Source organism: Mytilus trossulus, unplaced genomic scaffold (genome assembly GCF_036588685.1).
Source record: "Mytilus trossulus isolate FHL-02 unplaced genomic scaffold, PNRI_Mtr1.1.1.hap1 h1tg000445l__unscaffolded, whole genome shotgun sequence".
NCBI classification, from domain to species: Eukaryota; Metazoa; Mollusca; class Bivalvia; order Mytilida; family Mytilidae; genus Mytilus; species Mytilus trossulus.
In genome coordinates, this window is record NW_026963363.1 from 346,661 (window position 1) to 418,749 (window position 72,089).

At 31.2% G+C, this 72,089-nt stretch overlaps 2 protein-coding genes across 2 annotated transcripts; one reads left to right on the forward strand and one right to left on the reverse strand.

Moving 5' to 3' along the window:
* The first annotated feature begins 36,214 nt into the window (after positions 1-36,214).
* Positions 36,215-44,103, forward strand: LOC134702393 (uncharacterized). Its single transcript, XM_063563297.1, has 2 exons — positions 36,215-36,265; positions 43,033-44,103. The coding sequence occupies exons 1-2, from the start codon at positions 36,232-36,234 to the stop codon at positions 44,022-44,024; spliced, it is 1,026 nt and encodes a 341-aa protein (XP_063419367.1). The 5' UTR covers positions 36,215-36,231; the 3' UTR covers positions 44,025-44,103.
* A 5,196-nt stretch (positions 44,104-49,299) lies between these two features.
* LOC134702384 (uncharacterized) lies at positions 49,300-59,141 on the reverse strand. The gene is made up of 5 exons (XM_063563290.1): positions 59,095-59,141; positions 58,560-58,618; positions 56,869-57,140; positions 55,015-55,042; positions 49,300-53,548 (listed from the first exon to the last, which is right to left on the reverse strand). The coding sequence occupies exons 1-5, from the start codon at positions 59,139-59,141 to the stop codon at positions 53,130-53,132; spliced, it is 825 nt and encodes a 274-aa protein (XP_063419360.1). The 3' UTR covers positions 49,300-53,129.
* Positions 59,142-72,089: the final 12,948 nt, after the last annotated feature.

Genomic DNA, 72,089 nt, shown 5'->3' on the forward strand with positions numbered 1-72,089 from the left:
GTTGTAATGTGTACATGTGTATATTGTATAATTCGTAGTTTAGTATGACGTCAATTATCACTGTATTAGTGTACATATTTTTAAGGGGCCAGCTGAAGGACACTTACTGGTGCGGGAGTTTCTCGCTACATTGAAGACCCATGGGTGGCCTTCGGCTGTTGTTGCGCTATGGGCGGGTTGTTGTCGCTTTGACACATTCCCCATTTCCGTTTTCAATTTTATGTCTTGTAATGAACCATCAGACATGACCTCTTTTTCATGGTTCATTAATTTAGAGTCGATGGCAATCAGGTCAGCATCTTTGGTCTTTTGGCCTACAGTATCTGAATATATCCAAAAAACAACTTCAGATGCTGTATGGTATGATATGTAATTAATTAAGGTACAGCAGGCGTTTCTTTGTTTTAAGTTCATCTACAACAAAATTGCACTTTCTGCTGATAACATTGTTATTTACTTGTTAGGAAAATGGTTATAGTTAGGATTAAGCATTCGTGTGAAAAGTCCATATTTGATAATACCTGAAATCTAATATTGTTTTCGTTGTAGCATTACTACATTAAATTAATTAACATTAATTTTTATTTATGAATGGCTTTCATTTATTTTGACTTTATTGAACCATAAAACTAATTTTTGACTCTTCACATTGAATAATCCGCGAAGCGGATTATGTAAAATGTGAAGAGTCAAAAAATAGTTTTATGGTTCAATAAAGTCAAAATAGATTATTGCCATTCATTATAAATAAATTTCTATGAAAAAAATAAGCTCAAAGAACTTTTAATACTATTTATATTAAAACAATAACAACATACACACATGTTGGCGTATGAATACACAACATCAGAATGGGCGTGTCTCCATAAAAATTGATCACATTGAAAATAAAACTAATACTTTTAACCAATCAGAAGACAGTAAATTCACCAAATTTATTTATTTACATATAAATTATAAAATAATCAGCAATGAAATACACAAGTATATATCAATAGTGCTTTCTTACGAATTGACGAAAGGTACGTATACTTGACGAATCATACGTAAGACTCATTTTAGGGATCCTTTATATTGACAGGTCGGAGGAGATAACACTACAAAATATCCGAAGGCCCCTCCCCCACTCTTAAATATTACAATGTTGCACTGTTTAATCTAAGAAAATGTCAAAGCAAATACATTGTCTTCTTCCTTTACAGAAAAATATGAAAAATCAAAACACAAATACTTCCTTGATTTAAAATTTGCAACTTTCAAAATAATAAAATGAAAATGAAGAAAAAAAGATGATCTTCATACTATGCTATATGCTGGTGCTCGTTTTATGACTTTTGAATCATTGTCTCTCCCCCTAGTTATATTCATTCTCCCCTTAATGTGTATATATGATACACCGAAGCAATGGAATGGTTTTTTTTGGCGTATAATTGCGTTTTGCCTATAATCCTAGACATTCATGAGATATTAACCACTGGACGATAAGTGACAACTTCGCGCATATCTTTCAAACATGTGTACTGTTAAATCGTCATAATAATAAAATCCACAATATATATGGTGCAAAATTGTAGATTTATTTTTTGACAGACAAAATCTGTTTTTCTAGATTTATTCAACATTACTATTTAAAAACATTGTAGCATCATTTTTTTTTTAGCAAATCTCGATATTCCACTTTGACAATTTGCTGGAAGTGTACTATAGAAAATAAAAAATATATGTGGATCTTGTCGTTCAATTTCAATAATGCAATTGAAACGTTAATCGTGAAACTCGTGCTTAAAAAATTACCGCGGAAATGTGTGTACTCGTGGTTTACGTAAGTAACGTATCGGACGTAACTGTGTTTGACACTATTTTTCTCTGTTTGATTATATTAAAAACGTGTATTGATTGCGATATTACTATTTTTGAAAAATAAACTTGATTTAGAAAAAAGAATGCTGCTTTACTGGATAAAACAAAGACTGTTTTATCTGTTATTGTGGAAATGAAATGCGTGCTCCCTTTACGTTCGTTCGTACCTTTCGTCAATTTGTAGAAAGCTCTCCTAGAGATTTCCAATAAAATGACTTTACTCGACATAACCGACCTAACTCAACGTATTTCTTCCTACTGCATTGAAGCATGACGGAGAGGAGCATACACTGCATGCATGTTTTGCTCTTTGAACACGCATTGTTGCTGGAATATGCCTTCAGTAAAAATCAACCACAACTATTTTTTTTACTCTTTAAATATTTTGGTATTAAACTTTGAATGATTTAATTAACATAAATACTATAATGGAACAAGTACATTACCAACTTGTAATCAAACACACCCATCATTTCTTGTCATTTCACCTGACCCATATCTTAGTTCTTCTCACATTATGAATTAAAAAAAAAAACCAGAACAAAATTTAGCATACAAATATTAAAATAACGAATTCCGAAGCGAGAAGTTTGCCTTTTTGTTGTTTTAAAAAGATTTAACGTTTAAAGTAAATTCCAACACACCCGAATGTAAAAGGTGTACTCGACTTGTAAAACAAAATAATATTTTTTCTATAATTTAATTGAAGATAATTTGATGTGGGCAGAAGTTCATATCAATGATATATTTTTCAAAAGTACTTTTTCGTCTTTAACTATACCAAATTATGGGGCGAGGTTTTTGTTTAAGTATGCCTTAACTTGCATCCGAGGATACAGCGGTAGAGGGCGTACTCCCCCTATTCGATCGATAAATAAGAAATTAAATATCATAAAACATTAAAAATCGAAAAGAAGAATTTATCTGATAACGACACACAAAATCAATACAAATATCAAATAAAAAGATCATTAAATTTTGAAATTATATCTGAAAATCAAAGTAATTGTTAAAACCATGAAAGACAACTCCAATGAATCGTATGATAGGTAAAGATACGTTTATATACGTGGTATTATGACAGTGAAGTTTTGGCGGGAATCTCAAGAATCACGTGATATATAAAAATCATTATTTCTTTCGTTTTTCATCATCTTAGAAATATTTGATATTGATTAAATTTATTATGAATGGGATTCCTAGTTTATGAATACTTAGTTAAAACTGGAGTAACTCATTTTACAAAATTAATTGATTTGCAATAACTTGTCCCGTTACGTGCGTACGTCGAGTTAGGTACGTATGTCATTTTATTGGAAATCTCTATTGAGACTTAAACAAAATTATTATATACATTGTACATTATATCATGTACGATAGATAGAAAATGACGAAGAAAAAAAACATACGGACAATGAACGTTTTAATATTGCAGATCCTAAGTTGTTGGGTAGGCTAGCGCGTCGGTTATAACGTCGAGTTAGGTACGTATGTCATTTTATTGGAAATCTCTATTGAGACTTAAAAAAAAATATAATATACATTATATCATGTACGATAGATAGAAAATGACGAAGAAAAATAACTACGGACAATGAAAGTTTTAATATTGCAGATCCTAAGTGGTTGGGTAGGCTAGCGCGTCGGTTATAATGCAAGGCGATTTGATGCCACGATTCTCAGTAGCATAATAAACTCATCATAGATACCAGGACTAAATTTAAAGTACGAAGTTGAAGAGCATTAAGGACCAAAATTCCTAAAAGGTTTGCAAAATCATCTGAAGTAATCTATGCCTGAGGTAGAAAAGCCTCAGTTTTTCCAAAAATTCAAAAATGTGTACACAGTAAATTAAAAAATATAAGCATATCAGTTAACAGGGAGGAACAAAAAAAATGCTTCTGCAAATTTACAGATCCGAAATTGTTGGGTTGATGTTAAGGCGAATTATATATACAGAATGTATTTTAATCATTGTATCACCCTCAATGCTGCTGATTTGATGGATAAAATCTATTGCAGAGTTTTCACTGGTTCAGATACACTTTAACTTTACTTTTAATAGGGTTCAACATCCCCAAGACATAATAATTAAATGAAAAAATGTTAAATATTTCAGATAACAGATATCCTTTATCAGTATGATTACAATGTAAAATGAAGCATATCAAACAATTCTGATAATGAAACAATAACATTCAGGAGATTTATACAATAAACCAGTCAAACCTGAACATCTTAGAGACACTTGTATATTAAACAACTTTTTTTTTAAAACATGACATAGATTTGAGCGTCACTGATGAGTCTTATGTAGACGAAACGCGCGTTTGGCGAACTAAATTATAATCCTGGTACCTTTGATAACTATTTACACCACTGGGTCGATGCCACTGCTGGTGAACGTTTCGTCCCCGAGGATATCACCAGCCCAGTAGTCAACACTTCGGTGCTGACATGAATATCAATAATGTGGTCATTTCGAAGTGTTGACATGAATATCAATAATGTGGTCATTTTTATGAGTTTCCTGTATACAAAACTTTGATCTTTTTGAAAAACTAAGGATTTTCTTATCCCAGGCATAGATTACCTTAGCCGTATTTGGCACAACGTTTTGGAATTTTGGATCCTCAATGCTCTTCAACTTTGTACTTGTTTGGGTTTATAAATATTTTTGATTTGAGCGTCACTCATGAGTCTTATGTAGACGAAACGCGCGTCTGGCGAACTAAATTATAATCCTCGTACCTTTGATAACTATTATGTAGCTATTAACAACAAAGAATGCAAGGATCTGCTTCAAATAAACATAGCAATGTGCGATTTTAACTGATACAAATCTAAATTTTCAAAAATGACGACAACTGAGATATTACTACAACAAGAGGGTAGAAATACATTTCAAATACACAGCACTGAACGATCTACGCTGGTATATTATTTCAAATTTGATAATGGTAGAGAGGCTGCGTAGTTAAACATTTTTAATAAATAGCTGTTTTATTATGATTAAATAATAATAAAACCCTCGTATACTTTTTCATACATTGTCTCGTATATATACATATATCATCTAGCATTTAATTTTTGAGTATAGTTTCCGGAAAATTATAATATTTCTTCCGTAAACGAATTAATTAATTTTCTATCAAAAACTTCCTGGTTAAAACACCGACATTTTCACACCGGTCATGACTTTAACGAATGGCTATAGGCTATTCACAGGTATTTATAAAAAAAAAATATCTGTAGTTTGAGGAACATAAACATTACAAAAACATTAAATTTCTTAACCGTTTATTTTTAACAGTAACTAGTACCGTTATCAAAAGTCACATGAAGCGATGACAGGTTAACTTCATATCACTCAATTATGTCCATATTTATCTCTTTTAATAATTTATTCATTCATTTATTTTTACTATATTATAAACCTTTAGAACATAGAAATTGTTTTAACAAGTTTGCAGTTTTATATAGAATACATTTATATCTTATATTCTTACATTATGAATGCATTCTGCTTTAAATACATCATATTCATTTAACATTTTATAGATTATGTATTTTTGTATTCAGATTCTTAATAAGCTTAATATATGCAAAACATAATTATTGAAATCAAAATAGATTTATTTCATTATATTGTTAATCATTAATCTTATAGATATAGGAAGATGTGGTGTGAGTGCCAATGAGACAATTTAAAAAGTAAACCATTATAGGTTAAAGTACGGCCTTCAATTATAACCGAATTCTGAATTCTTCATTTCGCCATTCGGTTTAAAAAGCTTTCGTCACTTAAGAAAATTCTGACATCAAATTATAGTTAATTTTGAGTTTTCGTAAAATATGTTTCTCCAATATAATATGATTTTCATCTTTAATGTCGTTTACACAGATGATATTGCTATTTATCCATTATTTTTTTTTTAAATAAAAGACTTGCTTTATCTGAATGAACTGATTTCTCTTAATTACTTGATATCAAATAGATCTAAAGTTTGATGGCCGTTCTATGTTTATGCTTTTTGTCTATACTATATAAGAAACTATACTATATAAGAAAATAATCATACAGCTTATTCAATTCTGGAACCGATTTTATACCATGAATGTTAATATGAAACATAAGGAAGTTCTTGGCGAATTTATCAAAATAGAATAATGATACAACTTTCCAGGTGGTTAAATTTCCATAGAATAAATTTTTAATCCACCAAATTTTGATATTTTCAATGTTCTATTTATCTATGCTATCATTTATGACCACCATCTAGCATATAATAGCTTTATACATTACGTTTTACTTTTTTCTATTTTGTTTTTCCATGTTAGTTGATAAATCATTAATCAATGTATTCTTTTCTATGTGCGAAACGCTTTAGATACTAAAATGCAATATTGTTAATAATCAGGAATTTAATAACTGTTATTTGTTCCTAAAATTGTTAGATATCTTTTTTTTCTTCTTTTCTTTTTCTAATTGATATTCAGCAAAAAAAGTTAACACAAGAAAAACAGCAAACACCTTAACATTTAAATGGTTTATCTGTCAAGTTAATGTTTACATATTTTTTTGTTTGCAGTGTTTATGTTTTCCCAACCAAATGCCTTCTGTTTTTGATCTACTAAATTACAGCCCTGATAATGCGCCAAACATTTAAATAATACTGGAACACACCCGTGATATCGCGGATCCGTGAATGAGTTAAAGTATATAACTATGCCTTATTTAAGTATTGGTGTTGTCCTCTGATAAAGTTTATAAAGTCATGGCGATTATTGGATACACAGTTTTCTATGCTTTCAAAATCTTTCTGTTTGAACACGTCGATCTGGAACTTAAAATTATTAGTAATATTAATTATTTTGAAAACAAAAGGTCCTGGAATGGAGATTAATTCTTTTATTCGCTGTTTTACGTCATGCCCGCTAACAAATTAAAAACTGTATCTATACGCCTTATTTAAAGTCCTGATTACTTTTTTAGTATTCGTATTGTTATCTTAGAAAGTCTTACTGATTAAAATACTACAATAGGGAACAATTTGACAATGATTACATTTAGAAGTGTCAACCCTGTGATTATGACCTGTGTATATAGCAAAATTCTTAATACAGCGTTTGGTTGTGCGCCTATCAGATGCGGAACATACAGATAAGGTAACAGGTAACAGGTGAATATACTATTGGTATCGGTATCGGATTCGACCCGGAACTTGCTAATTATTGGCAATATTAATTATGTGGAAAACAAAAGGGTCTGGAGTGGTGATTTTTAATCTATTGCATTGTCCTTTATTAGTAATATATAAAGTTGAATTCTTTGATTTGTCGTTTTTACCCGATGACGGCTGACAAATTGGACCTCGTTATTTTGGTATTATAAATTTCAACTTTGTGAAAGGTCTTTTTGGAAAAAAAGTTTTATCTGCAAGTTTCCTTATTTCTAATGAATACGTTTTCCCATTTTATTTTAATTTCAAAGGTTTTAATTATTTATTATTGCGCTTTATGTTATTATTGTCATTAATAGCTCTATTCAGAAAAAAGTATAATTTCGGGACAATGACACTCTCATTTGTCTAACATATTCAAAATACACTGAACTGTTCATTTAAAAACCGATTTTTTTTAAGGAGGCATGATGCAGTTACTCAAAATCTTTGCGAAATAGATTTCATTGCCATTTTCTTTAGATAAAAGATTGACCTTTTAATTAAAACTAATCATCTAATCCAGAATATTGTAATCAAACATATTTTGATCTCAAATACTTGAGCATTGAAGGGGTTGTAAAAATAAAATACTTTTAAGTAAACTTAAGGGAAGATTAAGGAGAATAAAATTGAGAATGGAAATGGGGAATGTGTCAAAGAGACAACAACCCGACCAAATAAAAAAACAACAGCAGAAGATCACCAACAGGTCTTCAATGTAGCGAGAATTCCCGCACCCGAAGGTGTCCTTCAGCTGGCACCTTAAAATATGCATAATAGTACAATGATAATGGACGTCATACTAAACTCCGAATTATACACAAGAAACTAAAATTTAAAATCATACAAGACTAACAAAGGCCAGAGGCTCCCGACTTGGGACAGGCGCAAAATTGCGGCGGGGTTAAACATGTTTATGAGATCTCAACCCTCCCACTATACCTATAGCCAATGTAGAAAAGTAAAATAATAACAATACGCACATTAAAATTCAGTTCAAAAGAAGTCCGAGTCCGATGTCAAAAGATGTAACAAAAGAAAATAAATAAAATGACAATAATACATAAATAACAACAGACTACTAGCAGTTAACTGACATGCCAGCTCCAGACCTCAATTAAACTGATTGAAAGATTATGTGTTCATCATATGAATATCAGGTACAATCCCTCCCGTTAGGGGTTTAGTATCATACTATCATAAAATATATGAGAAGATATATATGAAATATGTATTTCTGAGTATATATAGTCTCGTGGTGTTGCATTCTGTCGATATAAAGTACTTATATTTTGACATTGCACAAGGTTATGCCTTTCCCAGACTTAACATTTTTACACGAAATCTTGAAGATGTGCACTTGTTGATACTTTAGCCTAAAAGAACATGATTTATTTATCAGCTATTATTTACTACAGTAAATGTTAAAGTAAAAAGGGTAACTGTATCAAAAACTTGACTTGTACATGTTGTTTTTATTATTATTAAAATTTATTTGTGTCATTCATCTAGTATTTCCGTATATAAATAGTATCATGTGATGTCGATTGTTTTTGTGACATGTGATTTTAATTGTTTAAATGAAACAAACATATAATTTTGAGTATTTGCTTTTGCAATTGTTTTGAAATAGTGAAAGTAATTTGTATAGAAAATATAATTATGTCCGCATAAGATAAAATTTCCTGTTATTAGTTTCACATATTTTAAACTTTTGAGGTTTGTCTGCATGTTGTTTTTTCAAATCTAATTAAAAGTTCTTTTCCGACGTTAATTGTTTTATTTTATACCTCGATCTGATGATGACTGTTTCTATTCTGATACATGGATCTGATGATTACTGTTTCTATTCTGATACCTCGATCTGATGATTACTGTTTCTATTCTGATACATGGATCTGATGAAGACTGTTTCTATTCTGATACATGGATCTGATGATGACTGTTTCTATTCTGATACATGGATCTGATGATTACTGTTTCTATTCTAATACATGGATCTGATGATTACTGTTTCTATTCTGATACATGGATCTGATGATGACTGTTTCTATTCTGATACATGGATCTGATGATTACTGTTTCTATTCTGATACATGGATTTGATGATTACTGTTTCTATTCTGATACATGGATCTGATGAAGACTGTTTCTATTCTGATACATGGATCTGATGATGACTGTTTCTATTCTGATACATGGATCTGATGATTACTGTTTCCATTCTGATGCATGCATCTGATGATTACTGTTTCTATTCTGATACATGGATCTGATGATTACTGTTTCTATTCTGATACATGGATCTGATGAAGACTGTTTCTATTCTGATACATTGATCTGATGATTACTGTTTCCATTCTGATACATGGATCTGATGAAGACTGTTTCTATTCTGATACATTGATGTGATGATTACTGTTTCCATTCTGATACATGGATCTGATGATTACTGTTTCTATTCTGATACATGGATCTGATGATTACTGTTTCCATTCTGATACATGGATCTGATGATTACTGTTTCTATTCTGATACATGGATCTGATGATTACTGTTTCTATTCTAATACATGGATCTGATGATTACTGTTTCTATTCTGATACATGGATCTGATGATTACTGTTTCTATTCTGATACATGGATCTGATGAAGACTGTTTCTATTCTGATACATTGATCTGATGATTACTGTTTCCATTCTGATACATGGATCTGATGATGACTGTTTCTATTCTGATACATTGATCTGATGCTTACTGTTTCTATTCTGATACATGGATCTGATGATTACTGTTTCTATTCTGATACATGGATCTGATGATGACTGTTTCTATTCTGATACATGGATCTGATGATTACTGTTTCTATTCTGATACATCGATCTGATGATTACTGTTTCTATTCTAATACATGGATCTGATGATTACTGTTTCTATTCTAATACATGGATCTGATGATTACTGTTTCTATTCTAATACATGGATCTGATGATTACTGTTTCTATTCTGATACATGGATCTGATGAAGACTGTTTCTATTCTGATACATTGATCTGATGATTACTGTTTCCATTCTGATACATGGATCTGATGACTACTGTTTCTATTCTGATACATGGATCTAATGATTACTGTTTCTATTCTGATACATGGATCTGATGACTACTGTTTCTATTCTGATACATGGATCTGATGATTACTGTTTCTATTCTGATACATGGATCTGATGATTACTGTTTCCATTCTGATACATGGATCTGATGATGACTGTTTCTATTCTGATACATGGATCTGATGATGACTGTTTCTATTCTGATACATGGATCTGATGATTACTGTTTCTATTCTGATACATGGATCTGATGATTACTGTTTCCATTCTGATACATGGATCTGATGACTACTGTTTCTATTCTGATACATGGATCTAATGATTACTGTTTCTATTCTGATACATGGATCTGATGATTACTGTTTCTATTCTGATACATGGATCTGATGATTGCTGTTTCTATTCTGATACATGGATCTGATGATTACTGTTTCCATTCTGATACATGGATCTGATGGTGACTGTTTCTATTCTGATACATGGCTCTGATGATTACTGTTTCTATTCTGATACATGGCTCTAATGATGACTGTTTCTATTCTGATACATGGATCTGATGATGTCTGTTTCTATTCTGATACATGGATCTGATGATTACTGTTTCTATTCTGATACATGGATCTGATGATTACTGTTTCTGTTCTGATACATGGATCTGATGATTACTGTTTCTATTCTAATACAACGGATCTGATGATTACTGTTTCTATTCTGATACATGGATCTGATGATTACTGTTTCTATTCTGATACATGGATCTGATGATTACTGTTTCTATTCTGATACATGGATCTGATGATGACTGTTTCTATTCTGATACCTCGATCTGATGATGACTGTTTCTATTCTGATACATGGATCTGATGATTACTGTTTCTATTCTGATACATGGATCTGATGTTTACTGTTTCTATTCTGATACATGGATCTGATGATTACTGTTTCTATTCTGATACATGGATCTGATGATTACTGTTTCTATTCTGATACATGGATCTGATGATGACTGTTTCTATTCTGATACATGGATCTGATGATTACTGTTTCTATTCTGATACATGGATCTGATGATTACTGTTTCTATTCTGATACATGGATCTGATGAAGACTGTTTCTATTCTGATACATGGATCTGATGATGACTGTTTCTATTCTGATACATGGATCTGATGATTACTGTTTCTATTCTGATACATGGATCTGATGATTACTGTTTCTATTCTGATACATGCATCTGATGATTACTGTTTCTAATCTGATACATGGCTCTGATGATTACTGTTTCTAATCTGATACATGGCTCTGATGATTACTGTTTCTATTCTGATACATGTATCTGATGATTACTGTTTCTATTCTGATACATGGCTCTGACGATTACTGTTTCTATTCTGATACATGGATCTGATGATTACTGTTTCTATTCTGATACATGGATCTGATGATTACTGTTTCTATTCTGATACATGGATCTGATGATTACTGTTTCTATTCTGATACATGGATCTGATGATTACTGTTTCTATTCTGATACATGGATCTGATGATTACTGTTTCTATTCTGATACATGGATCTGATGATTACTGTTTCCATTCTGATACATGGATCTGATGATGACTGTTTCTATTCTGATACATGGATCTGATGATGACTGTTTCTATTCTGATACATGGATCTGATGATTACTGTTTCTATTCTGATACATGGATCTGATTATTACTGTTTCCATTCTGATACATGGATCTGATGACTACTGTTTCTATTCTGATACATGGATCTAATGATTACTGTTTCTATTCTGATACATGGATCTGATGATTACTGTTTCTATTCTGATACATGGATCTGATGATTGCTGTTTCTATTCTGATACATGGATCTGATGATTACTGTTTCCATTCTGATACATGGATCTGATGGTGACTGTTTCTATTCTGATACATGGCTCTGATGATTACTGTTTCTATTCTGATACATGGCTCTAATGATGACTGTTTCTATTCTGATACATGGATCTGATGATGTCTGTTTCTATTCTGATACATGGATCTGATGATTACTGTTTCTATTCTGATACATGGATCTGATGATTACTGTTTCTGTTCTGATACATGGATCTGATGATTACTGTTTCTATTCTAATACAACGGATCTGATGATTACTGTTTCTATTCTGATACATGGATCTGATGATTACTGTTTCTATTCTGATACATGGATCTGATGATTACTGTTTCTATTCTGATACATGGATCTGATGATGACTGTTTCTATTCTGATACCTCGATCTGATGATGACTGTTTCTATTCTGATACATGGATCTGATGATTACTGTTTCTATTCTGATACATGGATCTGATGTTTACTGTTTCTATTCTGATACATGGATCTGATGATTACTGTTTCTATTCTGATACATGGATCTGATGATTACTGTTTCTATTCTGATACATGGATCTGATGATGACTGTTTCTATTCTGATACATGGATCTGATGATTACTGTTTCTATTCTGATACATGGATCTGATGATTACTGTTTCTATTCTGATACATGGATCTGATGAAGACTGTTTCTATTCTGATACATGGATCTGATGATGACTGTTTCTATTCTGATACATGGATCTGATGATTACTGTTTCTATTCTGATACATGGATCTGATGATTACTGTTTCTATTCTGATACATGCATCTGATGATTACTGTTTCTAATCTGATACATGGCTCTGATGATTACTGTTTCTAATCTGATACATGGCTCTGATGATTACTGTTTCTATTCTGATACATGTATCTGATGATTACTGTTTCTATTCTGATACATGGCTCTGACGATTACTGTTTCTATTCTGATACATGGATCTGATGATTACTGTTTCTATTCTGATACATGGATCTGATGATTACTGTTTCTATTCTGATACATGGATCTGATGATTACTGTTTCTATTCTGATACATGGATCTGATGATTACTGTTTCTATTCTGATAAATGGATCTGATGATTACGATTTCTATTCTGATACATGGATCTGATGATTACTGTTTCTATTCTGATAACTTGATCTTATGATGACTGTTTCTATTCTGATACATGGATCTGATGATTACTGTTTCTATTTTACAGATATTTACAAATAATGATTTGGACGAAAAGTATCTTGAAAATGATGTAAAATTAAAAAACCAAAAGCGCAATTTGAAGATCTGGATACAAGATTTCTTTCATTTAATTATTAATTGAAGCCAGGTACTTTTTATTTGTTAATTTGCAGATCTTGTTGATGAAAATATCAGATTGAGCGATCGGGGACCCCCCCCCCCCCCTAAAAAAAAAAAACCCCAACCAAAACACCAAAAAAACCCACAAAACACACAATTTCTTTACAAAACAAAAAGATATGTAAAAAATATTACAACTATTTTCATTACAAAACAATATGATTTTTCCTAAATTTTAGTTCCACAGATTATTTGCAGCTGTTTGAAACATGCAATGCACAAAAGTCCATATACTTATGACGTCTTAAATGGCACGTTTTTTTTACTTTATCGCCTTACTGCGTTGTAGAAACGCCCCACAAGAAGTAATAATTAATCGAATAAATACATATCATCACCGCATTTGTTTTTAAAAAGGGAAAATGGAAAATCAAGAAATAATACAAACAAGGAAAAACAAGCACTCAAAACATGTTTTTGGATATTTGTTCCTTTTGAATTGAAGTTTTTCCGGTTTAGACGATTCCATTGTTCATTTTATCTATGAGATAACAAATTTAGCAGAATTATGGAAAAGAACAAAAACAATCTCCTGGTTATGGGGTTTTAACAAAGGTATCTTTTCGCAATATAGTTGCAAAATTGTTTGCGTTAACAGTATTACATGTTTAGTTTTTATTGACTTCTTTTAAGCATAATGAACGGATACTTTTTTGTTTTTTTTCTATTTTTGAATATGTCTGAACATGCTGAAATTATGCATCAGATATCCGAAAAAAAAGATACTATGTAGATATTCTGATTATTATTTAAGGGAAACTGGATATGCTAGGGTTTGGAGGATTGAAACAAGCGTGAATTGGCAAGTTTGTTCTGAGAATTAAAAATAACTATTTGCGGATTTAAAAAAAAAACACCTAGATATGTCGAAACGGCACAAATGGTTCCGTCTTGAAAATTTGCAAAATCGGCAATTTTAATAACATATATGGACACAAAACATGATGGCTGTCCCACAACTCAAAATCGGAAGTCGTATAGAAAAAAACCATCGTATAAATGTGATTTTTAACAATTGTCAAAGTCGTAAACTCGTAATTTCGGCAAAAATCAGCGAAACGGATTTAAACTTCAACATGATCTGTAGCACATAATGGTAAACTCAAATACTAAAAAATCATCTCAATAACTGAAGGCGTTTAGGAAAAGGCCGTATAATGGTTTGTTGTAGAATGACGGAATGACGGAATTACAGACAAAGGGTAAAACAATATGGCACCGCCAACTTTGTTGCAGGTCAAAACAACACTGGCATAATCCTTGCCTAAATAAATTGAAGAAAAAAAATCGATATACAAAAGAATTTTTTGCAAAGTAAATCAGTGACAAAAATATTATAGCTCCACATTCATGGTTGAAATTATCAGACGATTTCAAATGGTGTACCGGTTTAAATCAAGCAGTGTGTAATGAAGTATTATAAATATATTTGCTCAAGACACATCAAAGTCAAGTTGAACCGTTTCAGACATTAAATGATGATTAAGTCTTAGATGCATATTTCGTTTTATTAGTTGTTATTGACTTTGAACTAGCTGTCAATAACTGCGAGTACTGTAAGACCTGTAGTTCGTTCTAATGTTGTTCTGTTACACCACTGTCCCAGGTTAGGAAAGGATTGGGACCCGCTATCATGTTTAACCCTGCTACATTCTATATGTGTCTGACTCAAGCCAATTTTTTTGTTTGTTATTGTTTATCAAATACGTTGTTTGCATTCTGTTGTACAGTTTTTTTTAATTGTTTTGTTGAACCACAGTGCCAGGATAAGGTAGAGGGTTGGGACATTTAATTTTACACAAGTGCAACCTAAGAAGTAAAGCAAAATTGTCAAAATCTTTTATTTTGATATACTGATGACGAGCAATTTAGCTTGGTTACTATTTTGAATCAAAATTTAGGAGTGGGGACTGGACACACGAATTTTTTTCCATTCACATCCAAAAAGGTAATTATATAAAATAAGCTCTGCAAAAAAGTTTTGTTCTACCCCTGTAACATTTTAGTTTGGTTTCACTATATAATTGATTTTAGTCGCAATCCAAAGGTTCAAACTGCTCTTTGTACACTTTTTGTTTTTCTTAATCTTATGAAAACAGATATCAACATCCTCGGAGCCTCCTGTTACTCTCATCATAACTTTTAATTTATAGTAACAACTTTTTTTTACAGGAAGACATGAACCATTAAGTAACAATGATATTGGCTTCAAACGTTGAATAGAGACATTTCTGAAATCATGGCACCTCTTTCTATAGAAGAGGAGAATTATGTCCGGTTAGCGTTGTTGTTAAAAGGAGTGACACCTAGAGCAGTCCGTACTTATTATGACGTAGAGTTTCCACCTACCACTCTACCCTCAACACTGAGTACAAGCTACAACACTCTTTTGGATTTGAAAATAAAGAGAATCATAAATCAGGCTCAGTGGAATCTTTTGTTTCCAAGAAATGGTACGTTTTAAGATTACTTCATAAATGGAAGAATTCATTTACATGCGGTTAACAAAATAAACTTACTAGTCAATGCTTAAACCAAAAAAAACCCCTTATTTATAAATGACATCCTCAATATTTTGTTATTACTTTTTTCTGTGAACATACTGTTGCTTAATTAAATTCATTTCTGTATTGATGGGCTAAAGGTACAAAAGATCAATGAAAACAGCAAACGACATGACTGAAACAAGTAACGTTTCAAAAGCGCATGCACCTTTACGAAAGTTCATTTTTCCTTGAATTTCAATTGGAAATTCTAAGTAGTAACATTTCTAAAATTATATTCATCACTATATCATATTTAAACTTAAATAGATCTAGAAATGATTAAGAATCGTAGCGATTAATTAAAATCTTAAAATAATGTGCTATGATCGTGTTCTGGAAAAAATATAAATAGACATAGGAACAGATCTGGAAATGTAGTTAAAGCAAATTATTTAATGGAACGAAAATTTAATGTTAATAGTCCTTTTCAATAAGCTGGTATTTTATCATCATTCGATTGGATTTTATTTGGAACAAATTTAAGACATAAAATGTGTTTCATAGACTTTCATTCTTATAAACCAAATGGACCCCTTCTAACGGGAATACTTTACAGGGGCATACGCTCAGACATGCTTTTGAAACAAATCTTTTCTTTTCAAGTACTAATAAAAGTGAAATTTAAGAGAAAAAATATGTTGTTGTAAGTAGTTAGTTTGGCCCAAATTTGTCAAAATTAGCTAAAAAACATCACTGATGTTTTATATAGTTTTTATTGAGTAGTTCGACCTATTGTGAATCCGTATTCGTCTAATTTAGTTTAACACATTAACTGGAGATATGATCGCTCATACTAATCATGTTTAGCTATTAACAGGAAAACATATGTCAACATTGAAAGTGCAACAAGGCTTTACCATTTAGTTGACTTATTCGATCCACAAAAATATTTCTAATACAGGTAAAAAAGGATGAATAACTTTTTTAAACCTATAACAATAAATAAAACTGACTTTGTTAGACCCAAAATGAAATTAAACAGACGTAAAAAAATTGTTACGACATGTGATCTCTATCTATTTATAATGATATTAATTTATGTATCGGATTAACAGAGCAAAATCAGATGTCTCTAGATTACAATACACACACAGTGCTTTATATATTCTAAAGCAAATGTATAGATCTAACATTGTTGGGGGATATCTAGACGAATTATTTATACAGAATAATTTCTCAGCCGTATGTCATCATCACTGGCGATTCGTCCGAAAAAAATATGTTGTAGATTTGTCACTGGTTCAGACGCACTTATAACTATATATTATTTAGTTCATGTTTTGTTGAGTGTTCAAACTTTCAATTTTTGAAAAAACTAAGGTTTTTCTACTTCAGGAATAGATTACCCCTGCTAAATTTGGCAAAACTATTAGGAATTGTTGGTCCTCCATGCTCGTAAACTTCGTACTTTATTTGGCCTTTTAAACATTTTTTTATTCGAGCGTCACTAATGAGTCTTTTGTAGACGAACGCGCGACTGGCGTAAATATAAAAATTTAATCCAGGTATCTATGATGAGTTTATTTGATATGAGCGTCACTGAAGAGTCTTATGAAGACGAAACACGCGTCTGGCGTACTAAATTATAATCCTGGTACCTTTGATAACTATTTATTTACGACTTATTGTAAGTTGTTTATATGTTTTAGTATGTAACCAATTAAATAAGAGAAATCGACTCAAATCGGTGAAAACGAACTAGTCCATATTTTTAAAGATTTGCTTTTGAATTTTTGGTTGTACCTGTAGAAAATTGATTTCAAACAGATCACTACATTCTTTTTTCAACATAGATGTAGTTAATCGCGTCCTGAAATTTAGATACGATATTTTTTACAATTATCGACTCTTTAAATATACTTATTATAAACGGTTACCAATGCCACATTGTAATTAAATCATTAAATATCATTTCTATTGGTATTAATATTGATTTTGTTATCAGAAATTTAAAAGGAAACTGTATAATATTGCTTTAAACATATGCATTTAGGGGTATCTTTGGATACATGTACCTATTTTTCTATGATTGTTTATGACATCATGTCTTCACATTCACTCTTTTTGCTGTGATTCGTGAAAAAAAAACCGCAAAAGAACGTATAACATTTGATTTTAGTTTTTTGCTCACCATGATATACCATGTTTGTCCTGATTGTGAATAAATACATACAAACTCTAACTAAAAAAACCAACAAATTTAAAAAGCAGGGCCTCATATAAATGAGATTATAATTTGTCATAGATATAACAGAAAATATATCTTCGCAATGTTCAAGAAGTATCAATTTTGTTGGTTTTTGTCAGTATTTTTATAGTAAAATTTTATCTAAACATAGCTAGATCTAATATTGAAACTGGCATGTTAATTACTGCAGCATAACACCTTTTTACATTGAAACTGGTGACTTAATTACTGCAGCATTACACATTTTAACATTGATTTTATGACTGTTAGATATATATTTCTCTTGCAAATGATATTACAGGGGTTCTAGATTCAAAAACATTTGATGTAACATTGATGATCTGTTTAATCAGAAACTTGACTTCTATCAGTCCACCAATCAATGGATTTGACAGTCTACCACTATCAGGAGAGACAACTCCAGGATCTGATCTAGCCAGGATAAAATGTTACAGGAATAAACTAGCTCATCATGATAGTAATAAAATAGACACTGCTTATTTTAATACAGCATGGCGAGATATAGCAGATGTAAGTTTGTCTGTACATTAATAAAGGTAAAGTTATTAAACATGTAAGAAAATTATCCCATAAGTCATTGCAAAGCTCAAGTAAATCAATATTTAAGTAAAATTCTCTATTTTAATTTTTTACCAAGCAAACGAGTCGGAAGTTGCGCTGTCAGCAGAAGGCATTTTCCTGGAAATTGTAATACATGTAGATGAAGTGAATCATTATTCATGTAATTAGGTAAAAAATAATAATTTGAAAGCCTGGCAAAGTTACTTGACATCTGTGCACAATATTTGCTTAGTGCTTCAGATTAAAGGTTGCACTTTGATGACAAACAGAAAAAAACTGTTAAGGCATTTTTTGACCTCCCAAAACTTGAGAATGTAAGGGGTTGTTAGCAAATTACTTGTTAAAGTATTTCTTTGTAGAAAATCAAGGGGAGATACTTCACACCTTGAAAATGAAATTAAAGTTTTGCAAATTTACATATAAAAGTAAATATTACTTACATCGAAATAACAATGACTTTATATTTAGTATTACCCTTGACCGCCGAAGAACTGACTTGATAAATAACTCTTCAAGGGCACTCTTTGTCATTATTCAAACAAACTGATGACAGTGGTTTGATCCTTATTTTAATCCATCATTCATTGTCAAGCACTTTATAAATGGTATGTTGTACTAATATATTCAATTGAAAATAAACTGTGCATTTGAATTATTATACTAATCAAATAGAACTTTTCTTAATTAGAAAATACATAAAAATGCATTGTGTATGTTTCTAGATAAGATATAGGTCCAACTACTACTGTACAATCATGAACTAAGGAAGATTACTCAAACTCAAATGAATTTGCCTAACTAAATAAAGTTCAATGTTTTATTTTAAATTTACAAAAATGCACAATTTTGGCAACCTTTACACGTTTACCTTTCTGTGCTCTCACACTTTGAGAAAAAAATGTGGATGCATAATTAAATCTCACACATGCTAGTTTGAATATAGACCCTGATTCTGTCGGTTGATTGCATAAAACCTTCTTTTTTTTAATTTATCAACAAATCATATTTCACACCTAATTCTGATAAAACTAAATCCATTTGACTACATTTATTGGATGTAACCAGTAAAATTTAAAAAAAAAACGAATATTAAACGATTGATGTGAGGTACACAATGGTTTTCCTGATGTCTAAACAGGTAAATTTCAGCTGTCGTTTCCCTTGGTTGTGGTTTGTAAACTGGATTTATTATATCTCAATCGATTTATGACTTTTGAACAGGGGTATACTACTTTGGCCTTTATTTACAGATAGGTAAACTGAGTTTTTTTGCAGTTAATTTTTACAGACATTTGGGTTTTTTTTGTTGACATTACACATTTGTTAACTTTCATGGATTGTTATGAAACTAGAGCAGACGCTTATCTTCAAGATAAGGGAAAAGCATCTTGGAAAAACGTTACACGTTTACACTTACAACATATATCATAGGCAAAACACAGGGTTCCATGGAACATTGGAACTAGCAACCAAATCTTATAGACTTTTTAGGACTCTAGTCCCGGAAATCACCAAAGAAGCAGTCAATGTTTCTGAGCAATTTGGGGCAAATAGTGACCAAGCATATAAACTTCTTTGTTTTTTCACAACTCATGAAATACTTAATTTGAAAACAAACAGTCACCATCATTGACATATAATGTAAAACAAATCACAACTTGTATAGCCCATTGATAATGATTCCTTGTGAAAACTACTCCTCTGACATAGTTTGCTATGATAGATAGTTGATCATATTATACTGTCATTTTTCAACTATTTCTTTACTATTATTTTACCACAATAGCACCATGTAAAGCCTGTTGAATTAAAGCATCATTAACAAACTCAACATGTACTTTAAGATGAAATATATGTTCCTGTTGTGTACTTTATACTGTCTAACACATGTTATCCGTAGAATGTTGACAGTGGCGTTAAACAAAAATAAATTAATCAATCAATCACACACAGATACCTAGCATTTTAATTTGCAAGGCTTATTTAAATGAATATAAAATGATTATTGTACATAGACATTATTATGAATAATGATTTAATGATATATTACTGTATATAGAATATTTTATTTCTAGGCAGTACATCGACTAGGAGGGCAAACAATGTATCAAGAGTGTCAAGAATTAAAGGTGAAAATCTTAGATCAGTCTAATCAGGAAATTATGTTGGAAATCAAACAATCACTGGATGAGATGAATGAACTGAGACAAACAATGAACAATTTGGGAATGGAACAGTCTAAAGTGACAAAAAATATTACAGAATTACAAACTTCACACAGTACTTTACAAATAGAACACTCAACAGTAACTACAAGTCTTATAGAATTACAAACTTCACACAGTACTTTACAGACTTCCCATAGTACTTTACAATCTTCATACAGTACTTTACAAACAAAACACTCAACAGTGACAGAAAATCTTATTGAGTTACAAACTTCCCACAGTACTCTACAAACAGAACACTTAAAAGTGATGGAAAGTTTGAAAGACCCAGTACCATGGAACATCAGAGGTATTTTATACTTATTGATATAGATACAGGTAGAATATCAATTGACAAAGTACAAATTTAATCATTCCTCAATTTCTTATACATTTGTTCATGCTTGAATGTTATGTTTATCTGTTGAATAATTGTCAAAATTGTTAGAAGCCATGGAAAATGATTACTGGTTTACCTGAAATGTGAAAAAAGGTCAGGCAGGCAGGAAAAAGGTTTTTTTTTCTTTTATTTTAGTGACTATCAGTTTGACTCTTCAGAAAATGTTGTTAAATTGACAGCAAATTCTAGGTTCACATTCTATACTATGGTATAAGCTACAAAGTTGTATGTTCAAATAAAGAAAAGATAAATGAGCAATATTGACGCATGTTTATGACGTTCCCAGAAAATTTAAAAAAGGCAGAAACCAGAAAAACACTTTTTTTTCATATGCCAAAATTTAATAAAAAAAACAAATTCACATGGGGGACAAGAACTGACCGTTTTAGGGATACAAATAATACGTTTTGCATGGCCAAAATCATTATCTGCTGAAATTAAGTATGGGGAGGCTAGAGTATTTTAATAATCATCACTTTTGTTTAGATCTATCATTGCAATTAAAAAACAACACGACATGGCATAACCAACAGACATGATATTTTTAATAGAATTTAAGTTCACGAGCTGGAAAGTTTTTATCTTGTATGCAGAAATATTTATATAAACACATGGAAAAAAACCACCTTGATTTTTTAAACTTGAAAAGTCAGCCTCTTATTTTGGATGGAATATGATAAAATATTTGTAAAATAATATTGAAACGTAGTTAGTGATAACATTGGCATTAAAATTAATCTTTAGATGATTGTTCAAATCATGGTTGATCGCTATACGTCAAAGAATAAGTACCTTGTGGGCAGCCTCCATTCAAACGGATAACCGCATCTTTACGTCTTCTGATTTCTGCCCAGAGTTGACTAATTTAGTTCTAAATTCGGCTACGATCGGGTCAAGGTAGTTAAACCGAATTCCATTGGAACAGTGGATCTTCCCCCACGATGCTTATTTCCAACATTGGCGAGCTCTGCACTATATTGTATACGGGCAACTGTGTGTCTGTTCGTAGACAAAGTTTCCCGAAATTGTCTTATCGCACGATAACCAGTAGCGACGAGCCGATCTCAAACAGTTCTTGTTCCTGTATGAACAACACTCTCTTTTTAGGGTTATATTGTTTGCAATGGGTTTCCTTCTGACCAACCTTCAGTACGATTTTCCCTAACAAATGTTATAGGGGTCTTCTAAATCTCGGAAGGTCTTTAACATCGTTGGTTGCCTGATTTTTATTCTCAAAACCACTTTTAGTGGAATGGTGATGACCAACACTACGTGCAATTGTCACAGCGACATACCTGCTTCTCTCTTGCTGATTATCTACCATCTTGCTACAGTTGTGAGTTGTGGATGACCAATAACAAGGTTTCAATCACATTACTTTATAAACTTGGTTATTTAAAGTGTTGGAAACAATGATGATAAAAACATCTGTTTTATTGTTTACGAGTACAGTAGCTTCATGTGCATCTAAGAACTAATCGAGTGATATTTAAATAATGTTTTATTAGTTCTATTTCAACAAATTACATAACATTAAAATAAAGAGTGTTTTTTTAATTTGAATTTCAATTTGGTGTTGCAATACTTTTTTCCATGTGTATACTATTCGTAGTTTTTGATACGAAAGGTGGTTCAATTACTGATACATAGACTATAATTTTTTTGGCAACAGGATACTTTTAAAATTCAAATTGACCACAAACATATTTCACACACACCTGGTTTTCAACAACATTACCCCATGTTGCCGTAGTATGGTTTGGCAATGTCGCCATATTTGTCAGAAAACATAGTTTCATGACAATAAGTGCGTATAAGTCTATGACGTTTTACCATGTGGTTTCATACTTCCAAAGGAAGTTTTTGGTTGGTTTTGGGGTAATTGTCCTAACCAGTAGGAAAATTAAACAAACAACAAGAGTTTTAAGTCTATGAATCTCTAAAAACTTGTACTAAAAGAGTCTGTACTAATAAAAGGAAAGGTTTTGATTGATTTTGGGAGTTATGACCCCAAATAATGGCAAAGAAACTATGCTTTTAATTTATTTCTTGAGCAATATTTGTTTTTTTTTAAATGCAGAATCTTATTGAGTATTTATATAAGATTTTCATCCCCGTTATTAGATTCGTCCACATTGAGGTCCAAGGGTTCATGCTTAAATTTTGTTTGATTCCATAAAATCAACTGTCTTATTTATGTTTTTTGATATGTCATAATTATTTGTGTACTCATTTTTTCTAATTTTTGGCCTGGATTTCAAATGAGTTCAAATTAGGAAATGAATAGTCCCAAATAAAACTTTGCTTGATTTCAACCATAGTTTAAATCTTAAGATTGTTTGAAATGCGGAATCTAACCGAGTATTTAGATATTTGATTTTGGGCACAGTTATCAAATTGAAACTGATTAAAGTAGAAAATAAATGTTCCAAAATTAAACTTTGTTTTATTTCAACAAAAATTTTATTTTAACAAAAAATCAATTTAGATTTTGAATATTGGACCATATAAATTACAGGTAACTATCCTATTTGAAATTTCTGAGTTAAACTATATTCATGATGTGTCCGGAAGCTTTACTGTGTCAATTATTAAATCTCACAAACAATTAGAGCGTGGATGTTGTGTCCATATTTGGCGAACTGTTCAGGATTCAACCACTGCGGTCGCATCAAGCTGCACCCTGAGAAGCATATCATTGTTCTTATGAGTAATACGATATTCATATTTGGTATATCTGATCGAAGCAGGGACTACATGTCTGTGAAAGAGGGTGTATCGGTACTTTTTTTTAAGTTTCATTTGCTACTATTCAGTTTTCGTGCCGAGTTGTGTGTCTCAGTTGCTATAATCGACGGTTCAACTATATGTGTGTATGAAATTATTGTAAGTTGTATATGTTCATCTGGTCGGGTTCATCTGACTTTTATATGTACATTTACATAACATGCATCATTTATGAATAGTACAATCTGTATCTAAAAAGCTTTCAGCTTAAATGCAATCATGATCAATTGTTCAGGTGAGACATTTCAGCCTTTTTATTCTTCCTATCATATTCCGGACAGAACTTTTTTCAGTTTTGTTTTCCAAAACAGTGTCAAATTCGATTATTTTTGTGGATATTATCATGTTCAGGTTTTCGTAAAAAGTATAAGGGTTCATCACCACAAATAAACAATTAGTCACTAATATCACCGAGGATGATAATTCAACTCAAGATAGAATAATTAAGGAGCCCCAATATCAAGTATTTTCACTGAAGTCATGTTTTATGAATGAATTTACAGATAGCTTTATTTCCATAGTAATGATGAATAATAATCATTATAATATGTTAGTATCTTGATATTCAGTTCAATCTTAAAAGAATTATTTCTATAAAAATGTTGTCAAGATGAGAAGATGTAATATAATGGCCAATGAGACATAAAGGACAAACACGAATACAACCACATGTCAACATCCACCATTCATCAATGAATACATCTGATACTATGAAAGGTCCTTAGACATGTTAGATGAATAAAATGGGAACTAGCTATTTGGTATACACATGTATATATGTATATATATATATTTTGTCTAAAAAACAGCCCAACAATTTTTCATCTTTTTGTTTTCCCCTCTCCGGGATTCGAACTCATTCTACTGAGATATCAGGGCACCTAATAGCCTTGCACCCTAGTCGATATCGAGTTGGTGCCAGAATAAACTAGACAACTAGATATTGTAAACAAAAACGAATGATTTATACAAAAAAAATATTTTTATTAGCTACACTTAAATGTTTTTCAGAGCTGATAGAAAAACAAATAAAAGACTGGGAATGTAAAGATAAGATGTTTGTGTCAACAATAGCTAGTGATTATGTAATGGAATGTTTACAGTACAATAGTTGTGTGACGTTAACTGCTCCATCAGGAGTTGGAAAATCATTTATTGCAAGACACACAGCACTTCTATTAAAAAGGGAAGGATATAGAATAATACCAGTCTACACACCAACAGATATAAAAACTTATTATCAGCCTGGTAAACAGACAATCTTCATTGTAGATGATATTTGTGGAAATTTCATTGCCGACCAATATCAGATTGGTAACTGGAAACAATTGTTACCTGTGATTAACACAATTATTGCAGATAAATGTTGTAAGCTTATTGTATCATGTAGACTACAAGTCTATAAGGATGATAGATTTAATATATTGTTACCTTTTAAATCCTGTGAATGTAATTTAGTATCAAATAAGTTATGTCTTACATATGTAGAAAAAAATGCTATAGCAAAATCATATATTGGTTCAAGCTTAAACGATATTGACACATTATCACAAAAATTAGATTTTTTCCCACTTTTATGCTCTTTATATAAAGGGGGGAATAATGCAGATGTTAAAGAATTTTTCAAAAATCCATTTAATGTCTATCAGAATGAACTAGACAATTTAAGTCGCCATGGTGATGAAGGGATCTTAAGAATATGCAGCCTGGCGTTATGTGTTATATTTGATAACCAGCTAGAAGAAGAATGGTTCCAGGGTAAATTGACAAATGAACAAAAACATATTATACGAGACATATGTGATGCCTGTGAAATCAACAGAATTACATCAAAGACAAAGTTAAAAAAAGCACTTGATACCCTAGATGGTACATTTATCTGTAAACAGAATGGTATTTATAAAACTGAACATGATAAATTATTTGACTTCCTTGCTTATTACTTTGGCCAGAAAATGATTGGATGTTTAATAGACCATGGTGATAGTGATTTAGTACGTGAACGTTTCGTTTGGGAGAAATCACTTGATAACAAGAAAAGTAACATAGACTTTATTATCAAAATACCAGATGAGTATTTAGAATCATATTTAGAAAGGTTTATTAAGGACTGGTCAGCAGGAAAGGTATCAGATGTATTAAGCAACATTAATATGGAGGATTCATTATTCAGACAACAGTTATTGCAGTACTTACAACAACTGGACAATTTAGAACAAGTAGCATTAGTCAATACCAAGGATACAGTGAGACCAAAGGAGAGCTTTGCATCAGGTAATACTCCGCTGATACTTACTTGTTATTATGGTTATAGTGATATGGTACAGTGGTTGGTACATAATGATGCGGATGTGGATCAATGTAGGGATGATGGGAATACTGGACTAGTCATGGCAAGTCAGAATGGACATACTGATATAGTAAAGTTATTGTTAGAGAAGGATCCAAATATAGATCTTTGTGACCATGATGGCAACAGTCCTCTGTGCTGGGCAAGTCAGGAAGGACATACTGATATAGTAACTTTACTGTTAGAAAAAAATCCTAATATTGATCTATGTGACAAGGATAGCGTAAGTCCTCTGTGTTGGGCAAGTTTTGGAGGACATACTGATATAGTATTTTTTTTGTTAGAGAAGAATCCTAATGTTGATCTTTGTGACAAGGATGACGTTAGTCCTCTGTGCTGGGCAAGTTATAACGGACATACAGATATAGTGAAGTTACTGTTAGAGAGGAATCCTAATGTTGATCTATGTAACAAGGAAGGTTTTACACCACTGATCACTGCATGTATCCGTAACAACACCAGTATGGTACAGCTATTAATGAAACACAAACCAAACATAAATGCACAGACCTATGATGGTGGTAATCCCTTACTTTTCAGTGCATTGAATGGAAACCTAGAAATAACACGGTTACTATTAAAGAACAATGCTGATTGTAACATATGTTGCTGTAGTAAACAGTTCATAATAGATACAATTAAAGACCACCCAACAAAAACACTTGAAGATGAAAAACAGTGTTATTTTGATTATTTAATAGAGAATGCGTCTTCACATGTAACAGATTATGTCAATACGAAGCATGAAGATATTGTATGTTTATTGTTAGATAAAGGAGCAGATATACAGAAATGTAGACTTGATAGCAAATCCCCTTTACAGATTGCAACAGACAACGAACATACATCTGTAGTAATGATGCTAACAGAACATTTAAAGAAAAAGGACAAACATTCTTCTTAACTCTTGTTCTTTAGTCAGTGGTTCTTTATAAAATGTAAATCACATGCAACAAGTTGTAAATATAAACTTAATCCCGAAGAGAGGAATGCTAAATTGTTTTTTTTTAACTCTTTTAATTTGTAATGACACATAAAAACCATGCAGCAATAGATAACTGGACCATACTTAATAGTAAATAGTAAATCAAAGGTACCAGGATTAATATTTACCCCAGACGCGCGTTTCGTCTACATAAGACTCATCAGTGCCGCTCATATCAAAATATTTAGAAAGTCAAACAAGTATAAAGTTGAAGAGCATTGAGGATCCAATATTCTAAAAAGTTGTGCCAAATACGGCTAAGGTAATCTATGTCTAGGTTAAGAAAATCCTTAGTTTTTCGAAAAATTCAAAGCTTTGTAAACAGGAAAAATATAGAAATGACTTCATTATTGATATTCATGTCAACACCGAAGTGTTGACTACTGGGCTGGTGATACCCTCGGGGACGAAACGTCCACCAGCAGTGGCATCGATACAGTGGTGTAAATAGTTATAAAGGTACCAGGATTATAATTTAGTACGCCAGACGCGCTTTTCGTCTTCACAAGACTCGTCGGTGACGCTAATATATAAATACAAAAATGTATCTATACAGCTAAACAAGTACAAAGTTGAAGAGCATTGAGAATTCAAAATTCTAAAGAGTTGTGCCAAATACGGCTAAGGTAATATATGCCTGGGATAAGAAAATCCTTAGTTTTTTCGAAAAATTCAAAGTTTTGTTAACAGGACACTTATAAAAATGACCACATTATTGATATTCAAGTCAACACCGAAGTGTTGACTACTGGGCTGGTGATACCTTTGGCGACGAAAATTCTACCAGCAGTGGAATCGACCCAGTGGTGTAAATAGTTATCAAAGGTACCAGGATTATAATTTAGTACGCAAGACGCTTAAATATCGAAATTCTATCAATTCTTAGTTGTTTTTGCCATGCTTAGGGACTTTCCGATTTGATTTTACTCTGAGTTCAGTATTTTTGTGATTTTACTTTTAAATCCATTGCTTTATAAATTCATATTTTTAAAAATCTTAATGAAATTATTTATTAGGTATTGGCCTAACTTAATTTTAAGGCTAAAAGTCGTTAAGACTGAATGTATGATTTTATGTTTATTATGTCAATTGTCATGTTATTTCATTCATTGTGTTGCCACAGTGGTAGATCAATTTTCATAATGACATTTTAAGATGTGTTTCTTTTTGTTATGTTTTTCTTGTTTTTCCTCTCTTTATCGATTACATAATATTTATGTACCTAAAGTTTGAAGTCTTTTAGTTCATATTTTTTTATGATAAAGAAAGTGTCAATTTTATTTGGTATACTTAGATAGGAGTTTGGCATGATGGGACATATGTTGACACTTACCTGGCTTTGTCAGCATATAAACTTTTTAAGGATTTCAGACGATTTAAAAGCATGATGTTCAGGTTGCAAACATTATTTCTTGAAAATTTGAAGGGTCAATGACCTTTTTTTTTATGGATAGGGTTAGTGTTAGGGAAGTGGACTTTGTCGATGGTTTGACGATTGAGTTGCAGTTTGTCACTTCTGCGCATGTGTGCTCGTTGTAGTGATTGTATATGCGTGAGTGCTAATGACTTAGGGTTAAGGTTAAGGTCAGGGTTTAGGTTGATGTTAGAGTGAAAGTTATGTATAGTATAGAAGGGGGACACCTTTGGTGAATGTTGATCTTGAGGGCTGTGATATATCTAGCGTATGAATATACGTTAGAGTTTAGATTAGGGTTAAAATTATATTTTATAACCTAACTCTGATCTTTCAAATGCGCCATTATCTGAGTTTCATGTGCATGCACCGATTCGGACTGGTTTAAAGAGTACCTTCAATAGTTTAGGTGCTTACATCTCTTATATACCTGTCATTTTGCTACAAATCCAAATCAACGGAATAAAAAGGTGATTTGACACTTGTAAACGCCGTACTGCCTTATTTATTTTTTTTTATTTTTTTCGACTCATCGCAACGAAAATTTGATCGTCTATATGTTAGACGTTTTGTCTAGATGGCCAGTTGAATATATGAATAAAATATTGCAGTTGTTTAAGTCTCAAAATTGGAGAATTATATGTGTTATTCTTGTAATTTTCTTTTTTATACTTCATAATGCGTTGTTTGACAATAAAGGGAAGGAAACTCAGTTTTAAATATTTGTTGTCGGCACCAAAACAAATGCCAATGTTTTCCCTTTTCCTGATTATTCTATCCTGTCATCTACCTTTATCTTAAGAATGGATAATTTTAGACAAAGTGAGAGTTCTATAAGTTTAAATTTTTGTTCTACGGATTTTATTTTAGATTGGGCGAGCGAGCGATTCGAAAAGTTTGGTAAAAAATAAATTAATTCAAATTTTTTTGAGGCGAATCTTGAAAAGTAAAGAAACTAATCATAGATACCACGATTTAAATTGTGTAAATACTCCAGACGCGTGTTTAGTCTTACAAAAGACTCATCAGTGACACCCGAATAAAAAAATGTTAAAAGGCCAAATAAAGTGCGAAGTTGAAGAGCATTGAGGACCAAAAATTCCTAAAAATTTTGCCAAATACAGCTAAGGCAATCTTTTCCTGAGGTGGAAAAGCCTTAGTATTTTACAAATTTAAAATTTTGTTAACAGTTAATTTATAATTATGAACATATCAATGATAACTCAAGTAAACACAGCATTGCTGACTACTGGGCTAGTGATACCCTCGGGGGACAAAATCACCACCAGCAGTGGCATCGACCCAGTGATTGTTTATAAACTCATCATAGATACCAGGATTGAAATTGTATATATACGCCAGACGTGCGTTTCGTCTACAAAAGACTCATCGGTGACGCTCAAATCAAAAATTGTTAAAAAGCCAAAAAAAGTGCAAAGTTGAAGAGCATTGAGAACCAAAAATTCCTAAAAGTTTTGCCAAATACAGCTACGGTAATCTATTCATGCAGGTAATCTATTCCTGAGGTAGAAAAGCCTTAGTATTTCAAAAATTCAAAATAAAGGCGAGAGATTATTATTTTAGGGGTTAGGGTTACGGTTAGGTTATAGGTTAAAGGTTAGGTTTAGGATAAGGGTTAGAGTTAGGGTTAAATATGTTTAGTTGACCCAAACTAAAATCTTATAAATGAACTGGGTGATTAGTTATCTTCATCCTAACACACGAATAGAACAGAAAAAAAATAAGATTTACAACTACAAACGATAAGACATTTGACAGTATCCGATGAGAATATCAATTATAACATCAAAACTGAATAAATGAATTTATGATAGCAAAATACCGTGACACGTCTCATAGCAATGCGAATTCACACTAAGCAAAACATTCCAACCATATCTAGCTGCATATATCGTTTTTTTCTCTCGCGGAGTTTAAAAACGAGACATAAGCATGCTGTTTCCGGCGCCTGTGGACGTGGCGACGGCGGCGGCGTCAACAATGTATTAATGTATGATTAGGTCTAGTTTTTGGTGAACCACAGGTTTTAGGTCAATGATATTTGGAATGCAGCTATATTAGAATTGGCACATCTTATTTGGACCTGCCCCCTCAGTCATGATCTATTAACTTTGAAAAATTCTTTATTTTACATTTATTAGTTTGTGATTGGGTCAGTTTATCGGGACCAATAAGTGATAGGTCAATGATATTTGGTATGCAGTAGTATAATTATTAGCAAACCTAATTCCCATGGAGATTGTTTAGCTCAGCCCCCTTATTCATAGTCTATTGACTTTGAACAGTTTGTTTAATTAACACGTTTTAGTTTGTGTGATTAGGTCAGTTCAAGGGGAACTATTTGAAGGGCAATATTAATTGTCATTTAGTTATATCAGTATAAGCACATCTCATTTCAATAGAGAATATTTGTCCCCGTCCCCTCCATGGAGATGTTGTTCTCATCAACATAGGTCGAATTGATCGAGTCTTAGGATCATGTTGAAGTATTGAAAAGATCGACTATGAAAAGTACCAAAAACCATAACCTGACCTCCCACCCCTCCAAAACTCGGATTTTAGAGAATTTCGTGAAACAACTTAATACGAAAATTCAATCGGCTACCCTCCTAGACTTACCCTTTCCGAGTTAAAGTAAGTTCTCAAAAACAACAATTTTAACAGATTTGGGGTTTGGGTTAGGGTGAGGGTTATGGTTAGGGTAAGGTATCATATAGAGGGGGAACCTAGGGTGTAAGTACATTGTAAGGGTTCTGAGATGGCTGGCGTATGAATATATGAAGGTTAGGGTTAGGGCTAGGGTTAAGGTTTAGGGTAAGCCGGAACTTGTTTTGTAACCCTTAACCCGAACCCCAAAATCCGAGTACGCATGCGCCGAAAGGGAATTCAATTGTGCACGTTTTGATGCCTTGATATTGAAGATGTATTAATGAATTCAAAAGTTATAGGTCGTTGAAGAAAATGTCAGAAATTGCTGGTACAACAGTCCAATGTACTGCACCTAATTAATTAATAAATGATAGCCTTCCATGAAAGAGTTAAAGTGTTAAGTTGTTATATTTGTTGTATTCATCAATATATTTACCCTATTTCTTGAATATTCTCTACCGACATAATTATTTAGTTCTTTGTGTACGTTGCGATAAAAAGTTTTTTAAAAATTAAGCTCTTCACAAGTCTAGGTTATACCAAAAGTTATGTCGACAAGAACAAAATCTGCCAATATTTCTTCTTTTTGAATGATATTCTGGTTCTGGCCTTATAATTGAGTAACTGAAAACATAACATAATAATCACAATTTTTTGACACTTCAAGCTTAGAAACATGTAAACATCCGGTCAAGAACTTCCGGTTTCTACGCACTGAAAAAAATCCTGTACTTTACAACATTCTTACTAACTTGGCTATCTATCAACATAACCTGTAGCCCTGCAGAGCCAAGGGAACGAAGAACTAACACATCTATGAGATACATTGTAACAGGCACTGTGTAAATTGTCCTTGCACTTGAATTCTAAGCACGTGCACCCTGTATCTGTTTGCAAATAAAATATAACTTTATTAAGGGACCATATCTGACATTCAAAAGTTGTAGTCATGGCCTATGTATTAACAATTCACATAGTCATACTATCAGAACTATTCCATGAATTGTACAACCAACCTGTACAAATAAACACATCAGCTGACTTAATTGATTCTTTTGGTCATATGCATAGCATATCATCAGTGTACTTTACAAACCACAGAACTATCACAGATAAATCACATCAAAGGTACATCAAACAATCAAACACATATCTATATTTTCTAGTACTTGCACTATCAGGAGACACTGAAATAAACCCAGGCCCCAGAACACCTAGGTGGTTCTGCGGGACATGTGGAAAAGCGGTCACATGGAAACAAAAAGCACTCTGTTGCGATTCATGTGATGTTTGGTATCATCAGGCACTGAAACCTGGCTCAGTAGCGATATCTTATCATCTGAATTCTTTCCAGCTAATGATTATACAGTTGATAGGAAGGACCGCCATCAATCCAATAATAACCAAAGCAACGTCCTCATTGCCATATCAACACAATTACTATCAAATGAAATCAAAGAATTGCAAACAGACTCTGAAAGTATATATGGGCAGAAATAAACAATCATGACAAATGCAAGAAAACTTATACTAGGCTGTTACTATAGACCACCTTCAGATAATGGCATATCACTTGAAAATCTCAACATTTTACGAACGAACGAAAATCGCCCTCACTTGACGTAACTTGCCGTAACGAGAAAAGAGGGAGCAGTAATTTATCTCATAATTTTAATAAACATGATGACAACATCACTACTTATTATATGTGAAAAAGATAAATATAGATTCATGTACATGGATCGAAAGGGATAGGATTTTTTTTTATCTTAGCTAGATTAAGCTGATGAACGGTAGAAATTCTTTCGTGGACACGAGGTAAAATAAATCTAGGAGTGAATGCCTTTCGATTTAAATTTGAAAAGAAAACATCCCAATAAGTTCCGGGATAACTTCTTTGCCCCAACCAGTAAAATCCAAATGATCTCTACTTATTGATATATTGTTATAAATTGGTAGACTTATCGAGAAAAATAAAGGAAAATATTGAAATACATATTTTAACTTATATATTGTGTCTTTTTTTGTTATCATGGCCTTTCTTATTCTATGTGTGTATGTTTCCTCTATAGTATAATTATGAGTAAATACATAATGTTTTTTCTTTTTTATTGCTTCCGTTAAGCTTCTATGGCATACTGTGCATATTTCCTCTATTTTTCATATTTCTAATTTTTCTTTTTAGTTAGGGGTGTAATACACAAAAAAATATATGTTGATAACTATGTGACTACCAGTTGTGTTAGAGCTGTAGCACTCACACTTTCAACAAGAACACACAAAACTTTATTTTTAACGATAGATCGAGTGCAATCTTTAACTGATTCCCAATAAATATTAGAAATGAAAAAGCTATAATATATTACGACTTATCTATTCAAGATACTCTCCGATACGAAATAATGAAACTCATAGTAACTCAAACCGAGTGGACCCATAGAAGGGACGTGTGGATATATGAAATATATTAAAGTTGTGTTATCTCGATCACTTATCAATCCTTTACCAAACGCTAATTTCGCAATGAAATGAATGGAATATTTGCCACTGAACGTTAAACACCAAACAATCAATCAACAAATTGCAAACTAGATGTGTTGCATTTTTTAATCAAGGACATTATAAAAAAAAAAATCTTTTTGAATGGATAAGGGAGATAAATCGAACGCATATATATACGACATGTCAACAAAAGGAACTCAACGTAAGAAAACGAAACAGTAAACAACAGAAAATAAATTGGAACACGGATGTTTAATGACAACAATACAATGCAAGGTTGCAAAAAAGGATATTAAGTTGTTAACTGTTGTCTTTTAAACACACTGCAGTATCGGTAGACATTTATTATGGATTTTATTATAACAAAATTACTGCTCCATAACGATACGTTCGTAGAGTTTCGTCCGTTCGTAAGATGTTGTGAAACCTCCAATGAGACTTAAAAAAAATAATTATATACATTATATCATGTACGATAGATAGAAAATGACGAAGAAAAAAATAAACATACAGACAATGAAAGTTTTAATATTGCAGATCCTAAGTGGTTGGGTAGGCTAGCGCATCGGTATAATGCAAGGCGATTTGATGCCACGATTCTCAGTAGCATAATAAACTCATCATAGATACCAGGACTAAATTTAAAGTACGAAGTTGAAGAGCATTAAGGACCAAAATTCCTAAAAGGTTTGCCAAATACAGCTGAAGTAATCTATGCCTGAGGTAGAAAGCCTCAGTTTTTCAAAAAATTCAAAAATGTATACACAGTAAATTTAAAAATATAACCATATCAGTTAACAGGGAGGAACAAAATAATGCTTCTGCAAATTTACAGATCCAAAATTGTTGGGTTGATGTTAAGGCGAATTATATATACAGAATGTATTTTAATCATTGTATCACCCTCAATGCTGCTGATTTGATGGATAAAATCTGTTGCAGAGTTTTCACTGGTTCAGATACACTTTTACTTTACCTTTAAAAGGGTTCAACATCCCCAAGACATAATAATTAAATGAACAAATGTTAACTATTTCAGATAACAGATATCCTTTATCAGTATGATTATAATGTAAAATGAAGCATATCAAACAATTCTGATAATGAAACAATAACATTCTGGAGATTTATACAATAAACCAGTCAAACCTGAACATCATAGAGACACGTGTATATTAACAACTTTTTTTTAAAACATGACATAGATTTGAGCGTCACTGATGAGTCTTATGTAGACGAAACGCGCGTCTGGCGAATTAAATTATAATCCTGGTATCTTTGATAACTATTTACACCACTGGGTCGATGCCACTGCTGGTGAACGTTTCGTCCCCGAGGGTATCACCAGCCCAGTAGTCAACACTTCGGTGCTGACATGAATATCAATAATGTGGTCATTTCGAAGTGTTGACATGAATATCAATAATGTGGTCATTTTTATGAATTTCCTGTATACAAAACTTTGAACTTTTTGAAAAACTAAGGATTTTCTTATCCCAGGCATAGATTACCTTAGCCGTATTTGGCACAACGTTTTGGAATTTTGGATCCTCAATGCTCTTCAACTTTGTACTTGTTTGGGTTTATAAATATTTTTGATTTGAGCGTCACTGATGAGTCTTATGTAGACGAAACGCGCGTCTGGCGAACTAAATTATAATCCTGGTACCTTTGATAACTATTATGTAGCTATTAACAACAGAGAATGCAAGGATCTGCTTCAAATAAACATAGTAATGTGAGATTTTAACTGATACAACTCTAAATTTTCAAAAATGACGACAACTGAGATATTACTACAACAAGAGGGTAGAAATACATTTCAAATACACAGCACTGAACGATCTACGCTGGTATATTATTTCAAATTTGATAATGGTAGAGAGGCTGCGTAGTTAAACAATTTTAATAAATAGCTGTTTTATTATGATTAAATAATAATAAAACCCTCGTATACTTTTTCATACATTGTCTCGTGTACATACATATATCATCTAGCATTTAATTTTTGAGTATAGTTTCAGGAAAATTATAATATTTCTTCCGTAAACGAATTAATTAAATTTTCTATCAAAAACTTCCTGGTTAAAACACACTGACATTTTCACACCGGTCATGACTTTAACAAATGGCTATAGGCTATTCACAGGTATTTATAAAAAAAACAAATTATCTGTAGTTTGAGGGACATAAAGATTACAAAAACATTTAATTTCTTAACCTTTTATTTTTAACAGTAACTAGTACCGTTATCAAAAGTCACATAAAGCGGTGACAGGTTAACTTTATATCACTCAATTATGTCCATATTTATCTCTTTTAATAATGTATTCATTCATTTATTTTTGCTATATCATAAACCTTTAGAACATAGAAATTGTTTTAACAAGTTGGCAGTTTTATATAGAATACATTTATATCTTATATTCTTACATTTTGAATGCATTCTGCTTTAAATACATCATATTCATTTAACATTTTATAGATTATGTATTTTTGTATTCAGATTCGTAATAAGCTTAATATATGCAAAACATAATTATTGAAATCAAAATAGATTTATTTCATTATATTGTTAATCATTAATCTTATAGATATAGGAAGATGTGGTGTGAGTGCCAATGAGACAATTTAAAAAGTAAACCGTTATAGGTTAAAGTACGGCCTTCAATTATAACCGAATTCTACATTCTTGAATGTTAGAATACTATTTTTTTAATATTCAGCTTCAAGAAGTGTTTTTTGTTGTTGTCTTTGTTATCTTGCTGATCAAGAAAAAGAAATTTCAGAAACATATGATCATAATCCATTTTGGTAATGCAATAATGATAATTTGAAGTATATTGTAGAAGTTTAAAAAAAAAAGATTTACAAATTGCAACGAAACACTTTATATTTTAAAATAATGATCAGCACATTTCGAAATTACATGCTAAGTTCTTAATTCATTCAATGTTTACCGCTGTGTAATATAATTTCAATAATTATTAATGTAAATAACATCATTTGTTTTACTTGAGTTTCTTTGAATTTTTCTAGTAAAATATTTCGCCATTCGGTTTAAAAAGCTTTCGTCAATTCTGACATCAAATTATAGTTAATTTTGAGTTTTCGTAAAATATGTTTCTCAAATATAATATGATTTTCATCTTTAATGTCGTTTACACAGATGATATTGCTATTTATCCATTATTTTTTTTTAAATAAAAGACTTGCTTTATCTGAATGAACTGATTTTTCTTAATTACTTGATATCAAATAGATCTAAAGTTTGATGGCCGTTCTATGTTTATGCTTTTTGTCTATACTATATAAGAAATTATACTATATAAGAAAATAATCATACATCTTATTTAATTCTGGAACCGATTTTATACCATGGATGTTAATATGAAAGATAAGGAAGTTCTTGGCGAATTTATCAAAATAAAATAATGATACAACTTTCCAGGTGGTTAAATCTCCGTAGACTAATTTTTTAATCCACCAAATTTTGATATTTTCAATGTTCTATTTATCTATATTATCATTTTTGACCACCATCTAGCATATAATAGGTTTATACATTACGTTTTACGTTTTTTTATTTTGCTTTTCCATGTAAGTTGATAAATCATTAATCAATGTATTCTTTTCTATGTGCGAAACGCTTTAGATACTAAAATGCAATATTGTGTATAATCAGGAATTTAATAACTGTTATTTGTTCCTAAAATTGTTAGATATCTTTTCTTCTTCTTTTCTTTTTCTAATTGATATTCAGCAAAAAGAGTTAACACAAGAAAAACAGCAAACACCTTAACATTTAAATGGTTTATCTGTCAAGTTAATGTTTACATATTTTTTGTTTGCAGTGTTTATGTTTTCCCAACCGAATGTCTTCTGTTTTTGATCTACTAAATTACAGCCCTGATAATGCGCCAAACATTTAGATAATACTGGAACACACCCGTGATATCGCGGAAACATGACTGAGTTAAAGTATATAACTATGCCTTATTTAAGTATTGGTATTGTCCTCTGATAAAGTTTATAAAGTCATGGCGATTATTGGATACACAGTTGTCTATGCTTTCAAAATCTTTCTGTTTGAACACGTCGATCTGGAACTTATCAATTATTAGTAATATTAATTATTTGGAAAACAAAAGGTCCTGGAATGGAGATTAATTCTTTTATTCGCTGTTTTACGTCATGCCCACTAACAAATTAAAAACTGTATCTATACGCCTTATTTAAAGTCCAGATTACTTTTTTAGTATTCGTATTGTTATCTTAGAAAGTCTTACTGATTAAAATACTACAATAGGGAACAATTTGACAATGATTACATTTAGTAGTGTCAACTCTGTGATTATGACCTGTGTATATAGTAAAATTCTTAATACAGCGTTTGGTTGTGCGCCTATCAGATGCTGAAAATACAGATAAGGTAACAGGTAACAGGTGAATATACTATTGGTATCGTTATCGGATTCGACCCGGAACTTGCTAATTATTGGCAATATTAATTATATGGAAAACAAAAGGGTCTGGAGTGGTGATTTTTAATCTACTGCATTGTCCTTTTTTAGTAATATATAAAGTTGAATTCTTTGATTTGTCGTTTTTACTCGATGACGGCTGACAAATTGGACCTCGTTATTTTGGTATTATAGATTTCAACTTTGTGAAATGTCTTTTTTGGTGTTTTAAGAAAAAAAGTTTTATCTGCAAGTTTCCTTATTTCTAATGAATACGTTTTCCCATTTTATTGTAATTTCAAAGGTTTTAATTATTTATTATTGCTCTTTTAATATGTTATTATTGTCATTAATAGCTCTATTCAGAAAATAGTATAATTTCGGGACAATGACTCTCTCATTTGTTTAACATATTCAAAATACTCGTACACTGAACTGCTCATTTAAAAACCGATTTTTTTTAAGGAGGCATGATGCAGTTACTCAAAATCTTTGCGAAATAGATTTCATTGCCATTTTCTTTAGATAAAAGATTGACCTTTTAATTAAAACTAATCATCTAATCCAGAAAATTGTAATCAAACATGTTTTGATCTCAAATACTTGAGCATTGAAGGGGTTGTAAAAATAAAATACTTTTAAGTAAACTTAAGGGAGGATTAAGGAGAATAAAATTGAGAATGGAAATGGGGAATGTGTCAAAGAGGTTTGTCTGCATGTTGTTTTTTTCAAATCTAATTAGTTGATTCTTTTCCGACGTTAATTGTTTTATTTTATACCTCGATCTGAAGATGACTGTTTCTATTCTGACACATGGATCTGATGATTACTGTTTCTATTCTGATACATGGATCTGATGATTACTGTTTCTATGTTACAGATATTTACAAATAATGATTTGGACGAAAAGTATCTTGAATATGATGTAAAATTAAGAAACCAAAAGCGCAATTTGAAGATACGTGAAAATCTGGATACACGATTTCTCTCATTTATTATTAATTGAAGCCAGGGACTTTTGATTCGTTAATTTGGTGAAAATATCAGATTGAGCGATCGGGACCCCCCCCCCCCACCACCATAAAAAAAAAATCTTACTGCGTTGTAGAAACGACTCACAAGAAGTAATAATTAATCGGCTAAATACACATCATCACCGCATTTGTTTGTAAACAGGGGTTTGTTCATGGACAATCTAGAAATAAACGGACATTTTACAAACAAGGAAAAACAACCACTCAAAAAATGTTTCGGGATATCTGTTACTTTCGAATTGAAGTTTTTCCGGTTTAAACGATTCCATTGTTCATTTTATCTATGAGATAACAAATTTAGCAGAATTATGAAAAAGAACAAAAGCAATCTCCTGGTTATGGGTTTTTAACCAAGGTATCTTTCGCAATATAGTTTGCAAAATTGTTTGCGTTAACAGTATTACATGTTTAGTTTTTATTGACTTCTTTTTAGCATAATGAACGGATATTTTTTTCTATTTTTTTATATGTCTGAACATGCTGAAACTATGCATTTAATATCCGAAAAAAAGTTAAAATTCAGATATTCTGATTATAATTCAAGGGAAACTGTATATGTTAGGATTTGGAGGATTGAAACAAGCGTGAAGTGGCAAGTTTGTTCTGAGAATTGAAAAAAAAGGATTGCGGATTTGAAAAAAAAAACTCAACTCCTAGATATGTCGAAACGTCACAAATGGTCCCGTCTTGAAAAGTTGCAAAATCTGCAATTCAATAACACATATGGACACAAACATGATGGTTGTCTCACAACTCAAAATCTGGAGTCGGATTGAAAAAAAATCCGTAAAACATGATCTGTAACACATATTGGTTAACTCAAATACAAAAAAAGTCAGCTCAATAACTGAAGGCGTTTAGAAAAAAAGGCCGTAAAATGGTTTGTTGTAGAATGACATAATGACGGAATGACAGACAAGGGTAAAACAATATGGCACCGACAACTTTGTTGCAGGCCAAAAAAAGCCTGTTCTTTCATACATAGATAAATTGAAGAACAAAAAATCGATATACAAAAGTAAATCAGTGACAAAAATATTATAGCTCCTCATTCATGGTTCAAATTATAAGAAAATTTCAAATGGTGTACCGGTTTAAATCAAGCAGTTTGTCATGAAGTATAATATTTTCCCGCGTTTCGATCAGTATAGCGGGAAAAGGTTGTGATCTCGATATGGGAATCGTCAATTTTCGGTAGGCCGAAGAAATTTAGCCAATCAGAGGACTGAGTTGTGGTCATATATAAGATGTTTTTTTCTGTGGTAGCTTCACTTCTAGCCGTTGTATTGACCGTGTAAACTAATAGGACGCCGATTTACAGCAAGTTATCCATACAGAAGTACAGAATGCCGTTCAATCCACACAGGACCAGATGTTGAATGTATGACGACGTTACTAGATTCTCGTTTAGAAAGGTTCCAAAGAAAGATACAGGACAACCAGAAAGTGCTGTCGGACACACAAATAGCTAGGATGGACGAATCTTTGACCGACAGTTACAAATTCCGAAAGAGGGGGAACGAAGAACAACACAAACACAACCAGAAAGTGTACGCCAAAATCAGAGAAGTACTTGCAGAATTTGAGACGGACAACTTGACTTTGTTTGTAATCAAAATTGATTACAGGTAAAAGGTATACATGTAAATGTATCTCACTTTCTAGCCGTCCTTTGAAGTGTACACATCAAAATGAACGCCGAACTTCAAGAGCAGATCAGAATTCAAGTCTCGAATATTCTGACGGTAAACCAAAATGACATGATGAATCAAATGCGTTCATTATATATCCAGTGAAATGGGAAAGATGCATGTGCAACAACAACAGCTTGCAAAAACACAGGTTTCCAAGATAGAGGCTACCTTGACGGATGGACCCAAATTCAAGAAACGAGGGAATGAAGAGCAATTTAAGCAAAGCGTGAAGGTGCTCAGTAAAATGAAAGAAGCAGACAGTATGTTGGACGGTAACAATCCAACGCCAGATACCGTATGCAAAACCAAGGAGAAGTTAGCGGAAACTATAGACAAAAGTTAATACGTATTGCTGATTCATCCGAGCTGGGCGAGTTGAACACGAATATGAAACCAACCCGCTTGCAGATGATTCTGAGGATGAAAGGAAATTGTACAAGGCTGAAAACAGAGCGGAAAGAAAGGTGAAAGCTGATAAAACAAAGAAAGCTAGACGAGTGCATCCCTACGTACAACCTGCAGAACAAGCAGTTACTAGTATGACAAGAAAACCAGGCAGATGTTTTAATTGTGGTGTAAAAGGTCATTGGAAACAGGAATGTCCTGAGAAACAGCAAAGAAAAAATGATAAGATAAGTAATATTAATACTTTATATAGGAATAATATAGAAGTACACGTAGATAATTTACGTACAAAGGTTGATACAATTAAATCACCAGTTAATAGTTTGAGAAAACATATAAACAAATGAAAAATCATTCAAGCAAGTGATTACATTTTAATTGTTATTGAAAAAGGGTATATGTTATCGTTAAAAACTTTACCTGAGAATGTTTTATTAGATAATAATAGATCAGCTAAAGAAAACAAATCATTTGTAACAGATGAAATCGAGAAATTATTATCTAAAGGGTGTATATCAGAAGTATTTGTAAAGCCTAATGTTGTTAATCCATTAACGGTTGCAGGTAACAAGTCAAAACTTAGATTAGTGCTTGACTGTCGTCACATCAATCCACATTTATATCAGTTTAGATATAAATATGAAGATGAAACTGTGGCAAGAAAATTGGTATGGGACACTTCTGAAGGTAGAATTAGAATAACGGATGAGAGAATTATCAGGATATTAAAATGTATATCCTGCATTTGTAACAGGTTACCAGACAAACGTGTGATATTAGTAAAACTGTTAGCTTCAGTTGTCGGTCAGTTAATATCTACACAAGGTGTGTTGGCTACAACTGTAATGTTAAGGACTCGGTATGCATATGATTGTGTTCAGGATAGAACATCAGGAGAGGCACCGGTCTGGGTTACTCCAGAAGCAGAGGTAGAACTATAGTTTTGGTTATCAAACATAGTAAGGTTAAATGCGGATGGTGCATTATTTAGTCAGTTGACAAACGAAGCATGTGATGTAAACATGTTTTCGGATGCCTCAGGTGAAGGCTATGGAGGATATATAGCTGAGGCAGGGAACAGCAAAATGGAAGAAATGTTTGGTGCATGGGATGCACATGAAGCAAACATGAGTTCTACTTGGAGAGAACTTGAGGCTGTTCATAGGGTTTTGAAAACTAATAACCGGGTTCAGGGATAACTCATAGAGGAAGAGTGCGAAATGGGATATTTGGTATGATTAAACAAAATTTCAATTTCGTTGCTATGCGTATTGAAGTTAAGGTTGTAAGATTATCATAGATTGATTTTCTGTTTTCCAGGAATAGGTTTGAGAGACAAAATTAAGGATGATGTTAAAGAAGCCGGAGTAGACGAGGAATCTGAACTTTTCAAGTATGCAGAACATATGTCCAGTTATATTGTGAACAGTAGAAGTGATAATACAGCAAAATCGTACTTTTATGCATTTAAACGGTGGGGAACATTTATTAAAAAACATGGTTTTCAAGCTTTACCACCACAGCCGGTTCGTATAGCTTTATATATAACTTACTTGTTTGACACTGGTGCTACATGTAACACTATTAATTCTGCTATATATAGTATAAAATGGGTGCATGAAATGAGAAATTTTGCAGATCAAACTAAAAATTCATATTTACATTCATTACAAGAATCTGCCAAGAGAGTGGCTACTGTTAAGAAACACAAGAAGGATCCCGTTTCATTAGATATGTTATTGAAATTGTGCAGCATGTTTTCAGATAGCCAAGATTTACTTGTGGTTCGTTATTTAACAATGATTTTACTGTCTTTTGCTGGGTTTTTGCGTTTCGATGAGATAAGCTATCTTTTGTGTAAAAATGTTGAAGTTAAATCAGATTATTTAATTTTGTATATAGAGAAGAGTAAGACTGACCAGTATCGTAATGGTAATGAGGTTTTAATTTCCAAGGGGGATACCATTGCTTGTCCATATGAAATGTTTTTGAAATATGTAAATCTTTCAGGTGTCAATTTGGAATCAAATTTTTTCCTGTTTAGACCTATGTTTCGTTCTAAAAGTATTTGTAAACTTATATATAAAAACAAAAAGCTTAGTTATACTACAGCCAGAGAAAGCATTATTTCTAGACTGAAACTAGTTTCAAAAGACCTGAAGCTTGGATTGCATTCAATGCGTCAGGTGGTGCTACTGCTGCAGCAAAGTCGGATGTCAATGATAGGGTATGGAAACGACACGGTCGTTGGAAAAGTGACAGTAGTAAGGATGGTTACGTTGTGGATTCAGTTGATAAAAGGCTGCAAGTGACCAAGCATCTGGGGTTGTAAACATTTTTTGTTTTTCATTACTTCCGGTTCCCCCTATATTTGTAAGTTTTCTAGCGTACTTGACGGTCTAGTCGGCAAAATTAATATTGTTCTTAATTTGTATATTAATTATGGTAAACGTACATCGTGTTTAGGTACATGGTGTAGGCCGGTTAGTAGGTAATAGAGTAATCACTACAATATGATAGTCATTACAATGAGGATGAATTCCCTGTCATTAATTTATCACCCACGCACGAACTTGTTCCAGAAAAAAATCTGTTCATAAGGTAGCAAAACACAGTTATAAGTGTAGTTTCGCATTATGGCCATGGTGATTTTTTTTAAATATGAAAGTTTTTTTTATACAATTACATTAATTTTTAGATAGTTGAAGAATAATATAGCCTTTCAAGTTGGTTTATATGAACATTTATATCGTTTTAGCATGTTTTAAATGCAATGTTCTTGTTTTTCCTATCAGTACCGCCCATAGATCTAGAAATTATGTACACAGATTTGTCGCTCCATCTTTTCAATTCAATTTTATGGAAAAACAAGTAGAAATGCTATATGATTTGATTTTGGACCTCTTGATAGATAAGGGCTATAATGTCAGGAAAGGTATCACGCTAATTGATTGAAATTTTCCTTTGGACCAAATTTTTGAGACTTTTGTGACATGTTCATCCCACTTTTTGTAATTTTTCATATCAAATAAATGCAGATTGTTGCCATGGATACACCAAAAAGTGGTTATATTTCACCATTATAACTATTGGAAATTAAATCTATGGATGGTTCACTTTCCATAATTATACACATGCATAACACAAATATTAAGCCTTATTTGTTAGAAAGGAAGGGAAAGAGGCAGCTTAAAAATAATGAGCGTCAATTTTATGTTTTTTTCCTAACTGTATTACTACCTCAACATCAATTTCAGGTATAGAGTTGTGTTTTTTTTTCTATAACAAGTGCTTGTCGCACCATCTACAAGAACTTGTAACCATCCGTTGTTCAGTACTTTAGTACTTTGACTTGTTCTGTAACGTCTCACTTATGCAGTTCTTAACAGATCATGTTTTTGACGTTACCAACATCAACGTCAGTTAATCCAGTACCATATTTAACATTATTTAACATAATATAAAATATAAAAGATAAAGCTCCAGTTCTGTACGTAATTTCGCTACCAACTTTAATGTCAGTTATATCACAAGTAGGTCGATTCAAAGTTCAAACTTATTAAAACTTAAGCAGAAAACGTAACAATTGTTGACGCCGTCGCCGTCGCCGGAAAGGCAATCTCTAGGTTTCGCTTGACGCTACTTTCGTGTCAGGCGAGATACAAACTAGAGGGTCTAAGGAGTCGATGTCACAGGGAGTCTATTGTTAAAGATGTGACATCGACTCTTTCAATCATGTTAAAAGAAAAATACCATGAAATACAAATGTAAACAATTCAAACCAAAAAACTAATAGCCTAATTAATGTTCAAAATAATACAAAAACCAATATGTGACACAGCAACAAACAACTACCACTGAATTACTAGTTTCTGACTTGGAACAGTCACGTACAAAATATGCGGGGAATTAACTAGCTTGAAGGCGTCAAGCCTCTATCTATGTAGTCTAGATTTTGTCCTGCTGCTTATTTCATGTATCAAAGATTCTCACTATCTATTCTAGTATTCAAGATATTAGGAAAACATAAGACAAAAACAATGTTCATTTAAAGGCAATAACTCCCACAGAATTCGTCTGACAATTTAAATGTAAATGAACTGTCAGTCGATCTTAACATTCTGAACAATCCTGCCAAGTCTGTTTATCTATAGGTTTTCTTCTAGAGGTAAAGGTTGCACTTTACCCTAATATTCTATTTTTAGCCGTGTCAGCCATGATGGTTGGCAAGTGAGGTTATCAGACAAAGTTGGTCTATACTCCAATGATGGTTGTTGTTCATTTTTGTTTAATTTGGATAATTAGAGAAAAAGGACTTTTGTAAAAGTTAATGAATGACGTCAAAACGAACGCCAAATGATGATCATAGTTGAACTGCTGTGTCCTAGAGGGCAAGTAGCTCAACCAGTGGCACTAGCTCATGTAAAATAAGTAAAAAGTAAGTAGAGATTCCGCCAGTATAGACGCACCCCTTGATTGACTGCAAGGGTCATACTAATTAGCGACAAGAAGCGTCAAGAAGCGACAAGAAGAATCATTTTAGCGACAAGAAGCGACAAGAAGCTATTTAGCGACAAGAAAACCTTTTTTTTTAATTAAATATAAAAAAAATAGTCATTTTTAATATACGGGCAGAAATAAATTGATAATTTTTATTATTATATTGATAGATGAAGAAATTAAACATTTGCGAGGAAGGGATTGTGTAGTTTTTATTATTATATTGATAAACGAAGAAATTAAACATTTGTGAAGAAGGGATTGTGTAGTACAGCGGATCCATGTACACTCCCTAAGGATTAATGGAGATGTGTCCTTTACCAAATAACCCACCACCTGAACAATCCCCATCCCAACACCGCCCAAAGGAGCATGTAGGACACCGGGAAGTCTGTTATTATGGTGGAGGAAGCCAAAGTACTCGGAGAGAACCACCGGGCTTCTCGGCGGGAACAGACAACCCGAAGAGATTTCAGTAGATTGATCTCCAGGTCAAGCTGGGAACAACTTTAACCTACCGAGGCCCCCGAAGTATCCAAGCTAGTTTAAAGGCAGTGTCTGCGCGTACCCACATGCAGGTACTAATAGTTCGTAGGCTACGCGTACCCACATCCGGTTTTACAATTAAATACCATCGGATCAAGAATGTAATGCAAAATATATATGGAAATTGTCGCAATTAGTGAATAAATTAATTAAAACTACTCAGAAGTTTTATAAATATTTATATTTAGGTAAGTGGACAGTTTTTCTCAGTTAATATAAGTATTCTTAAAATGGAAGAGAGTTATAAACTACACATTTTAAAGTAATGTATTGGAACAATTTGTTAAAAAATATCACTATCAGTCGATTATTTTTATACAATTGTATAAAAGAAACTCGGAGTCTATTGATTTATTCTATTGTTTGACTGGCAACATTTGAAATGTACAGGGTTGAAATATGTACCAAAACAATCCTATTGGATATGTAAAATTTGTTTCAAATCTTAATTAGTTACATCGGGAACAGATATTGACCGTTAGATATACTGTTCCCAGGTTACATGAATCTTTTAAAATTGGTTTAATTTGACATCATTACTTGCTTCTTCAATTTTTATATAGAGATCCAAGATTTAATTTTAGTCGTTAGATATATTTTAAAATTTCAGTTTCTGTTTTACATTGAACTAAAAGATTATTTTAAATCTCAAAAAGGTATTTTTCAAATTCAAGAAAATTTTATTCTTTAAATTTGCATTTACATTTTATAATAGTATAGATTTTTATCATGTTTTTCCTTTACAGGGACTGTACAGTTTCATTTTCCACCAGTGTGCTTTTAATTTACAATGTTTATTATGGATTAGTTTATTATCTAATAAATACAATTTGAAAATATCATCTTTACTCTTCACTCGTTCTACACGAAATCCCCAATATTATCGATAATTTACGACTAAAGTTTACATTTCATACCCGATCCGATGGCATTTTATTGTAAAACCGGACGTGGGTACGCGTAGCCTATAAACGGCAATTTGACTATTCGTACCCGCATGTGAGTACGCGCAGACACTGCCTAGTATAAACTCCAGTCTGGATACCAGAGATGTTTGTGAGAGGGTGAAAATAAACTGTTGTACTAACTTTTTTTAGCATCCCGAGTGAGAATCGAACTCGGGACCTTCAGCACTGTAGTCATCGGTCTTAACCACTATACCACGAATTCACACAATAACGACGACGATACAACAGACGCCATGTGACGAAAATAGGTGAACTAAAGTGCCCTGGAAGGTCATAACGAGTAGCGCCTGCTCCACTAGCGGCACTTTATTATGTTAAATACATAGATGATTAAACGGACGTCAACTGATAAGAGCTGAATCGCGGTATCTTGGAATGACGAGCATCTCATGATCTACAAGTGGCACTATCTCATGTAAAATAAGTAAATTGGTAACAGACAACGACTCAATGAATACAAAATGCTCGTCATAGATGAACTTAGGTTCCCTGGAAGAACTAGCATCTCCTATACTCCACGATTGGCATATATTATATTGAATACATAAGTGATGAGAACAACTGAACTGCATGAGGTGCCCTAAAAGGACGTGCATTTCGTCATTTCCTGCTCCACTTGTGGTACTAACTCAGGTGAAATAAGTAAATTTTTTTAACAGACGACGACAAAATGGACGCCATGTGTTCATCATAAATGAATTGAAATGCACTGGAAAGACGAGCAGATCCTGCTTTACTAGATATACTATGTCATGTGAAATAAGTAAACTTGTTAACAGACGACAACACAACGGACGCCATGTGCTCGTCATAGGTGAACTGAGAAGGACGAGCAGACCATTCTTAACTAATGTCACTATCTTTTGTAAAATAAGTAAATTGTTAGCAGAAGACGACTCAATGGACGCAAAGTTATAATGATAGCTGTACTGTAAATCCGCAGAATGACGAGGAACTCCTATTCAACAAGTTTCACTACATCAAAATCAGAGCTATGTATACTTTATCTATGTGGTTTGTACACGTGATTTTGTCCCTTTTGAATAAACCATTTCCCTTATGTCATAATCATGTTTAATTCCAAGGAAACATTCCTAAATTTGACTATTTGCGAAACGGAATAGGTGAAATCACCATGTTTTCAACATGATTTGGCCGAAAACTTAAGAAAGCGTGTAGGATACAAGTTATTTAACCTTAAAATTCAACATACAAGATGTTTCCTTATATACTGAACCAAGGTGCCCTCAAAAGAAGCAGTTCTCGCTATACAAGTGAATAATTTAAAATAAGTATTTTTTTCAAAACAACACAACGGACGCTAATTGAGATCAAAATTGAACTAATGCCCTGGAAGGTCTTGTATGTCATACTCCACCAGCTTATATTGGTACTATCTTATGTAAAATAGGTTAAACTGTTTACAGACGACGACACAACGGACGTCAATTGATGGTTTTAGCGGAACTGAGGTTCCCTAGAAGAACAATCAGATCCTGCTCAACTAGGAGTACAGTATTATCATGTTATCAAAATTGTTAATAATTTTTTTTAACTATATAATACTGTTTATTAAATGTTTAATTAACATGAATACGTTATCAGAAATCATTATATGTACATAGGAAGTAAAATGGCGAAAATCGTATTTACACATATTAATATTGTAACAACTTCAATCATACATAAACATAATACCGCTCATATATACACATACTTATATGGTAAAACTCATATATAAACATAAGTATACTATTACACTCATTTATAAACATAAACATATGGTAATATTACTATTAGAGACAAAATAAAATATACATTTATATGTACTTTTATGCGTTCCACAAGTCACACTGCTAGGAATGCAGCTCTTCCTAAGCCACATGAATGACCTCCCGGAAGGTGTTAAATCAAAAGTTCGTTTATTTTCAGACGACTATCAAGAAATTCATACACTGAAGACCATCTAATTCTCCAAATAGATAAAAAGCTTTGGAATTATGAACTTAATTGGGGAATGAAATGTTATGCTCCAAAAAAATACCAACTAGACAAAATAAGATAAAAGCAAGTACAAACGAATCCGTACCTTAGGTATTAATTCATCCGATGACCAAAAGCTGACCAGCCACATAGTGAAAATCATAAGAAAGACACGCTGTACACTTAGTTTCCGTCTAAGAAACTTACGCAAGTACCCTGAAGAGTGCAACAAACAAGCCTTCTTCAAAAGCCATGGTTAGATCGGTACTAGAATACAATCCTATCATTAAGGACCCATTCACCATCAGGAAAATAGAAGTTAGAAAGCCTACAGAAAAGAAATATCCTAATATGCTAACATTTTTGCGTATATAGGAGCACAATGCACAAAAAAAGACCCATCCACCACAAAGGAGTACAATACCTCAATGTGGAACATACACACAAAATTACCCAAATCTACTCAAAGGACCACAATTAACCACAAAGAAGCGTAACCTTAAAGGAGAACAATGCACCACAAATGTCCACAATTCACTACAAAGGAGCACATCTAACAAACAAAAAACCCACATCACAAATGTACACTTCAACACAAAGGAGCGCAATGCACACCAACGGATCACAATGCTCTACAAAAGAGCACATACACCAGAACTAGAGGTTTTCACTAGCATGTGTCGCTCACCTTGGAAAATCGTGTAAAATGAGAATAAATCATAATTTATTCAATTATAGTATACGTTATCAGATATTATAATGATATCTTAGATGAAAACAAAGAAACTGCAAATTTTCTGTAAAATTACTAACTCAGGGTCAGCCAGCCATCCATTACCATGTCGGCCATTATGGTTGTCAGGCGTGGTCATCGGACACATTTTTGAAACAAGATACCCTAATATTGATTAGGGCCAAGTATGGTTAAATTTGTGTCAGTAGATCCAGAGGAGAATATTTTTGTAAAAGATTACAAAAATTTACAAAAACTATTTTAAATTGAATAGAAAGGGCAATAATTCCTAAAGTGGTCGACTGACAATTTTGAGCATGCCGACTTATGTGTAGAACTTACTTTGTCGAACATAAGTGCTGTTTACAGTTTATCTCTATTTATTATAATATTCAAGATAGTTACTAGTTACTGCAAAATGTCCCTCAAGTTACCAATCCAGAGGCAGCAACCCAAAAATGCCAGGTTTGATAGTTTAAACCTGATGGACATTTCATATCATGTCAGATTTACTCTAAATGCTTTAGTTTAAGAGATATAAACCAAAAACTGCGTTTTACCCCTTTGTTTTATTTTTAGCCATGTTGGCTGGCAAGCGGGGTCATTGGAATCAATTGTTACAATTTGTAAAACTAGTTACAATAGTGATGATTGTTGCAAAGTTTGGGTAAATTTGGGCCATTAAGTTCAGAGAGGAAGATTTTTGTCAGAATTAATATACGCCGACGACTACTGACGACAAACGCCAAGTGATGAAAACAAGCTAACTTGACCTTTCAGGTCAGGTGAGCTAAATAATAAGATAGTACATGATTGGAGCGAGATGTTGACAGAATGAATTCCTACACGTGGCATTTAAATCCAACATAACTTCTGATTGACCAGTACAGTCAACAATGAACGCTAACGCCAAATGCTATAAAACTAGATTAAACACTAGTAAAACAAACAAACAGTCGTTTACATGCTAACACCTACTGAAAGAATTCTGTAAGAGGCAATTAATACCGGAAATGAATCATGCAACTTTTCTTACCCGAAGTTACAAACATACAATAATCACAAAGAATATTCGTACATACAACCACCATATATATTTAGTAATAACCATTGATTACCTAAATTAAATTTGCCACGTTTTGACGGGGATGTCTTACAGTGGAGCTCATTTTTGGACTCATACGAATATACCATACATTTTAATTGTAGCCTAACACCAATACAGAAATTCAATCATCTCACAGTCTAACTTTTAGAATCCGCCGCCAAAACCATAGCCAGATTTGCGCTGATATACTTTAAAAATTACTCTTGATAGGAGCTGACTATTATTGAGTTATAGTTCAAAATCACATGATCATCGTCAATAGACCTAAAGCCGTCGTATCAACGATTGGTTATACTAGCTATCTCGACCAACAACAAACTAGAGGTCTAAGGAGTATGTCTTGGTGATGGCGACGTGTTTGTAGATCTTACTTTACTGAATATTCTGATTGTTCACAATTATTTCTATCTATAAATGATGAGAAAAGCTCACTTGGCCATTTTGACCAGGTGAGCTAAAATGTGAAATCACAAAAAAATGAACTCTGAAAAAAAAACCAGAAAGTTCCTAATCAAATAGCAAAATCAAAAGCTCAAACACATAAAACAAAGGATCACAACTGTCATATTCCTGTCTGATGTAGAAAATAGTGGATTAAACCTGATTTTTTTACTTTTTGGATTTTTTTTTCCTCAATGCTTTTCAACTTTGTACATGTTTGGCTTTATAATATTTTGATATGAGTGTCACTGATGAGTATTATGTAGACGAAACGCGCGTCTGGTGTACTAATATCATTATAATCCTCGTACCTTTGATAACTTTTTATAGCTAGCTTTAGCTCCCACTTGTATGCGAGTTATATCAAATTCAATTATCTTGTTAACGATGTTTAAACAAAAACAGACATAATAGATAGAAATGTCACCAATAGGGTTACAACAGTCAACGGCGTGTTTTAAAAGAGAACAATTCACCAAAGAGGTTTACATACACTTATGTGTGTTAAACCTTACAATGAACAAGTGTAACTGCGACCTACTGCTCACTGATGATATGCCAAAACGAATACTTTAAGGTAAACAGGAAGTTATGAAGTGATTTATCTGAAAACACAGCACAAGGTATAGATGACTTATATAAACCTTAAAATCCTTGTAATGTAATTGCTGAGAAAAATGTAAAGAAAATGTTCAATTTTGATGTTATGTGTAAAATGATGTAAGTGTTGGCTAACGGGATATTGTTCAATTATGAATCTGATAACGAAACACACGGTAACGCTGACTTTTATAAACCCTGCAACCAAATTTCAGAAATCGTTGTATTCAATGTAACTCCTGAGAAAGATGCGACAAAAAATATTCATGGGACGATCGGACTGACGGACTGACAGATTGACTGTTGGGTGGACTGATTGATGAACAGACAGAGGTCAAACAATAAACACTCAATTCACTTTTTCAAAGCGGGTGAATATGTTGAATGCTCATCGAAGAAATCAAATACAAAAGTAACGGTTAACAGCATAACTTATCTTTCAAACAATGAGGCTAAATTATGCACAATATTTTTCACTTCTTTTGCCTATAGTATATTTTCCCTATTCAAATGCACTTTTGTTTTTACCATTTTCTATTCAAGCTATTGAACATTTTTTTGACACCTTTCGCTGACTCTGTGATTCCTGTTCTGGTTTTATTTTTGGTTTCTTTGCAATTGCCCCTTTACCTCTCGATTGTTGTGAAACTATAAGAGTGTTCAGATCAAGGTTCTTCAAAACTTCTTCTAAACAACGTGCACCTCTCCCTATGTTAGATAAAGCCTGAATAAGGACCCGTATTGTAGGTTTGACTATTGGGTCTTCTCTCCACTTGAATAATACGACCTTATTCTGTTCTGCTAAGTCAGAAGGATTGTTGCTCTGTATATTTTCCAGGTCAGGAATTGACAGCCCAAATTCGGTGCCAAGTTGTAAAAAAACCTGACCAATCTGTGGGGCTAATGTATCTAGAATCTCATCTGTTGGAATGAAATCCAAGTAATCGTCTGGAATATCTGAAATATTAACTCATTTTATATAAACAAATGATTACTTTAAAATACTGTTAAGTTCATTGATCTGTGAAAATTTGAATTACACGAAATAAGCAGTTCCTTGTTCTTGATGTTTGCCTTCTGATAGTTAAGCCTATAACCCAATCAATAGAATGAATTCCATGTTATTTGTGTCTATCAAGATATTAGTTATATAACAATACAAAACAAACTGGAGGCTCTAAAGGCCTGTATAAGCTCACTCTATTCGTTATGAATGTTCAACAAAGGACACTCTCCAACATTGTAGACAAGAATAGAATTCATGACACACATCTGTTTTGAAGATTTTGTTTAAGATGTAAGCCAAAAACAGCGGTATAAAAAAAAAAAAAAATTGTTATGAAATGGCAAAGAAGTCTAATGAGGAATCGACAGACGATTTTAACCATCAGACTTATATTTTGTAGAACTGGTCTTGCTATTCTTTTTTGCCATTACAAGTTTCTTCCTATTTTTTTTTTTATAGTTTTCAAGATGATAGGCAAAAACGAAGAAGGGTAAATTTGTCATTTAAAGGCAATACATACTAAATAAAGTCATCTGACAGTTTTATAATTTATGGACAATTGATAGAGTTCATCATTCTAGACTTGTCTACCATTGTCAGATCTTCTCTGTTAATCCTAATAGATAAACTTGCATTGTTTGATGTTTTGGCCATATTGGTCATCTTGGTTGGCAGACGGGGCCATTAAACACAGATTTGGAAACTTAATAGCCAATTGAGGATTGCGATCAATTTAGTTGAATTGTGCCCTGTAGTTGCAGAAAGTATTCTTGTAAAAGTTAGCAGCAGACGACAAGAAAAGTTCACTGGTTCATTGTACCAGGTGAACAGAAAAGTTAAACTGTTCACCTAAATATACTCTACAGCATGACGGCAGATTTTATCTTATCACATAGTAAAATGAACTGTAAACTTTTCTAAGTGACTTAGTTGAACCAATTTATCCCATCGACTAAACGATAAAGGATACAAAAGATACAGCTTAGTCTGGGTCATATCTTGACTTACATCTTGAAATTAACAATGAGAGTTGGTTAAAAAATAGAAAACGATATCCCGGGGCCTGTAATTCATAAGACTGCTGCCTACATGGAAGCTATTAAACCAAGAGATCCAAATGGTGAATTTGAAATCATCCCTTCGTGACTTTTACGGATGCCAACACGAGTTGGTTGACTGCTATGCAATAACTGTTTCACAGATGATATCGGATATGTTCCTTATGTGTTAACTACAATCTTTCCGTTTTCCATAATGTGACCTACCGAATTATATTATTTACCGGATGATACTGTATCAACCCTTAACCTCGAGCAGAGCTTGTATGGTTTTATTGATGTCTCATGTAGATACGGATGTGATATTAAAAAAGCCATATGATATTTTCTATGTATTAGAGGACTGTATTACTACTTACCTGTTTCTGCTTTAGTGATTCTTCTTACCTGAAAACACAGATAAAAACCTCATTGACAACAATATTTGATTTTAAATATTGACAGACAAAAAATCAAACCCCCGTTGACAACAATATTTGATTTTATATTCTTTTAGAACCAAACCGGAAAAGTATATGTATTTCATATATTTTGTTACACGCGACAGTTATTATGAAATGGACACTTTGTTAGCTTGCTTGTAAGGGATACGTTTAAATTATTTTTGCTAGAATAAAACCAATAAAACAGGTTTGGTGTTTAGCAGCACTTCCACTGTCTTTATATTTTCTAATCAACAATTTCAATAAATTATATTTTCTAGAATTTTATACCTCTCAAATTGTGCTGCCAATGGCTATCATATTGTATTCTAAGCATGCTTCAGGAGAAAGACCACGAATTTCGACAGAAGAGAAGAACCGTCTCAACATTTCAGTGGACCAGGGTTAACATGTATTGATGGGATGCTGTTATTTGTTTTCATTTCATATCGGTTGAGAATAAGATTCTCTTATTGGATAAAAAGGGGTCACATGACATTTATTACTCTTTAGTAATAAATTCAATCGGTCATTAACAAAACAAAACGGACCAGAAAACCGGTCGTTGACGGTCTTTTACAAGATAATGACCGATGGGGCGTGGTTTTTCTGTTTAGAGAGATGTCGCTTAAATAAAAAAAAAATCCTGTTTTCATTATAAAAGTTCTTGAATTGTATACCATATGCTTTGGTAAATTATGAAATTATAGAGAACTCGATTGAGTATTCATATACTGAAAAATTGCACTTAAATGAATGGCAGTATTACTACGACTGGTCTTCACTCTATGTCATAGAAATGATTCAACTACTCGAGTTTGCTTTGGACATTTTGAATTTATGAGATTTTTCAAAAACATGGTTCCTCAATGAAATAAACATAATAGTTCTTGAATAACTGGCAATTATCGTGGTATACTACGGACTGCCCACAGTACAGCGGTATTGACTAAGATAGTTTAATATAACAACTGAGCCGAAGGTGAGGTCATTATCGCTGTCACATTCAATACCACCGTCCTGTGGGCAGTCCTACTATTATGTAAGTACTTTGCTTACATTTGTAGTGTTACAATTGTTAAGAATTCCTGATTGACTTAACATCTTTTCTTTATTTATATTTCATTTTCTATAATGATGATTTAAACCTTGATGTCTTATAGTTTTTATTAGAAAAATGTTGGACACTTTTTAAACACTTAAGTGTCTATTTTTATTGATTGGATTAATTTATGTGATTTTTTTTTTACTGATTTACTCATTAAAAACGCTCTGGCTCAAGCTTAAACATGAAATTTCTATCAAATATGCAAAAAAAAAGGAACTTTTCAGATGTTTTTTTTGTAAAAAATGAAAGTGGCCGCATCCGTGTTCACCCTTAACCTTTATATATGTTATGTTTTATCATCAAATACAACTTACATTTTGATAATAAGAAAGAACACAAATGCGGCCACTTTCATTTAAGACGGAAACCGTCTTAAGTGTAACTGAAATGCTAAAATTGGGACGATTTCAGTAATTTATCATGACTTAAAAGTGCTAGTACCCGATATATTTGCATAGTACATGTATTTTCAAAAACAGTCCATATTTATGTAGCAGAAGCACTCTTCTTTTAAATTTAAAACTGAAAGTCAACATTATAACAATTTTGTAAAACTGCTATATTTGGGGCCAAAAAGGGGTCTTACTCCTTTTAATACATTTGTCTCCATAAGGATAAATAACTAATAATTTTTCATTCAAAGGTGAATTGAAAGAGTATCTAAAAACTATGTACAAACTTACTTGACACAAAACATGTGTTGAAATACCCATGCTAATCAGAGCTTCTGACAAAGTTTTGAAATTGCATTTAGCTTTCATCTCTTTCCACTTTGATAACAGCAAAAATTTGGCAACCTGTATATCTTTAGGATGATTGTATTCGATATCTTTCCATATCATAGCCATTCCAAGATGTGTAACTAATTCATGCATTTTATTTGATTCACATTGGTTTGAAAAACGCAACAGCTCAATAGCACTTGGTGTCTTGCTTAAAGCGTCATCGTTTAAACCTGAAATACACATTTAATTGCAAACATGATATTTACCATCAAGATCATCATTAGAATAGAAACATGTCTTTTAAAAGCAAAGAATTCTAGAATGTTATATTTAACTTTGCCATTAAAGTGCGAGGTTTGGCATGCCTTAAAACCAGGTTCAACCCACCACTTTTATTCCCCTTTAAAAGTGTCCTGTACCAAGTCAGGAATATGGCCATTGTTATAATATTGTTCGTTTCTGTGTGTGTGTTGCATTTTAACGTTGAGTCGTTTCTGTTTTCTCTTATTTTTGAGATAAGACGTGGCACGGTACTTGTCTATCCCATATTCATGTATTTGGTTTTGATGTTATATTTGTTATTCTCGTGGTGTATTGTCTGTTGCTTGGTCGGTGTCTGTGTGCTGTTGCGTTTCGGTGTTGTGTCGTTGTTCTCCTCTTATATTTAATGCGTTTCCCTCGGTTTTGGTTTGTTGCCCCGATTTTGTTTTTTGTCCATGGATTTATGAGTTTTGAACAGCGGTATTCTACTGTTGCCTTTATTAAACCACGAGGTAAAAAAAGTACAGAATTGTAGGGGCCAGCTGGAGGACACCTATGGGTGCGGGAATTCACGCTACATTGAAGACCAATTGGTGGGCTTCGGCTATTGTCTGCTCTATGGTCGGGTTGGTGTTGCTTTGACACATTCCCCATTTCCTTTCTTAATTTTATCTAAATTATAAAGAGGGACACGTAAATAAACAGATCAACAACATTTATAATCCTGGTACCTTTGATAACTGTTTCACAACACAAGTCACCATTTAAATTACATTGAAGGACACGTAAATAAACAGACCAACAGGTTTCACAACACAAGTCACCATTTAAAGTACATATACATGATATAGGGACCCGTTAATAAACAGATCAACAGGTTTTACAACACAAGTCACCATTTAAATTACAGAGAGGGACACGTAAACAAACAGATGAACAGGTTTCACAACACAACTCACCATTTAAATTACAGAGAGGGACACGTAAACAAACAGATGCACAGGTTTCACAACACAAGTCACCATTTAAAGTACATAGAGGGACACGTAAATAAACAGATGAACAGGTTTCACAACACAAGTCACCATTTAAAGTACAAAGAGGGACACGTAAACAAACAGTTCAAAAGGTTTCACAACACAAGTTACCAAATATAGTACATAGAGGGACACGTAAAAAAACAGATCAGCATGTTTCCCAACATAAGTCAGCATTTGAAGTACGTAGAGGGACACTTAAAGAAACATAATCATGGTACCTTTGATAACTGTTTCACCAACACAAGTCACCATTTAAATTACATAGAGGGACACGTAAATAAACAGATCAACATGTTTCACATCACGCGTCTCTAGATTGGAATTATTTTGAAGTGACACAATATTTACCTTGACAATCCTCTTCACACTGTTCTTTGTTCTGCAGAAAAATAAATGTATGGCAGATTCTAATAATATATTAAAAGTATATTTTTGCACATTATATTTTATTTAACTTGTATTATACAGCCATCCTTTTGACACAAAAATAAATATTTGTTCTTTTTCCTTACATGTATATCTTTTATCTGTGTTCCGATGAAGCAAGGTTATTCTGCAGTTATCATGTGAAAAATGTTTGATACCTGGCAGGACGGATAAACAAACAAACAAAATGTTGGCCAAAGACAACGATTATTATACGAAAGTGTTTTCAGGAAACCAAATTAGAAAACCAACAATGTAAAGTCATATAAAGTCAGAGAGGGCTAAACGCTATAAATAAGTGGTTAACAGTTTAACCAGTGTCATATGATTCGAAAATCATAAATATAAATTGATACAAGGTCTGGCAGAAAGGGCTTAATTCTATAACATAAGTTGGTTTACAGTTTATCCAGTGAAACTGATATTTGTACAACTACTTGCTTGGATGCTTACTTACGTCATCATGTTGCCACTAACGACTCTCGGATGCTTAGCTTGTTCCATATGATAATATAAAATTAATGTGTGTTTGCTTTAACTATATGCCTTATTGTATTCTATGATTAATGTGTGTTTGCTTTAATTATATGCCTTATTGTATTCTATGATTAATGTGTGTTTGCTTTAATTATATGCCTTATTGTATTCTATGATTAATGTGTGTTTGCTTTAACTATATGCCTTATTGTATTCTATGATTAATGTGTGTTTGCTTTAACTATATGCCTTATTGTATTCTATGATTAATGTGTGTTTGCTTTAACTATATGCCTTATTGTATTCTATAATTAATGTGTGTTTGCTTTAACTATATGCCTTATTGTATTCTATGATTAATGTGTGTTTGCTTTAATTATATGCCTTATTGTATTCTATGATTAATGTGTGTTTGCTTTAATTATATGCCTTATTGTATTCTATGATTAATGTGTGTTTGCTTTAACTATATGCCTTATTGTATTCTATGATTAATGTGTGTTTGCTTTAACTATATGCCTTATTGTATTCTATGATTAATGTGTGTTTGCTTTAATTATATACCTTATTGTATTCTATGATTAATGTGTGTTTGCTTTAATTATATACCTTATTGTATTCTATGATTAATGTGTGTTTGCTTTAATTATATGCCTTATTGTATTCTATGATTAATGTGTGTTTGCTTTAATTATATGCCTTATTGTATTCTATGATTAATGTGTGTTTGCTTTAACTATATGCCTTATTGTATTCTATGATTAATGTGTGTTTGCTTTAATTATATGCCTTATTGTATTCTATGATTAATGTGTGTTTGCTTTAACTATATGCCTTATTGTATTCTATGATTAATGTGTGTTTGCTTTAACTATATGCCTTATTGTATTCTATGATTAATGTGTGTTTGCTTTAATTATATGCCTTATTGTATTCTATGATTAATGTGTGTTTGCTTTAATTATATGCCTTATTGTATTCTATGATTAATGTGTGTTTGCTTTAACTATATGCCTTATTGTATTCTATGATTAATGTGTGTTTGCTTTAACTATATGCCTTATTGTATTCTATGATTAATGTGTGTTTGCTTTAACTATATGCCTTATTGTATTCTATGATTAATGTGTGTTTGCTTTAACTATATGCCTTATTGTATTCTATGATTAATGTGTGTTTGCTTTAATTATATACCTTATTGTATTCTATGATTAATGTGTGTTTGCTTTAATTATATGCCTTATTGTATTCTATGATTAATGTGTGTTTGCTTTAACTATATGCCTTATTGTATTCTATGATTAATGTGTGTTTGCTTTAACTATATGCCTTATTGTATTCTATGATTAATGTGTGTTTGCTTTAATTATATGCCTTATTGTATTCTATGATTAATGTGTGTTTGCTTTAACTATATGCCTTATTGTATTCTATAATTATATGCCTTATTGTATTCTATGATTAATGTGTGTTTGCTTTAACTATATGCCTTATTGTATTCTATGATTAATGTGTGTTTGCTTTAACTATATGCCTTATTGTATTCTATGATTAATGTGTGTTTGCTTTAACTATATGCCTTATTGTATTCTATGATTAATGTGTGTTTGCTTTAACTATATGCCTTATTGTATTCTATGATTAATGTGTGTTTGCTTTAACTATATGCCTTATTGTATTCTATGATTAATGTGTGTTTGCTTTAATTATATACCTTATTGTATTCTATGATTAATGTGTGTTTGCTTTAATTATATGCCTTATTGTATCCTATGATTAATGTGTGTTTGCTTTAACTATATGCCTTATTGTATTCTATGATTAATGTGTGTTTGCTTTAACTATATGCCTTATTGTATTCTATGATTAATGTGTGTTTGCTTTAACTATATGCCTTATTGTATTCTATGATTAATGTGTGTTTGCTTTAATTATATGCCTTATTGTATTCTATGATTAATGTGTGTTTGCTTTAATTATATACCTTATTGTATTCTATGATTAATGTGTGTTTGCTTTAACTATATGCCTTATTGTATTCTATGATTAATGTGTGTTTGCTTTAACTATATGCCTTATTGTATTCTATATGATTAATGTGTGTTTGCTTTAATTATATGCCTTATTGTATTCTATGATTAATGTGTGTTTGCTTTAACTATATGCCTTATTGTATTCTATGATTAATGTGTGTTTGCTTTAACTATATGCCTTATTGTATTCTATGATTAATGTGTGTTTGCTTTAACTATATGCCTTATTGTATTCTATGATTAATGTGTGTTTGCTTTAATTATATGCCTTATTGTATTCTATGATTAATGTGTGTTTGCTTTAATTATATGCCTTATTGTATTCTATGATTAATGTGTGTTTGCTTTAATTATATGCCTTATTGTATTCTATGATTAATGTGTGTTTGCTTTAACTATATGCCTTATTGTATTCTATGATTAATGTGTGTTTGCTTTAATTATATACCTTATTGTATTCTATGATTAATGTGTGTTTGCTTTAATTATATGCCTTATTGTATTCTATGATTAATGTGTGTTTGCTTTAACTATATGCCTTATTGTATTCTATGATTAATGTGTGTTTGCTTTAACTATATGCCTTATTGTATTCTATGATTAATGTGTGTTTGCTTTAATTATATGCCTTATTGTATTCTATGATTAATGTGTGTTTGCTTTAATTATATGCCTTATTGTATTCTATGATTAATGTGTGTTTGCTTTAACTATATGCCTTATTGTATTCTATGATTAATGTGTGTTTGCTTTAATTATATGCCTTATTGTATTCTATGATTAATGTGTGTTTGCTTTAATTATATGCCTTATTGTATTCTATGATTAATGTGTGTTTGCTTTAACTATATGCCTTATTGTATTCTATGATTAATGTGTGTTTGCTTTAATTATATACCTTATTGTATTCTATGATTAATGTGTGTTTGCTTTAACTATATGCCTTATTGTATTCTATGATTAATGTGTGTTTGCTTTAACTATATACCTTATTGTATTCTATGATTAATGTGTGTTTGCTTTAATTATATACCTTATTGTATTCTATGATTAATGTGTGTTTGCTTTAATTATATGCCTTATTGTATTCTATAATTAATGTGTGTTTGCTTTAATTATATACCTTATTGTATTCTATGATTAATGTGTGTTTGCTTTAACTATATGCCTTATTGTATTCTATGATTAATGTGTGTTTGCTTTAATTATATACCTTATTGTATTCTATGATTAATGTGTGTTTGCTTTAACTATATGCCTTATTGTATTCTATGATTAATGTGTGTTTGCTTTAACTATATGCCTTATTGTATTCTATGATTAATGTGTGTTTGCTTTAACTATATACCTTATTGTATTCTATGATTAATGTGTGTTTGCTTTAATTATATGCCTTATTGTATTCTATGATTAATGTGTGTTTGCTTTAACTATATGCCTTATTGTATTCTATGATTAATGTGTGTTTGCTTTAATTATATGCCTTATTGTATTCTATGATTAATGTGTGTTTGCTTTAACTATATGCCTTATTGTATTCTATGATTAATGTGTGTTTGCTTTAACTATATGCCTTATTGTATTCTATGATTAATGTGTGTTTGCTTTAATTATATACCTTATTGTATTCTATGATTAATGTGTGTTTGCTTTAACTATATACCTTATTGTATTCTATGATTAATGTGTGTTTGCTTTAACTATATGCCTTATTGTATTCTATGATTAATGTGTGTTTGCTTTAACTATATGCCTTATTGTATTCTATGATTAATGTGTGTTTGCTTTAACTATATGCCTTATTGTATTCTATGATTAATGTGTGTTTGCTTTAACTATATACCTTATTGTATTCTATGATTAATGTGTGTTTGCTTTAATTATATGCCTTATTGTATTCTATGATTAATGTGTGTTTGCTTTAACTATATGCCTTATTGTATTCTATGATTAATGTGTGTTTGCTTTAATTATATGCCTTATTGTATTCTATGATTAATGTGTGTTTGCTTTAACTATATGCCTTATTGTATTCTATGATTAATGTGTGTTTGCTTTAATTATATACCTTATTGTATTCTATGATTAATGTGTGTTTGCTTTAACTATATGCCTTATTGTATTCTATGATTAATGTGTGTTTGCTTTAACTATATGCCTTATTGTATTCTATGATTAATGTGTGTTTGCTTTAACTATATGCCTTATTGTATTCTATGATTAATGTGTGTTTGCTTTAACTATATGCCTTATTGTATTCTATGATTAATGTGTGCTTGCTTTAACTATATGCCTTATTGTATTCTATGATTAATGTGTGTTTGCTTTAACTATATGCCTTATTGTATTCTATGATTAATGTGTGTTTGCTTTAATTATATGCCTTATTGTATTCTATGATTAATGTGTGTTTGCTTTAACTATATACCTTATTGTATTCTATGATTAATGTGTGTTTGCTTTAATTATATGCCTTATTGTATTCTATGATTAATGTGTGTTTGCTTTAACTATATGCCTTATTGTATTCTATGATTAATGTGTGTTTGCTTTAACTATATGCCTTATTGTATTCTATGATTAATGTGTGTTTGCTTTAACTATATACCTTATTGTATTCTATGATTAATGTGTGTTTGCTTTAATTATATGCCTTATTGTATTCTATGATTAATGTGTGTTTGCTTTAACTATATGCCTTATTGTATTCTATGATTAATGTGTGTTTGCTTTAATTATATGCCTTATTGTATTCTATGATTAATGTGTGTTTGCTTTAACTATATGCCTTATTGTATTCTATGATTAATGTGTGTTTGCTTTAATTATATACCTTATTGTATTCTATGATTAATGTGTGTTTGCTTTAACTATATGCCTTATTGTATTCTATGATTAATGTGTGTTTGCTTTAACTATATGCCTTATTGTATTCTATGATTAATGTGTGCTTGCTTTAACTATATGCCTTATTGTATTCTATGATTAATGTGTGTTTGCTTTAACTATATGCCTTATTGTATTCTATGATTAATGTGTGTTTGCTTTAATTATATGCCTTATTGTATTCTATGATTAATGTGTGTTTGCTTTAATTATATGCCTTATTGTATTCTATGATTAATGTGTGTTTGCTTTAATTATATGCCTTATTGTATTCTATGATTAATGTGTGTTTGCTTTAACTATATGCCTTATTGTATTCTATGATTAATGTGTGTTTGCTTTAACTATATGCCTTATTGTATTCTATGATTAATGTGTGTTTGCTTTAACTATATGCCTTATTGTATTCTATGATTAATGTGTGTTTGCTTTAATTATATGCCTTATTGTATTCTATGATTAATGTGTGTTTGCTTTAATTATATACCTTATTGTATTCTATGATTAATGTGTGTTTGCTTTAATTATATGCCTTATTGTATTCTATGATTAATGTGTGTTTGCTTTAACTATATGCCTTATTGTATTCTATGATTAATGTGTGTTTGCTTTAAGTATATACCTTATTGTATTCTATGATTAATGTGTGTTTGCTTTAAGTATATGCCTTATTGTATTCTATGATTAATGTGTGTTTGCTTTAATTATATGCCTTATTGTATTCTATGATTAATGTGTGTTTGCTTTAACTATATGCCTTATTGTATTCTATGATTAATGTGTGTTTGCTTTAATTATATGCCTTATTGTATTCTATGATTAATGTGTGTTTGCTTTAACTATATGCCTTATTGTATTCTATGATTAATGTGTGTTTGCTTTAATTATATGCCTTATTGTATTCTATGATTAATGTGTGTTTGCTTTAATCATATGCCTTATTGTATTCTATGATTAATGTGTGTTTGCTTTAATCATATGCCTTATTGTATTCTATGATTAATGTGTGTTTGCTTTAATCATATGCCTTATTGTATTCTATGATTAATGTGTGTTTGCTTTAACTATATGCCTTATTGTATTCTATGATTAATGTGTGTTTGCTTTAACTATATGCCTTATTGTATTCTATGATTAATGTGTGTTTGCTTTAACTATATGCCTTATTGTATTCTATGATTAATGTGTGTTTGCTTTAACTATATGCCTTATTGTATTCTATGATTAATGTGTGTTTGCTTTAACTATATGCCTTATTGTATTCTATGATTAATGTGTGTTTGCTTTAATTATATGCCTTATTGTATTCTATGATTAATGTGTGTTTGCTTTAATTATATACCTCATTGTATTCTATGATTAATGTGTGTTTGCTTTAACTATATACCTCATTGTATTCTATAATTAATGTGTGTTTGCTTTAATTATATACCTTATTGTATTCTATGATTAATGTGTGTTTGCTTTAATTATATACCTTATTGTATTCTATGATTAATGTGTGTTTGCTTTAATTATATGCCTTATTGTATTCTATGATTAATGTGTGTTTGCTTTAACTATATGCCTCATTGTATTCTATGATTAATGTGTGTTTGCTTTAATTATATGCCTTATTGTATTCTATGATTAATGTGTGTTTGCTTTAATTATATGCCTTATTGTATTCTATGATTAACGTGTGTTTGCTTTAACTATATGCCTTATTGTATTCTATGATTAACGTGTGTTTGCTTTAACTATATGCCTTATTGTATTCTATGATTAATGTGTGTTTGCTTTAACTATATGCCTTATTGTATTCTATGATTAATGTGTGTTTGCTTTAATTATATGCCTTATTGTATTCTATGATTAATGTGTGTTTGCTTTAACTATATGCCTTATTGTATTCTATGATTAATGTGTGTTTGCTTTAACTATATGCCTTATTGTATTCTATGATTAATGTGTGTTTGCTTTAATTATATGCCTTATTGTATTCTATGATTAATGTGTGTTTGCTTTAATTATATGCCTTATTGTATTCTATAATTAATGTGTGTTTGCTTTAACTATATGCCTTATTGTATTCTATGATTAATGTGTGTTTGCTTTAACTATATGCCTTATTGTATTCTATAATTAATGTGTGTTTGCTTTAACTATATGCCTTATTGTATTCTATGATTAATGTGTGTTTGCTTTAACTATATGCCTTATTGTATTCTATGATTAATGTGTGTTTGCTTTAACTATATGCCTTATTGTATTCTATGATTAATGTGTGTTTGCTTTAACTATATGCCTTATTGTATTCTATGATTAATGTGTGTTTGCTTTAACTATATGCCTTATTGTATTCTATGATTAATGTGTGTTTGCTTATTGTATTCTATGATTAATGTGTGTTTGCTTTAATTATATGCCTTATTGTATTCTATGATTAATGTGTGTTTGCTTTAATTATATGCCTTATTGTATTCTATGATTAATGTGTGTTTGCTTTAATTATATGCCTTATTGTATTCTATGATTAATGTGTGTTTGCTTTAATTATATGCCTTATTGTATTCTATGATTAATGTGTGTTTGCTTTAATTATATACCTTATTGTATTCTATGATTAATGTGTGTTTGCTTTAACTATATGCCTTATTGTATTCTATGATTAATGTGTGTTTGCTTTAACTATATGCCTTATTGTATTCTATGATTAATGTGTGTTTGCTTTAATTATATACCTTATTGTATTCTATGATTAATGTGTGTTTGCTTTAACTATATGCCTTATTGTATTCTATAATTAATGTGTGTTTGCTTTAATTATATACCTTATTGTATTCTATGATTAATGTGTGTTTGCTTTAACTATATGCCTTATTGTATTCTATGATTAATGTGTGTTTGCTTTAACTATATGCCTTATTGTATTCTATGATTAATGTGTGTTTGCTTTAATTATATACCTTATTGTATTCTATGATTAATGTGTGTTTGCTTTAACTATATGCCTTATTGTATTCTATAATTAATGTGTGTTTGCTTTAATTATATACCTTATTGTATTCTATGATTAATGTGTGTTTGCTTTAACTATATGCCTTATTGTATTCTATGATTAATGTGTGTTTGCTTTAACTATATGCCTTATTGTATTCTATGATTAATGTGTGTTTGCTTTAATTATATGCCTTATTGTATTCTATGATTAATGTGTGTTTGCTTTAACTATATGCCTTATTGTATTCTATGATTAATGTGTGTTTGCTTTAATTATATGCCTTATTGTATTCTATGATTAATGTGTGTTTGCTTTAACTATATGCCTTATTGTATTCTATGATTAATGTGTGTTTGCTTTAACTATATGCCTTATTGTATTCTATGATTAATGTGTGTTTGCTTTAATTATATGCCTTATTGTATTCTATGATTAATGTGTGTTTGCTTTAACTATATGCCTTATTGTATTCTATGATTAATGTGTGTTTGCTTTAATTATATGCCTTATTGTATTCTATGATTAATGTGTGTTTGCTTTAATTATATACCTTATTGTATTCTATGATTAATGTGTGTTTGCTTTAACTATATGCCTTATTGTATTCTATGATTAATGTGTGTTTGCTTTAATTATATACCTTATTGTATTCTATGATTAATGTGTGTTTGCTTTAACTATATGCCTTATTGTATTCTATGATTAATGTGTGTTTGTTTTAATTATATGCCTTATTGTATTCTATGATTAATGTGTGTTTGCTTTAATTATATGCCTTATTGTATTCTATGATTAATGTGTGTTTGTTTTAATTATATGCCTTATTGTATTCTATGATTAATGTGTGTTTGAATTGATTATATGCCTTATTGTATTCTATGATTAATGTGTGTTTGCTTTAATTATATGCCTTATTGTATTCTATGATTAATGTGTGTTTGCTTTAATTATATGCCTTATTGTATTCTATGATTAATGTGTGTTTGCTTTAACTATATGCCTTATTGTATTCTATGATTAATGTGTGTTTGCTTTAATTATATACCTTATTGTATTCTATGATTAATGTGTGTTTGCTTTAATTATATGCCTTATTGTATTCTATGATTAATGTGTGTTTGCTTTAATCATATGCCTTATTGTATTCTATGATTAATGTGTGTTTGCTTTAACTATATGCCTTATTGTATTCTATGATTAATGTGTGTTTGCTTTAATCATATGCCTTATTGTATTCTATGATTAATGTGTGTTTGCTTTAATTATATGCCTTATTGTATTCTATGATTAATGTGTGTTTGCTTTAACTATATGCCTTATTGTATTCTATGATTAATGTGTGTTTGCTTTAACTATATGCCTTATTGTATTCTATGATTAATGTGTGTTTGCTTTAACTATATGCCTTATTGTATTCTATGATTAATGTGTGTTTGCTTTAATTATATACCTTATTGTATTCTATGATTAATGTGTGTTTGCTTTAATTATATACCTTATTGTATTCTATGATTAATGTGTGTTTGCTTTAACTATATGCCTTATTGTATTCTATGATTAATGTGTGTTTGCTTTAACTATATGCCTTATTGTATTCTATGATTAATGTGTGTTTGCTTTAACTATATGCCTTATTGTATTCTATGATTAATGTGTGTTTGCTTTAACTATATGCCTTATTGTATTCTATGATTAATGTGTGTTTGCTTTAACTATATGCCTTATTGTATTCTATGATTAATGTGTGTTTGCTTTAACTATATGCCTTATTGTATTCTATGATTAATGTGTGTTTGCTTTAATTATATACCTTATTGTATTCTATGATTAATGTGTGTTTGCTTTAATTATATGCCTTATTGTATTCTATGATTAATGTGTGTTTGCTTTAATTATATGCCTTATTGTATTCTATGATTAATGTGTGTTTGCTTTAATTATATACCTTATTGTATTCTATGATTAATGTGTGTTTGCTTTAACTATATGCCTTATTGTATTCTATGATTAATGTGTGTTTGCTTTAACTATATGCCTTATTGTATTCTATGATTAATGTGTGTTTGCTTTAACTATATGCCTTATTGTATTCTATGATTAATGTGTGTTTGCTTTAATTATATGCCTTATTGTATTCTATGATTAATGTGTGTTTGCTTTAATTATATGCCTTATTGTATTCTATGATTAATGTGTGTTTGCTTTAACTATATGCCTTATTGTATTCTATGATTAATGTGTGTTTGCTTTAACTATATGCCTTATTGTATTCTATGATTAATGTGTGTTTGCTTTAATTATATGCCTTATTGTATTCTATGATTAATGTGTGTTTGCTTTAACTATATGCCTTATTGTATTCTATGATTAATGTGTGTTTGCTTTAACTATATGCCTTATTGTATTCTATGATTAATGTGTGTTTGCTTTAACTATATGCCTTATTGTATTCTATGATTAATGTGTGTTTGCTTTAACTATATGCCTTATTGTATTCTATGATTAATGTGTGTTTGCTTTAATTATATGCCTTATTGTATTCTATGATTAATGTGTGTTTGCTTTAACTATATGCCTTATTGTATTCTATGATTAATGTGTGTTTGCTTTAACTATATGCCTTATTGTATTCTATAATTAATGTGTGTTTGCTTAATGTGTGTTTGCTTTAACTATATGCCTTATTGTATTCTATGATTAATGTGTGTTTGCTTTAACTATATGCCTTATTGTATTCTATGATTAATGTGTGTTTGCTTTAACTATATGCCTTATTGTATTCTATGATTAATGTGTGTTTGCTTTAATTATATGCCTTATTGTATTCTATGATTAATGTGTGTTTGCTTTAATTATATGCCTTATTGTATTCTATGATTAATGTGTGTTTGCTTTAATTATATACCTTATTGTATTCTATGATTAATGTGTGTTTGCTTTAACTATATGCCTTATTGTATTCTATGATTAATGTGTGTTTGCTTTAACTATATGCCTTATTGTATTCTATGATTAATGTGTGTTTGCTTTAACTATATGCCTTATTGTATTCTATGATTAATGTGTGTTTGCTTTAACTATATGCCTTATTGTATTCTATGATTAATGTGTGTTTGCTTTAACTATATGCCTTATTGTATTCTATGATTAATGTGTGTTGTATTCTATGATTAATGTGTGTTTGCTTTAATTATATGCCTTATTGTATTCTATGATTAATGTGTGTTGTATTCTATGATTAATGTGTGTTTGCTTTAATTATATGCCTTATTGTATTCTATAATTAATGTGTGTTTGCTTTAACTATATGCCTTATTGTATTCTATAATTAATGTGTGTTTGCTTTAATTATATACCTTATTGTATTCTATGATTAACGTGTGTTTGCTTTAACTATATGCCTTATTGTATTCTATGATTAATGTGTGTTTGCTTTAACTATATGCCTTATTGTATTCTATGATTAATGTGTGTTTGCTTTAACTATATGCCTTATTGTATTCTATGATTAATGTGTGTTTGCTTTAACTATATGCCTTATTGTATTCTATGATTAATGTGTGTTTGCTTTAACTATATGCCTTATTGTATTCTATGATTAATGTGTGTTGTATTCTATGATTAATGTGTGTTTGCTTTAATTATATGCCTTATTGTATTCTATGATTAATGTGTGTTGTATTCTATGATTAATGTGTGTTTGCTTTAATTATATGCCTTATTGTATTCTATGATTAATGTGTGTTTGCTTTAACTATATGCCTTATTGTATTCTATGATTAATGTGTGTTTGCTTTAACTATATGCCTTATTGTATTCTATGATTAATGTGTGTTTGCTTTAACTATATGCCTTATTGTATTCTATAATTAATGTGTGTTTGCTTTAACTATATGCCTTATTGTATTCTATAATTAATGTGTGTTTGCTTTAATTATATACCTTATTGTATTCTATGATTAACGTGTGTTTGCTTTAACTATATGCCTTATTGTATTCTATGATTAATGTGTGTTTGCTTTAACTATATGCCTTATTGTATTCTATGATTAATGTGTGTTTGCTTTAACTATATGCCTTATTGTATTCTATGATTAATGTGTGTTTGCTTTAACTATATGCCTTATTGTATTCTATGATTAATGTGTGTTTGCTTTAATTATATGCCTTATTGTATTCTATGATTAATGTGTGTTTGCTTTAACTATATGCCTTATTGTATTCTATAATTAATGTGTGTTTGCTTTAATTATATACCTTATTGTATTCTATGATTAATGTGTGTTTGCTTTAACTATATGCCTTATTGTATTCTATGATTAATGTGTGTTTGCTTTAACTATATGCCTTATTGTATTCTATGATTAATGTGTGTTTGCTTTAATTATATGCCTTATTGTATTCTATGATTAATGTGTGTTTGCTTTAACTATATGCCTTATTGTATTCTATGATTAATGTGTGTTTGCTTTAATTATATGCCTTATTGTATTCTATGATTAATGTGTGTTTGCTTTAATTATATGCCTTATTGTATTCTATGATTAATGTGTGTTTGCTTTAACTATATGCCTTATTGTATTCTATGATTAATGTGTGTTTGCTTTAATTATATGCCTTATTGTATTCTATGATTAATGTGTGTTTGCTTTAACTATATGCCTTATTGTATTCTATGATTAATGTGTGTTTGCTTTAATTATATGCCTTATTGTATTCTATGATTAATGTGTGTTTGCTTTAACTATATGCCTTATTGTATTCTATGATTAATGTGTGTTTGCTTTAATTATATGCCTTATTGTATTCTATGATTAATGTGTGTTTGCTTTAATTATATGCCTTATTGTATTCTATGATTAATGTGTGTTTGCTTTAACTATATGCCTTATTGTATTCTATGATTAATGTGTGTTTGCTTTAACTATATGCCTTATTGTATTCTATGATTAATGTGTGTTTGCTTTAACTATATGCCTTATTGTATTCTATGATTAATGTGTGTTTGCTTTAATTATATGCCTTATTGTATTCTATGATTAATGTGTGTTTGCTTTAATTATATGCCTTATT

Coding starts and splice junctions, on each gene's coding strand:
- LOC134702393 (XM_063563297.1), top strand. CDS start 36,232: ATGACTTTAACAAATGGCTATAGGCTATTCACAG. Junction 36,266..43,032: donor TGGCTATAGGCTATTCACAG/GTATTTATAAAA, acceptor TCTGTTTTCCAG/GAATAGGTTTGAGAGACAAA.
- LOC134702384 (XM_063563290.1), bottom strand. CDS start 59,141: ATGGAACAAGCTAAGCATCCGAGAGTCGTTAGTGGCAACATGATGAC. Junction 57,141..58,559: donor GTGTGAAGAGGATTGTCAAG/GTAAATATTGTG, acceptor TGTGTATTTCAG/GTTTAAACGATGACGCTTTA. Junction 53,549..55,014: donor AATCACTAAAGCAGAAACAG/GTAAGTAGTAAT, acceptor TTAATATTTCAG/ATATTCCAGACGATTACTTG.